The sequence below is a fragment of the Phyllobates terribilis genome, unplaced genomic scaffold, assembly GCF_046119375.1.
Source record: "Phyllobates terribilis strain yellow unplaced genomic scaffold, ASM4611937v1 Scaffold_4__5_contigs__length_816908805, whole genome shotgun sequence".
In the NCBI taxonomy this organism is placed as follows: domain Eukaryota; kingdom Metazoa; phylum Chordata; class Amphibia; order Anura; family Dendrobatidae; genus Phyllobates; species Phyllobates terribilis.
The window spans coordinates 146880070-146952158 of record NW_027362764.1 but is presented as its reverse complement, the minus strand read 5'-3'; positions in this window follow the sequence as shown (position 1 = coordinate 146952158).

The window sequence follows — 72089 nt, the reverse complement described above, 5'->3', positions numbered from 1 at the left end:
TTTTTGTATCGCTTTATTCTGAGCGCTTTAACTTTTTTATTTTTTGGATGATGGAGCTGTGTGGTGGCTTATTTTTTATGGGACAAGATGACGTTTTAAGTGGTAACATTTTTATTTACATTCATCTTTTTGATCGCGTGTTGTTCCATTTTTTGTTTGGCGGTATAAAGCATTGTTTTTTGCTTCGTTTTTTTCTTTTTTTTTTACCGAGTTCACTAAAGGGGTTAACTAGTGGGACAGTTTTACAGGTCAGGTCATTCCGAATGCGGCGATACCAAATATGTGTGCTTTTATAGGTTTATTTATTTATTTTTTCATAATAAATAAATATTATGGGTAGAGATGAGCGTTGTTCTACTCGAACTGTTCGCCAATCTCAAATTTGAGCTGTTTTGGGCGGTGTTCGAGCCGTTCGGCGAACACGAACAATTTGAGAAAAATTCGGCTGTTCGAGGTTATGTTCGATAACTGTTCGTGCACCAAAATCATAATTGGATTTTTTCTCAGTAATGATGAAAATTAATGTTAATATGCAGTTTGAGTGTACAGCGGGGTGGGGGGAGGGGCAGGGGATGGATCTCTGCAGGAACAATGAAGATCTCCATTTTTTTTTCTCTTTCCCGCATTTGCAGTGGGGAGGTGCAATCTGTCAGCCTATCAGCAGCGCACACACGGAGCGAAGTGCTTTTTTTCACACAAGCAAGGGCATGTGTCATTGGCAGTGTATGTCACATGTCCTTGCCCTATAAGACCAAGCCATTTTCCCCGTCGCCACCATTTTCTCACTGCTGCAGCTGCGTGTTAGACGGCACCACTGTTGCTGTGTGCGCTATACCTTGTTAATTTCAAGCCAATTTTCGCACAAATATACAGATAGCTTGGGAGTAGGGAATAGTTGTGATTGCAGTCCTTTTAAGGACTAGGTTACAGCATTTCCTACGACTTTTATCAGGGAGGTCTGTGCTCTTAAATAGATAGGTTGTGGGAGTAAAGACTAATTGTAATTGGAGTCCTTTTCAGGACTAGGTTACATCAGTTCCTATCAGTTTTTGCCAGGCAGGTCTGTGCCAGTGCTGTGCAAGTTTTTTTCACAGCATTTGGCTGAATCTAGCAAAGCTAATCCTTTTTGGCCTATTGCAGAGTGTGTTAGTCAGTGGAGTAGCCTATCTGTGTTACAAGATATACCACCTGTGTATAGAATACCAATTTTTTTACTGCACCTAGTGAAGTAAAATCTTTTGGGCATAGCATCATTCTATTAGTCCATCTATACTGACCTCCATCAGGTTGCAAATTAAAACTAATTTTTATCTGCATCTACAGTACCTCTGAAAAAATATTTGGGCTTCTACCTGTGTGTGGGACTTGTTGTATTAGTCCATCTATACTGACCTCCATCAGGTTGCAAACTGAATATATTTTTTTCCTGCATCTACCTCTGAAAAAATATTGGGCTTCTAGCTGTGTGTGGGTATTGTTCTATTAATCCATCTATACTGACCTCCATCAGGTTGCAAACTGAATATAATTTTTTTCTGCATCTAGCTCTGAAAAAATATTTGGCCTTCTAGTAGTGTGTCGGACTTTCTCTATTAGTCCATCTATACTGACCTCCATCAGGTTGCAAACTGAATATAATTTTTTTCTGCATCTAGCTCTGAAAAAATATTTGGCCTTCTAGTAGTGTGTCGGACTTTCTCTATTAGTCCATCTATACTGACCTCCATCAGGTTGCAAATTAAAACTAATTTTTATCTGCATCTACAGTACCTCTGAAAAAATATTTGGGCTTCTAGCTGTGTGTGGGACTTGTTGTATTAGTCCATCTATACTGACCTCCATCAGGTTGCAAACTGAATATATTTTTTTCTGCATCTACCTCTGAAAAAATATTGGGCTTCTAGCTGTGTGTGGGACTTGTTGTATTAGTCCATCTATACTGACCTCCATCAGGTTGCAAACTGAATATATTTTTTTCTGCATCTACCTCTGAAAAAATATTGGGCTTCTAGCTGTGTGTGGGTCTTGTTCTATTAATCCATCTATACTGACCTCCATCAGGTTGCAAACTGAATATAATTTTTTTCTGCATCTAGCTCTGAAAAAATATTTGTCCTTCTAGTAGTGTGTCGGACTTTCTCTATTAGTCCATCTATACTGACCTCCATCAGGTTGCAAACTGAATATAATTTTTTTCTGCATCTAGCTCTGAAAAAATATTTGGCCTTCTAGTAGTGTGTCGGACTTTCTCTATTAGTCCATCTATACTGACCTCCATCAGGTTGCAAATTAAAACTAATTTTTATCTGCATCTACAGTACCTCTGAAAAAATATTTGGGCTTCTAGCTGTGTGTGGGACTTGTTGTATTTGTCCATCTATACTGACCTCCATCAGGTTGCAAACTGAATATATTTTTTTCTGCATCTACCTCTGAAAAAATATTGGGCTTCTAGCTGTGTGTGGGACTTGTTGTATTAGTCCATCTATACTGACCTCCATCAGGTTGCAAACTGAATATATTTTTTTCTGCATCTACCTCTGAAAAAATATTGGGCTTCTAGCTGTGTGTGGGTCTTGTTCTATTAATCCATCTATACTGACCTCCATCAGGTTGCAAACTGAATATAATTTTTTTCTGCATCTAGCTCTGAAAAAATATTTGGCCTTCTAGTAGTGTGTCGGACTTTCTCTATTAGTCCATCTATACTGACCTCCATCAGGTTGCAAATTAAAACTAATTTTTATCTGCATCTACAGTACCTCTGAAAAAATATTTGGGCTTCTAGCTGTGTGTGGGACTTGTTGTATTAGTCCATCTATACTGACCTCCATCAGGTTGCAAACTGAATATAATTTTTTTCTGCATCTAGCTCTGAAAAAATATTTGGCCTTCTAGTAGTGTGTCGGACTTTCTCTATTAGTCCATCTATACTGACCTCCATCAGGTTGCAAACTGAATATATTTTTTTCTGCACCTACCTCTGAAAAAATATTTGGCCTTCTAGTAGTGTGTCGGACTTTCTCTATTAGTCCATCTATACTGACCTCCATCAGGTTGCAAATTAAAACTAATTTTTATCTGCATCTACAGTACCTCTGAAAAAATATTTGGGCTTCTAGCTGTGTGTGGGACTTGTTGTATTAGTCCATCTATACTGACCTCCATCAGGTTGCAAACTGAATATATTTTTTTCCTGCATCTACCTCTGAAAAAATATTGGGCTTCTAGCTGTGTGTGGGTCTTGTTCTATTAATCCATCTATACTGACCTCCATCAGGTTGCAAATTCAAAATAATTTTTTTCTGCATCTAACCCAGCCAATAGTTTTGGCCTAATACCACAGTTTGGCCACTCAGCTCTGCTCGGTTACCATCCATTATTTTTTTGTGCAAACAACTCCAGAGTTGTGAATTAGTTAACCACCAAAATGAGTGGAAAAAGGCCTGCTGCTGGTGGAAAGGGGAATAGGCGTGTTGGGAAGGGGAAAAAAGGTTGTGTCCGTGGGGTAGGTGTTAAAGCAACAGTAACATCTGCAGAAGAAAGACCATCTTCCAGCCAAACTAAAATGTCTACTTCTTTTAGCGGACAATGTGATAAGATCCCTTTCTTACGGCCACGCCAATCGCTACAAATTCCAGATGAGGCACAAAAACAGCAGGTGCTTCAACGGATATCAAGTGCTCCTTTAAGTGGGCTCTCCTCCACATCAACTTCAACATCACAAATACTCCAGTCCTCAAAGGTGTCACCCAAATCGCACTTGCTTCCTCACAGCTCCCAAATCTCCAGCTGCCCGTCTGAGTATGAGGTAGAACAGATGGTTGAGTCTGCAGAGCTGTTTACTCATACTATAGCCTGGGAATCAGAGGTCGAATCCAGCGCTTCTGTGAATCCAGACGAGGAAATGATCTGCACTGATGCCCAGAATCTTTATGAGTCAGATCCAGGACCAGACGCAGAAGGTTCTGACCATAATGTAGACCCTCATTCCCAAACTGTAACTCCTGTTGGTGGAGACAATGAGGAAGACGATGATAAGACTCAAATACCTGATTGGAGCGACAACTTTAGTTTTTTGTCAGGGCAGGAACAGGTTGGCTCTGAGGACGACGGGTGTGATAACGCACAGGGTGATGATGATGAGGTCGGAGATCCCACTTACTGTCAACCCACAGTCAGCCAAGAGATGAGGTCAGCAGAGGAGGTGGAGGAAGATGCTAGTGACGACGAGGTCAGGTTACGCCTTCCTGGACAGAGACGTAGTACTGGAAGCACGTCAACAACTGCATCCTCAAACACAACTCTGCCTCTCACCACAAGTCGTGGTGGCTCTTCAGGTCGCATGGGTGCTAAGCCTTGCATAGCCTGGGCATTTTTTCAGATCGATAAAGATGACCCAACTCGTGTTATCTGTAACATTTGTCAGCAAAAGCTAAGTAGAGGCCAAAAAATACATAGTTTGAGTACTTCATGCATGAACCGGCACATGGACATGAAGCATAAGTTGCAGTGGGAAGCTCAGTGTGCTACAATGCGGCCTAGCCGGCCGGGCCAACCACCGTCTGCCATATCTTGTGCATCCGCGGCCTCTTCATCCTCTGTGACTGGGGGGACAGCAGTCACACCTGTTTTGGGGCGCAGACCTGCCACCTCTTTACCCGCAACAGCCAGCGTGATTGGCAGGTCATCATTTTCTTTGGAGGTGGTAACACCAGCTGGTGTTGAGCGCTGTCCGACATCGATAGCACCACCTTTGGATCAAGGCAACCTAACATGTCCGCCTGCATCTTCCTCACAGACCGGCAGTTTGCCGGGGACACCCTTATCAACCCCGTCTAAGCACAATAGCCAGCCCTCGGTCCCTCAGATGTGGACAAGTAAAAGACCATTTCCTCCCAGCCATGAGAAAGCTAAGAGGTTGAATTTCACCATCTGCAAGCTCTTGGCTACAGAAATGCTGCCTTTCCGCCTGGTGGACACAGAGGATTTTCGAGACCTTATGTCCGTCGCAGTGCCCCAGTACCAGATGCCCAGTCGGCACTACTTCTCAAAGAAAGGTGTGCCTGCGCTCCACCAGCATGTCGCACATAACATCACCGCTTCTTTGAGAAACTCTGTGTGTGACAGGGTGCATTTCACCACAGACACTTGGACGAGTAGGCATGGACAGGGGCGTTACATGTCGCTGACTGGGTACTGGGTAACTATGGTGACAGCAGGACAAGGGGCTGCTGTCCAAGTCTTGCCGTCCCCACGAGTTGTGCGTCAATCCTCTTTATGTCAAAGTTCCTCCACTGCTTCTGCCTCCTCAACCTCCTCTCGGTCTTCCACCTGCACCCAAAGCCTGTCTGGTCATGCCACAAGCTTTCTAACTGCGCAGAAGGGATCCTGCACACCTCCTTACTATGCTGGCAGTAGGGCTCAACGTCATCAGGCGGTTTTTACATTGAAATGTCTGGGAAATGTGAGTCACACAGCTGAGGAGTTGTGGTCAGCTCTGGAGAACCAATTTCATGAATGGTTGTCTCCACTGGACCTGAAACCAGGGAAGGCCGTGTGCGACAATGCTGCAAACCTGGGTGCGGCCCTTCGCCGGGGCAATGTCACACACGTGCCTTGTATGGCTCACGTGTTGAACCTGGTTGTCCAGCAATTTTTAGCCCACTATCCCAGACTAGATGGCCTTCTGCAGAGGGCACGGTCGCTGTGTGCTCACTTCCGCCGTTCGCATCCCGCAGCTCAGCGACTTACATCTCTACAGAAGTCGTTGGGCCTGCCACTTCACCGGCTAAAATGCGATGTGCCTACCCGGTGGAATTCAACTCTGCACATGTTGCAGCGACTGTGGCAGCACCGACAAGCCCTGGTGCAATACGTTCTGACGTATAGCCTGGGCCAACGAGATTCAGAGGTGGGGCAAATCACGCTGGAGGAGTGGTCTCAGATCAGGGACCTATGCACCCTTCTGCACAGTTTTGAAATGGCGACGAAGAAGTTTAGTGCTGACGATGCCATTATCAGCATGACTATTCCGGTGATTTACATGCTGGAGCACATGTTAAACAGAATTCGGAGTCAGTTGGTGGCACAAGAGGAGGTGGAGGAAGTAGAGGAGGAGGAGTTGTATGCGGAAGGGCTAACATCTGCAAGGTCCAGACGGTCGGCAGCACCAAGGCGGCAGGCATGTGAGGGTGGGGGAGATGGTTTTACCAGGGCGCATGGTAGCAGCCAAACTAGTGAGGAAGGTGCAGGAGCCCAGGAAGAAGTGGAGGACGAACTGATGGAAGACTCATCAGATGAGGGAGACCTTGATCACATTTCTGTTGTGCGAGGTTGGGGGGAGAGGACAGAGGAAGGAAGCATGATTGTTACCTCGCCACCAACACAACAGGGACTTGGTGCTCCTGGATGCGCAACACACATGAGTGCCTTCTTGCTGCACTACCTGCAACATGACCCTTGAATTGTGAGAATTAGAAATAATCCTGACTACTGGGTTGCCACACTGTTAGATCCCCGGTACAAAAGTAAATTTGCAGAAATTATTCCTGCCATAGAAAGGGATGCACGCATGCAGGAGCATCAGCAGAGACTGTTGCAGAATCTTACATGTGCTTTTCCACAAAATACCAGTGGTGCACGTAGTGAATCTCACAGTTCCAACTTGCCAACCGTGGGACCGTCAAGTGTTCAGCACTCAAACCGTAACAGAACCACAGTATCTGCTGGTAACATCAATTTTGCGGAATCATTTCACCACTTTTTTAGCCCATCCTTTGCAAGGCCACAGGAGACAAGAAGTCTGACACATAGTCAACGCCTAGAGACGATGGTACAGGAGTATCTCCAAGTAAACATTGAAGCCACGACTGTGTCACTGGACCCTTGCTCTTTTTGGGCTTCCAATCTGGATAAATGGCCGGAGCTAGCCACTTACGCCTTGGAGATCTTGTCATGCCCCGCAGCCAGCGTTCTGTCTGAACGTGTGTTCAGCGCTGCTGGTGGTGTGCTGACAGATAAGCGCACGCGGCTCTCCACTGATAATGTAGACAGACTCACGTTCATAAAGATGAACAAATCATGGATCCGAAACGACTTTTCTACCCCTGTGTCATCCTGGGGAGAGTAAAAGCTTGATGATTGGTTAAAATCACCCTACCAACCGTTTTAAGCTTTCAAATTACTAATCATGTTTATCTGTATCTTGACTGGAAAATAAATTGGGCTTTGTAGCAGTGTGCAGCACTGATCCTATTAGGCCATTTATACTAAAGCTTCACCAGATTTAAAATTAAAAATAATTTTTAGCTGCATCTAGCCCGGAAAATAATTTTGGGGCTCCGAGATGCGCAAGGCACATAAGTGCCTTCTTGCTGCACTACCTGCAGCATGACCCTCATATTGTCAGAATTCGAAGTAATCATGACTACTGGGTTGCCACACTCTTAGATCCCCCAAACTTTTCGATCAACCTTTTCATTTTAATAAAGACCAAAAAAATGGTCATTTTTGAAATTATAAGCATTAGCAGGTTGTTAGAAACTGAAATCAAACAGTTTTCAACTCAAAACTTTATTCTAGGTGATGTTACATTTTCACATAGGACCCCTTGTTCGAAAGGAGCTTCTGAACTCTCTCGTCCATTGAATTTGTCAGGTTTTGGATGGTTTCTGCTTCAATTGTTTTGCATGAGGACAGAATACCCTCCCAGAGCTGTTGCTTAGATGTGAACTGCCTCCCGCCATTATAGACACTCCTTTTAATGATGCTCCAAAGGTTCTGAATGGGGTAGAGGTCAGGGGAGCATGGGGGTCACACCATAAGTTTGTCCCCTTTTATGCCCATATCAGCCAGAGATGCAGATGTTTTATGTGCAGCATGAGATGGTGCATTATCATGCAGAAAAATGATCTTGCTGTGAAATACACGGTTCTTCTTCTTGAACCATGGCAGGAAGTGCTGTTTGAGAAAATCCACATACATTATGGAGTTCATCTTTAGCGCCTTCAGGGATCCTAAAGGGGCCGACAATCTCTCTCCACATGATTCCAGCCCAAAACATTACTCCACCTCCTCCTTGTTGGCGCTGTAGCCGTGTTTGCGTGGGGTGTCCATCAACCAGCCATCCTCCACTCCATCCATCTGGACCATCGAGCGCTGCACGGCACTCATCCGTGAACAAAACAGTTTTGAAATCAGTCTTCATGTAATGTTTGGCCCACTGGAGCCGTTTCTGCTTGTGTGAAGTGGATAGAGGAGGTCGACAGGATGGCACATGCACAGCTGCAAACCTCTGAAGGACCCTGCATCTTGTTGTTCGGGGGACGTTGGAGGCACAAGCAGCTTCAAAAACTTGTCTGCTGCTATGACAAGGCTTTTTTGCCGCTGCTCTTTCAACCTGACGTAATTGCCTGTAGGAAAGAGTCCTCAATTTGCCCTTATCAGCACGCACATGTGTGTACTGTGAATAAGCTACATACTTCTTGATTGCCAAGACACTTCATCCTGATCATCGCACAATGTTGATTGTAGTCATGCCTTGACCTAAACACTCCACAATTTGTTGCTTCTCAGCTTCCCTTATCACTCCTAAACACTTTTTGCATAATAATTTGGAACGCAGTGTACATGTGCTTTTCCACAAAACACCAGTGGTTCACGTAGTGAATCTTACAGTTCTAACTTGCCAACCGTGGTCTGTATGGAGTTTTTCAATAAAGGGCCCAAAATTAAGATAACATAGATGGGAGAGGTCTCTATGAATAGGAATTCCTAAGTATTTGATACCCTGTGAGGGCCAGGCAAAGGGAAAGTTGGACTGGATGGAATCCTATATGGATTTGGGGAGGGAGACATCGAGGGCCTCAGACTTCGCTGCATTGATTTTAAAATTTTACCATGTAACAAAGTGATCTATTTCAGCCATAACAGCATGGATGGATATATGTGATTGAGTGATATATACTAGGACATCATCAGCAAATAGAGAGCACTTGTACTCGGTGCCTCCCACCTCAATCCACCTAATATTTGGGTTATGGCGAATTGATGAGAGCAGGTGCTCCGTCACTAGGATGTATAAGAGAGGGGACAGAGGACATCACTGCCTTGTCCCATTCGTGATTGTGAAAGGTGATGAAAATGTTCTGACGCACCCCCTGGGCCTTGGGACACCCGGAGCCGGACCCTTTTTGGTGGATGCTGGTGGTTGTAGTCTTCGTGGCGGCGACCCGGTTCCGTGGCTCAGGGCGGTCAAACCAGTGGCGGAACTATTTATGTGGTTTTGATGTTTAAATGTCCGACTACGCCACCCGTGGATTGCGGTCAGAGTGAACCGCCGCTACAGGGCAGACCGCTGAGGCTGGTGTTGTGGGTGCAGCAGAGCGTAGCATAACTCCCCACAGGAGGAGTATAGCCTCAGGGCAGTGTATGCGGAGGATGGGGGTGATGGTGCAGGGCAGCAGCAGTAACGACACGGAGTCAGTGATGCAGTTCAGGGCCTTTACTCACAGTTCTTATTATCCAGACCACGTCTGCAGGTAACGGCTGCCCACGTCGTACTGTGCTCACCAGGTGAGGGGCTCAGACAACTCCCAGATAACTTTGGAGCACTTCACAGGACCCCCTTTGTGTGTCCTTTGTCTGGCCTTTCTTACCAACACTTCTGTCCGGCTGCCTCGGGCCTCCTCTTGGTAAACTTGGCGCCAGTTTCCCTGACCCTATGTGGTGCCTTCCTAGCGGGTGTAGCGAGGGGCTGCGCCACATAAAATGTCAGAGTCTCCGGTTTCTAGCTGAGGGTCGTTTCCTTCCTCCACTAGTTCGGGGACCGGTCTCCCCCTTTGGCCTGACCCCTCCACGCAGGTGGATTCGGGCGTGCGGTGGCGACTCGCCCGTCCGCACCCCTGGGATCCCTTCATTCCTCGTTCCTGGAGCCTTCTCCGCTCCTCTTCCTTCCTTCTCCCTCTTGCAGGCCTGGGCCTCTGTTACTAGGCCCGCCTCCGGAGCAGAGCCCCTGCTCCCTGCCACTTCTGCTCAGACTTCTCTGCACTGAACTAAGATGGTGCCCACCTTTTATACTCCCTTCTCAATGCACCCAGGAACTGCTTCCTCCCTGCTCCTGCACTACAGGGTTCCCCTTCCTCAGTGTTCCCTCCCCCCACTCCAGCCAGGGACAGGGACTGTCGTGCCCTTCTCAGGGGCATATTGGTCGCCCTGCCCCACGGCAATGTGGTGTAATGCATGCAGGTGTCGGGTCCTGATCCACACTCCATCCTTACCTGAGAGTGAGATATCACACCTCTGGGTGAGGTGCAATACGTCTGTAGCAACCGAGCCCTCAGGGTGCTACAGTTCCATTTATCTTCAGCCTAGGTGACGTATTGCGATACAGGGCCGTGATTTTGGCTATAAAAGGGTCCCCTAGACCCCTACCCCAAGCTTTTTAAGAGAATCATATATGGCGTGCCAGGAGACTCTATGGAATGCTTTCTCAGCATCCAACGAGAGTATCTAATTACAAATTTTTAACTGCATCTAGCCCAGGAAATACTTTGTGCCTAGTAGCAGTGTCTGCTAGTCAGCGGATTATCCCGGCTGTTAAGCAAGCTGCACCACCTGTAGTTTAGACACTTAATTTTTTCAAAGGAAATGCTTCGGGACCATGGGATACTTAGTGAAGAGCATCAGGAGGCACCCCAAGGCATAGGGGCTGGGACTGGCAGTAGGATGCCTTGCGGTGGACAGCCGAGCTCGATCCTTATAAAAGCTTTTTAACACAGCAGCTTTAGTGGACGCTACTGGAGCTGGAATTACTGCGGCTGCTGGCATGAGACTTGCCCTCCAATAGATCCTTGTAAATGGATTTAAAGTGTATTCATTCAAATTAGAGAGACAATTTAAATTAAAAAGCTTAGAGCTGCCTCCACCACAGGGGGGCTCGCTCGACCCACCAGCGGACAGGCACCAGTATTGGGAGAGGGGGGCTGGCCGTCAGGGTTCACCGCGGCTCTGGCACAAACCCGGCGACACGGAGGTGGCATGGGCAGGAGCGGACTGGCCGTGTCGGCTTCTCACTTTTTGGATTTTAGAAGGGCATGACATGCCTATATCTGTGTCTCCCCCTCCTTTTACTCCTCCACCTCTTTTATTTTCGCATGACTATATGTACTTGTCACTTTTCCATGTGTTAGTTATGTCTTCTGAGCAGTTTGTCAGCTTTTGGACACCTTTGAAGGTGTTTTCTATGTGTTTCTATGTGTTTTTGTTTGCCCGCCATTGGTTTTAACGGTGTTCGAAGGTGTTCGACGAACAGTTCGACGAACAGTTCGGCGAACACACGGGTGTTCGACGAACCGAACCGAACTCGAACACTACGGGGGTGGCTAAACATGGGTTCAATATATTTTTATTTTTTGGGGATTATTTTTTTCATTTTTTTTTTATATATTTTTACAGTATATTTTTTTATTTTTTCTTCACTTTTCTACTTGTTTTTTTACTCTTACACATTGTCCCACTATGGCTGATTGGCTGCATGGCATAGAGAGCAGCAGCTCCCTATGTCATGCAGCCTGTCAGCGCTGCACACAGGGAGACATTACTTTGGTTATGCGTAGTGCATAACCAAAGTAACGCCCTGCCTCCTGGTGACCCGGATGTTGTCATGACAACATCGGGTCGTCATGGCAACATCCGGAAGCCGCTGTAGACATCGCTAGACGCCCCAGGAGAGGTGAGAATAGCGATCACCTCCCCTTGCCACCGCAATGCTGTAATCGACTTCGATTGCAGCATTGCGGGGATAATGTGCCGGGAGCAGTGTGGGACCTCTCCTTGCATATAGCACCAGTTGTCAGCTGTAACAATCAGCTGACACCCGGTGACGATCGCCCCGCACCGCTTGTGTGCAAGCCCGATCGCGGCGCCCGTAGTAGTACGTAGCTGGTCCATAAGGCCCAGGGCACAGCTACATACTATCACTGACAAGGTCGCAAAGGGGTTAAATTGTTATTGGGGTTTTTCCTAAATTTTGGCAGCCCTTGTACTCAATGCATACCTCTAACATACCTGGTGGCGGGCTTGCATGGTGCACCATCTCTCACTATGCAAGATTGCAAACTTGATCTTCAGTCCAGTCTGCTAACCTAGGAAAAGAAAATCCCGGCACTCACGTGTTGATAATCAGTTGATTTATTCCACAACTCACACAAGACGTTTCAGCCTGTCCAAGGCTATTTTCAATTGTGGTTCAATACATTCAGTCAAGATATTTATAAACAAATCCACGGAAATGACATAATTCTCATTAACATAAAAAAAGAGTAGACCAATAAAAAAATTATATATAACAGAATTTACAACAACATACAAACAATTAAGCAATAATAAACTCAGGTTGCACAATGAAAAAGAACAAGTGAATTCATATATTTAAATAATCCCCGACTACACATAAAATCATATACATCGCAGATTGTAAAATTTATTGCATGCATATACCACATTATATCTTTATTTCTCCATATTCTTTTAGCTAAAAATATGTAACATTTCATAGTTTTTCCAGAAAAAATCCTTAATGTTTTTAAGATTTTTTAATATTTCCCATGGAATCAAATATATCAATGACAAGTAAATTCATATATATAAATAATCTCCAACCAAATATGAGAATATAAATCCTAAAATATGGATTCCATTTCATAAATGTATCAAAAATATTCCCATCTAAATTTCTCAATGTTCTTTTTATTAAACACATTCAACATTATATAATTTTTCTGGAAAAAATTCCTTGATATTTTTAGATTTTTTCAAAAAGATTTTTATTAGAACAATACTGTTTATTACATTTGTATATACAACTGATTCCTCATGAACAGCCTGCAACAAGTGACTAAATCTATCTTTTATTCTCTTGCCCTTTATAATTCTATTAGTAAATACCTTATAAAGAGATCAGTATACTGCCATATTCCCATAGATCCCAATTCACATAGTAGAAAAAATTCATCATATTATTTCTATATCACTTTATATCACATTATAAATTGTAACTACATATAAAGCTACTGCTGAAGGAATAATCACAGACATACGGGAATAGAGAACATCTATGTCCTAAGTGATTCTCACCTCCCCCAGATCGTTGTCTGAGATAAGAGTGACTTTTTAAATTTATCCTTTGTTATCCTCTATTCCCTAAATTAGACCTTATTTATTTCGTTAAAGGTGACAGTATAATTAACTGTCCACCCGTGATTCCTAGAAATACATAGGGAAGCCGTCCAGCTTACATCATGTCTTATCTCCGCATTCAATCTTATTTAACCCGACAAAATGTGGCAAGTATAATATGCATCCCATTTGTTCCTATGCAGATACTTCAGGATTTCATCGCATCTGAGATGTCTAGAAAGAAAAATAGGATGTATATATTACTCATTATCCTAATCACATAATACCACTAACATCATATTCTCGATTCAGGCCATTCGGATATAAAGTTCCCAAAGTATAAATCCAAAAGGCTTCTCTACGTAAAAGGATTTTTTTGATACTGCCTCCTCTTCTAGGTGTATCTATTTGTTCTAACACCTGATATTTCAATTGGGCTATTGAATGTCCTTTTTCCTTAAAATGTAATGGAAGGGAAAGCGAAGTATCTCCACAACTGATAGTGGATTTATGTTTATTAACCCGTGTTCCTACTGACTGCATTGTTTCTCCAATATATGAAAAGCCGCACAGACATTTTATCTGGTAAACCACATTTGTAGATTTACACGTATAGAAGCCCTTAATATTAAATCTTTTACCTGTCCTAGGATGACTAAAATATTCCCCCTTAATTACATTACTACATTGAGCACAATTCAGACAGGGATACGTTCCTTTATTTTTTGTTGAAAGAAAAGTTTGTCTTGGAATTATTGCATCGCTCCCAACATCCGCCCGTATTAGTTTATCCTTCACATTGGGAAATCTCTTGTTACAAATAAGGGGAGGTATATTAAATTCCATCACACTCAGATATGCCTGCCCTAGAATATGCCAATATTTCTTTATAATCTGATCTACTTTTAAATTGACCGGATGATATTCCCTCACAAAGCATATACGTGATTCATCCCTTCTACGTGTTTTTTCATCAGTAACCACCTCTCTTAATGCCCCATCTAGAATACATTGGGGATAGTCTCTCAATCTAAAATTTTCACACATTTCTTCAATTCTTTTTGAACAGATGGAGGGGTTGGTAACAATCCTAGTCACTCGCTGAAACTGTGATTTGGGGATAGCCTTTTTTAACAGAATATGGGTGTGCACTCCTAAAATGTAAGATACTATTCCTGTCCGTATCTTTTTTTATATAAATCTGTCTCAAAGTCCCCTTTCTCATTCCTAATTACCATAGTGTCCAAAAAAGTTATCCTCTCAGTGCTATATGAAATGGTAAATTGTAGTTCACTCCATACACTATTCAAATCATCATAGAATGTCATTAGGGTTTCTTGTGGCCCCTCCCATACGCAAAAAATGTCATCTATGAACCTAAACCAGGCTCTTCCATGTATCTTGAATAGAGGATGTTCATAGACATAATGCTCCTCAAAAAATGACATATATGTATTTGCATATTTTGAAGTATCTGCATAGGAACAAATGGGATGCATATTATACTTGCCACATAATGTTGAATGTGTTTAATAAAAAGAACATTGAGAAATTTAGATGGGAATATTTTTGATACATTTATGAAATGGAATCCATATTTTAGGATTTATATTCTCATATTTGGTTGGAGATTATTTATATATATGAATTTACTTGTCATTGATATATTTGATTCCATGGGAAATATTAAAAAATCTTAAAAACATTAAGGATTTTTTCTGGAAAAACTATGAAATGTTACATATTTTTAGCTAAAAGAATATGGAGAAATAAAGATATAATGTGGTATATGCATGCAATAAATTTTACAATCTGCGATGTATATGGTTTTATGTGTAGTCGGGGATTATTTAAATATATGAATTCACTTGTTCTTTTTCATTGTGCAACCTGAGTTTATTATTGCATAATTTTTTGTATGTTGTTGTAAATTCTGTTATATATAATTTTTTTATTGGTCTACTCTTTTTTTATGTTAATGAGAATTATGTCATTTCCGTGGATTTGTTTATAAATATCTTGACTGAATATATTGAACCACAATTGAAAAAAGCCTTGGACAGGCTGAAACGTCTTGTGTGAGTTGTGGAATAAATCAACTGATTATCAACACGTGAGTGCCGGGATTTTCTTTTCCTACAGACATTGTTTTCCACGTGCACCACTCTAGCTATACGGATTGCCGACTATTCCTTTTTGATACTGATCGTTTGAAGTACGAGCACACGTCTTTCCTGATGGCAGCGGTAAGCAAAACTTTTAATGAAGAGGAGGCTGCAAAGATTATTTCGTTATCCACAATCTCGACAGAATTTCTTAAGATACCTACAAGTGAATTTAAAAGACGAGATCTGGAAAAAGAGATGAAAAGGCTGGTTTCTTATGAACTCCATGCAGCAACATTAACTGAATACTACAAGGAGAAACGAATACCACGAGGGTTGAGAGTGCACCTACGCCCAACTCTTTTCTCAGACGATTTGGCTTTTTGTGACGGATTTGAACAGATTATAAATAAGTGTTCACTGGACTTAATTCTCCTGACAATTGATAGATTACAAAATGCTATTACTGATTTGGGGACTGAAATTAATAATATCGAGACTCAATTGAGTACTTGCTTAAAAGTGGATGAATTGACTGCCCTGAAAGACTCTCTGAATATCTCCATGGATAATTTTCGTAAGGATCTACAGGAAAGAAAACGCCGAAAGTTTGCTAGAGACACAGAGGATTATCTTATGAATAAGGTCTACAAGTGGCGGGACCCGGCTTTTGGTTATGAAAAATACTCCAGAACTTTTTTCCGCAGCAGTCAATATTCTTCGGATTCTGGGAGTGATACTTCAGTATCTTGGAACCCGCAGTGCCCTTTTTTCAGGAGAGGAAGAGGACGACATTTCAGAAGAAATCGAGGAGAGCCGGTCGTCATCACAGGAGGAACTACTCCAGCGATGACAACAAGGTCGCAGGTACTAAGGACATGCTAGTTATTAATATTTCCTCTAAGACTTTACAACCGTCACAAATAGAACTGCTACAGAAAGGTTTATCTTTTGGTGTTATGTCTAAACTTAATGGTTTTCAATTAGATCTGGACTTAAATCGTTTCTTTAGAAATGTAAGGTTAAAAACACATTTCTCCACTATACCACCACCGGCACCAGTTAGATCTGTTGTAGATAAGGAGGAGTGTTTGAAGTTAGCAGATTTAAATTTGAGAATTAAGAGCAGTTTTTCGCCACCTAAGATTTATCACCCGACAGAAACATATATTAGCTTTGTTACAAGAGAAGTTGAATCTTTATTAAATCGGATACAACTAGGAGGTTTTTCTTACAGTAGTAATCTAACCATGAAAGAAAGGGAAGCCCTTAAACTTTTACAGGATGATAAGACGATAGAGATAAAGCCCGCTGACAAAGGGGGATCAATTGTAATAATGGATAGGGAGAGATATATTGGGGAGATAATGAGACAATTATCAGATTCTACAACTTATCAACCATTAAAAGGGAACCCATTGAAAGATATACAAAGGAAAATTGAGATAATGATAGATAGATATAAATTAGGGGGTAATATTGATTCAACGTTGGCAGATTTTTTGATTAAAGATGATCCTATCACCCCAGTATTTTATATATTACCGAAAGTGCATAAAACTTTAATTGATCCTCCAGGCAGACCAATTGTGGCGTCCACAGAGTCAGTATTATCCCCTCTATCTATAACATTGGAACACATTTTGACCCCTCTAGTAAAGAAAAATAAATCTTTTTTATTAGATACAGGAGATTTTTTGGAAAAAAATTAAAACTATTCATAATATATCTGCAGATGCCATCATTACTACAATAGATGTTACAAGTTTATATACATCAATAGAACATGAAAAAGGATTAAACGCAGTGAGGTGGCTTCTTGAGATTAATGAATTTCCAGGGGGTTCAAAGAGATATAGTGATGGAGTTACTAAAGGTGGTTCTGTATGAGAACTATTTTTTATTCCAAGATGTATATTATAAACAGAAGAGGGGATCGGCAATGGGTGCGAATGTGGCCCCCACATACGCAAATACATATATGTCATTTTTTGAGGAGCATTATGTCTATGAATATCCTCTATTCAAGATACATGGAAGAGCCTGGTTTAGGTTCATAGATGACATTTTTTGCGTATGGGAGGGGCCACAAGAAACCCTAATGACATTCTATGATGATTTGAATAGTGTATGGAGTGAACTAAAATTTACCATTTCATATAGCACTGAGAGGATACATTTTTTGGACACTATGGTAATTAGGAATGAGAAATGGGACTTTGAGACAGATTTATATAAAAAAGATACGGACAGGAATAGTATCTTACATTTTAGGAGTGCACACCCATATTCTGTTAAAAAGGCTATCCCCAAATCACAGTTTCAGCGAGTGACTAGGATTGTTACCAACCCCTCCATCTGTTCAAAAAGAATTGAGGAAATGTGTGAAAATTTTAGATTGAGAGACTATCCCCAACGTATTCTAGATGGGGCATTAAGAGAGGTGGTTACTGATGAAAAAACACGTAGAAGGGATGAATCACGTATATGCTTTGTGAGGGAATATCATCCGGTCAATTTAAAAGTAGATCAGATTATAAAGAAATATTGGCATATTCTAGGGCAGGCATATCTGAGTGTGATGGAATTTAATATACCTCCCCTTATTTGTAACAAGAGATTGCCCAATGTGAAGGATAAACTAATACGGGCGGATGTTGGGAGCGATGCAATAATTCCAAGACAAACTTTTCTTTCAACAAAAAATAAAGGAACGTATCCCTGTCTGAATTGTGCTCAATGTAGTAATGTAATTAAGGGGGAATATTTTAGTCATCCTAGGACAGGTAAAAGATTTAATATTAAGGGCTTCTATACGTGTAAATCTACAAATGTGGTTTACCAGATAAAATGTCTGTGCGGCTTTTCATATATTGGAGAAACAATGCAGTCAGTAGGAACACGGGTTAATAAACATAAATCCACTATCAGGTGTGGAGATACTTCGCTTCCCCTTCCATTACATTTTAAGGAAAAAGGACATTCAATAGCCCAATTGAAATATCAGGTGTTAGAACAAATAGATACACCTAGAAGAGGAGGCAGTATCAAAAAAATCCTTTTACGTAGAGAAGCCTTTTGGATTTATACTTTGGGAACTTTATATCCGAATGGCCTGAATCGAGAATATGATATTAGTGGCATTATGTGATTAGGATAATGAGTAATATATACATCCTATTTTTCTTTCTAGACATCTCAGATGCGATGAAATCCTGAAGTATCTGCATAGGAACAAATGGGATGCATATTATACTTGCCACATTTTGTCAGGTTAAATAAGATTGAATGCGGAGATAAGACATGATGTAAGCTGGACGGCTTCCCTATGTATTTCTAGGAATCACGGGTGGACAGTTAATTATACTGTCACCTTTAACGAAATAAATAAGGTCTAATTTAGGGAATAGAGGATAACAAAGGATAAATTTAAAAAGTCACTCTTATCTCAGACAACGATCTGGGGGAGGTGAGAATCACTTAGGACATAGATGTTCTCTATTCCCGTATGTCTGTGATTATTCCTTCAGCAGTAGCTTTATATGTAGTTACAATTTATAATGTGATATAAAGTGATATAGAAATAATATGATGAATTTTTTCTACTATGTGAATTGGGATCTATGGGAATATGGCAGTATACTGATCTCTTTATAAGGTATTTACTAATAGAATTATAAAGGGCAAGAGAATAAAAGATAGATTTAGTCACTTGTTGCAGGCTGTTCATGAGGAATCAGTTGTATATACAAATGTAATAAACAGTATTGTTCTAATAAAAATCTTTTTGAAAAAATCTAAAAATATCAAGGAATTTTTACCAGAAAAATTATATAATGTTGAATGTGTTTAATAAAAAGAACATTGAGAAATTTAGATGGGAATATTTTTGATACATTTATGAAATGGAATCCATATTTTAGGATTTATATTCTCATATTTGGTTGGAGATTATTTATATATATGAATTTACTTGTCATTGATATATTTGATTCCATGGGAAATATTAAAAAATCTTAAAAACATTAAGGATTTTTTCTGGAAAAACTATGAAATGTTACATATTTTTAGCTAAAAGAATATGGAGAAATAAAGATATAATGTGGTATATGCATGCAATAAATTTTACAATCTGCGATGTATATGGTTTTATGTGTAGTCGGGGATTATTTAAATATATGAATTCACTTGTTCTTTTTCATTGTGCAACCTGAGTTTATTATTGCTTAATTTTTTGTATGTTGTTGTAAATTCTGTTATATATAATTTTTTTATTGGTCTACTCTTTTTTTATGTTAATGAGAATTATGTCATTTCCGTGGATTTGTTTATAAATATCTTGACTGAATGTATTGAACCACAATTGAAAAAAGCCTTGGACAGGCTGAAACGTCTTCTGTGAGTTGTGGAATAAATCAACTGATTATCAACACGTGAGTGCCGGGATTTTCTTTTCCTACAGACATTGTTTTCCACGTGCACCACTCTAGCTATACGGAGTGCCGACTATTCCTTTTTGATACAGTCTGCTAACCTGGCTTCTATTCATGCTGTCTGTTTGTCTCTGTTCTGACTGCTTAGGGCGGCGGCCCGGTTACTTCCTGTTTTTTGTAGCTGCTGTGGGCATACCCCTAATGCATCCTCAGCCTATTGCTGTCTGTCATTGGATATTTAAACCAGCTCCACCTTGAAGCTGGTGCCTGAGCAACTCTTATCCTCAGAGGGCTTCTTGCCTCTGATGTGCCAGGTCCTGTTCTGTTTTTCCTGCTTGTCCGCCTTCCTGGAGGCTGTACTCCCAGGCCTGTCTGAACACGCACCTAGCCTGTTCGTCCCGCCTTCTGGGGGCCGCATACCCAGACCTGCTATCTGTGTCTTCTAGCCTGTTTGACCGCCATTATGGGGGCTGCATACCCAGACTCGCTCCTGTATCTCGCTGCAGTGTCAGTTCCTGTCTGAACTCTCAGTTCCTGTCTGAACACTCTCCTAGCCTGTTACCTGTTTTTCTCTATGTCCATACCTTTCCTTTTTCTGCAGAGTCTGAACCTGCACCTAATTCCTACTCGGTGTCGCTGTACTTCCGTTTGTGAGTTTAGAGTTCATTCGCTACTTCATTGCAAGTATCTTGTGTGTATCTGGTTCTGCCTTTCCCTTCCACTCTGTTCCGTGTGAACAGAGCCCTGTCCCCTCTGCTCTGCCTTTGCTCACCGCTCCGGCGGTTTATCTCTGCTCTGCCTTACTCACGGCTCCGGCTATTTCTGCCCGCTCTGCCTTGCTCTCCGCTCCAGCGATTCCTGCCTGCTCTGCCTTGCTCACCGCTCTGGCGGTTCCTTCCTGCTCTGCCTTGCTCACCGCTCCGGCGGCTCCAGCCTGCTCTGCCTTGCTCATCGCTCCGGCGGTTCCTACCTGCTCTGCCTTGCTCACCGCTCTGGCGGTTCCTGTCTGCTCTGCCTTGCTCACCGCTCCGGTGGTTCCTGCCTGCTCTGCCTTGCACACCACTCCGGCGGTTCTTGCCTGTTCTGCCTTGCTCACCGCTCTGGCGGTTCCTGCCTGCTCTGCCTTGCACACCGCTCCGGCGGTTCCTACCTGCTCTGCCTTGCTCACCGCTCCGGCGGTTCCTGCCTGCTCTGCCTTGCTCACCGCTCCGGCGGTTCCTGCCTGCTCTGCCTTGCTCACCGCTCCGGCGGATCCTGCCTGCTCTGCCTTGCTCACCGCTCCGGCAGTTTATCTCTGCTTTGCCTTACTCACCACTCCGGTGGTTTCTGCCCGCTCTGCCTTGTTCACCGCTCCGGCGGTTTCTGCCCGCTCTGCCTTGCTCACCACTCCGGTGGTTTATCTCTGCTCTGCCTTACTCACCGCTCTGGCGGTCCCTGCCTGCTCTGCCTTGCTCACCGCTCCGGCGGTTCCTGCCTGCTCTGCCTTGCTCACTGCTCCGGCGGTTCCTGCCTGCTCTGCCTTTCTCACCGCTCCGGCAGTTCCTGCCTGCTCTGCCTTGCTCACCGCTCCGGCGGTTTCTCCCTGCTCTGCCTTGCTCACCGCTCCGGCGGTACCTCTCTGCTCCGCCTTGCCCACCACTCCGGTGGTTCCTCTCTACTCTGCTTGTCTACCGCATCTGCGGTTCTGTTCCTGAATCCCAGTCTGTACTGGACCCTATCCAGCCTGTGCTCCAACCTGCTAGTACCTCCCCGTCTGCACGCCAGCCGTACTTGTCAGTACCCTCCTGTCTGCATACCAGCCGTGCCTGCCAGTATCCTCCTGTCTGCACTCCAGCCGTGCCTGCCAGTGCCCACCTATCTGCATGCCAGACAAGCCTGCCAATACCCACCTGTCTGTGTGCCAGCTTAACCTGCCTGTTCCTGTATTCCCCGGTGTGGGTCAACAGCCATGTCCGGGGTCTGGCCTGGAGTAGCACCTGGTCCCTCTGCTCGGTTTCTCCCTGGTGCACGTCTTCGTTAGCCATCGTGCGACCTTGGTCGGATCGGGTTGATACTTATTTACGCCCCTCCAGGCACTCTCCGGTTCATGGAACAGTGGAATCACTAAATCACGCACACGCCTGTCAGCCTGTGCGTGTGCATAACAGTTTGCTCAGGCCATGGTTCCCGTTGAGCCCCATGGCCGTTCGCTCTCAGAGACACTTTCTGGCAAAAACGTGCACCAAGAAATTTTTTTTTCGCAAGCTGATGTCCAGGCGATGTACGCACCAGCCCAAAGGGAGCATTCTGCGCCCGTTCCTGCGGATCCACCCCGGTACTATGGGAATCCTAAACAAAGCCGTGCGTTTGTGGAGCAATGCATGCTGCATTTCAAGTTCTACCCTCTCTATTTTCCTACCGATTGGGCTATCGTGCATTTATGATATCCTACCTAGCTGGTGATGCCTTGAAATGGATCACCCCCCTATGGGAAGCATGGGATCCTATCGTCCTTGACCTGCAGGCCTTCCTGGTGGCCTTTCTAATGATCTTCGATGACCCCAATCCTGAAGCCTCTGCTAAAGCTTCCCTTCCCAATATCCCGGAGCAGCCCCGATGGGTAATGTGTGTGGGTAACTCACCAGTTCTCCAGCCTGAAGAGAATGCTGCCCACCCAGAATCCTCACAGGATGACTACGCTCCACAGAATACTTCTCTTCCAAACCTCAAGAGGCAGTCCAGACGTGCTAGGCATAGAGGCAAGCCATCACGCTAGGTTCTGTCCTCCCAAAGACATCCTGTTCCCGCACGGAATCGATGAAAGTTGACCTTGTTCGGCAGGCAAAGCAGAGGCCGGAACTCAGTCACGAAATCAGATTGCAGTACCGCTGCGGTTGTTTGGGACCCCTTGGCGGTCTTTGTCCAGTGAAGGTTGGAGAATCCCAGCACATTAGGCCTGTATGAGAGGCTGCCCTGGGCGTTAGTGTTTCCTCTCCACAGATGACCATGACTGTCTCCGTGGCAAGTAAAAGCCTCGCATTAATCTGAAGTTTCGGGCTTAAAGCCTTGAAGAGTCAGTGTCTGATTCCCGTCCGAAAACTCCAGAAGCTGGTTTGGGCATTGTCAGCAGAAGGACGAGCCCTACTCAGAAACAGTCAAAAGATGTCTGTACAAATTAAACTCCAGATTGGAGCATTACACTTGAAGAAGCTTTCCTTTCAGGTGCTGACTGGTTTACCCACAAGTCGTCCAGAGCCGAGAGATCTAGTGCCCGCTCAGGTCTGGAGACCTTGCATGGTGTATCTTGGGGGACTTTTAAGGTACAAGGGGTGTCCAGTCCCCATATCTTCAGGACAGTCAGCAATGTCTTCTTCTTCTTCACCAGATCTGCTAGTCGCTGACTCGCTGTGCGCTGAAGTCTCGAAAGGAAGAGAAGCGGAGGCAATGTCCCCACACAGTCTTGACAATTGTACCAATGATCTGGCTTCAGGTACCGTCCCGCCTCACAGACATGTCATCTCTGAAACCAGTTTGAGGATGGTCCCAAAGCATGGACCCTCCATCTCTAATAAATCTGGCCTTGTGTCCATCGAGGCGGTGGATACCCCCAAGTCTCTGCACCCCTCTAACCAGGCGGAGGACCTCTAGTTGCCTCCTGAATCCTCTGGGGTGCTACCTGATAACAATTGGAGTGAGACTTTCCTACACCCTGTACCTTATACCTCGCTCACTTCGTCCAGTGAGCTTAACCAAGTGTACCCCGAAGCAGTGGTTACCCCCCAGTCTCTGCACCCCTCCAACTAGGCGGAGAACCTCCAGTTGTCTCCTGAACCCTCCGGGGTGCTACCTGATAACAAATGGACAGAGACTTTCTTACACCCTGTACCTGGTACTTCACACACTTCATCCGTTGCTGAGGATGGCTTGATGTTAGGAAGCATCCTAGTTACCAAGATGATGAGACCAGTTTCGTTTCCTCTAGTGGACAGAAGAGGTAATAATTTTGAAGAGAAGGATTGGCCTCCCAATTCTCTGCGGAACACTCTTGCAGGCTTGAAGAAGAGGGAGCGTAGGGGGGGGTACTGTAACATACCTGGTGGCGGGCTTGCATGGTGCACCATCTCTCACTATGCAAGATCGCAAACTTGATCTTCAGTCCAGTCTGCTAGCCTGGCTTCTATGCATGCTGTCTGTTTGTCTCTGTTCTGACTGCTTAGGGTGGCGGCCCGGTTACATCCTGTTTTTTGTAGTTGCTGTGGGCATACCCCTAATGCATCCTCAGCCTATTGCTGTCTGTCACTGGATATTTAAACCAGCTCCACCTTGAAGCTGGTGCCTGAGCAACTCTTATCCTCAGAGGGCTTCTTGCCTCTGATGTGCCAGGTCCTGTTCTGTTTTTCCTGCCTGTCCGCCTTCCTGGAGGCTGTATTTCCAGGCCTGTCTGAACACGCACCTAGCCTGTTCGTCCCACCTTCTGGGGTCGCATACCCAGACCTGTTATCTGTGTCTTCAAGCCTGTTTGTCTGCCATTCTGGGGGCCGCATACCCAGACTCGCTCCTGTATCTTGCTGCAATGTCAGTTCCTGTCTGAACTCTCAGTTCCTGTCTGAACACTCTCCTAGCCTGTTACCTGTTTTTCTCTATGTCCATACCTTTCCTTTTTCTGCAGAGTCTGAACCTGCACCTAATTCCTACTCGGTGTCGCTGTACTTCCGTTTGTGAGTTTAGAGTTCATTCGATACTTCATTGCAAGTATCTTGTGTGTATCTGGTTCTGCCTTTCCCTTCCACTCTGTTCCGTGTGAACAGAGCCCTGTCCCCTCTGCTCTGCCTTTGCTCACCGCTCCGGCGGATTATCTCTGCTCTGCCTTACTCACCGCTCCGGCGGTTTCTGCCCGCTCTGCCTTGCTCTCCGCTCTGGCGATTTATGCCTGCTCTGCCTTGCTCACCGCTATAGCGGTTACTGCCTGCTCTGCCTTGCTCACCGCTCCGGCGGTTCCATCCTGCTCTGCCTTGCTCACCGCTCCGGCGGCTCCAGCCTGCTCTGCCTTGCTCACCGCTCCGGCGGTTCCTACCTGCTCTGCCTTGATCACCGCTCCGGCGGATCCTGCCTGCTCTACCTTGCTCACCGCTCCGACGGTTCCTGCCTGCTCTGCCTTGCACACCGCTCCGGCGGTTCTTGCCTGTTCTGCCTTGCTCACCGCTCCGGCGGTTCCTGCCTGCTCTGCCTTGCACACCGCTCCGGCGGTTCCTGCCTGCTCAGCCTTGCTTACCGCTCCGGCGATTCCTGCCTGCTCTGTCTTGCTGACCACTCCGGCGGTTCCTGCCTGCACTGCCTTGCTCACCGCTCCGGCGCTTTCTTCCTGCTCTACCTTGCTCACCGCTCCGGCGGTTCCTGCCTGCTGTGCCTTGCTCACCGCTCCGGCGCTTTCTCCCTGCTCTGCCTTGCTCACTGCTCCGGCGGTTCCTGCCTGCTGTGCCTTGCTCACCGCTCCGGCGCTTTCTCCCTGCTCTACCTTGCTCACCGCTCCGGCGGTTCCTGCCTGCTCTGTCTTGCTCAACGCTCGGGCGGTTCCTGCCTGCCCTGGCTTGCTTACCGCTCCGGCGGGTCCTGCCTGCTCTGCCTTGCTCACCGCTCGGGCGGTTCCTGCCTGCTCTGCCTTGCTCACCGCTCCGGCGGTTCCAGCCTGCTCTGCCTTGCTCACCGCTCTGGCGGTTCCTGTCTGCTCTGCCTTGCTCACCGCTCCGGTGGTTCCTGCCTGTTCTGCCTTGCTCACCGCTCCGGCGGTTCCTGTCTGCTCTGCCTTGCTCACCGATCCGGCGGTTCCTGCCTGCTCTGCCTTGCTTACCGCTCCGGCGGTTCCTGCCTGCTCTGTCTTGCTGACCACTCCGGCGGTTCCTGCCTGCTCTGCCTTTCTCACCGCTCCGGCGCTTTCTCCCTGCTCTACCTTGCTCACCGCTCCGGCGGTTCCTGCCTGCTGTGCCTTGCTCACCGCTCCGGCGCTTTCTCCCTGCTCTGCCTTGCTCACTGGTCCAGCGGCACGTCTCTGCTCCGCCTTGCCCACAGCTCCGCATCTGCGGTTCTGTTCCTGAATCCCAGTCTGTACTGGACCCTATCCAGCTTGTGCTCCAACCTGCTAGTACCTCCCCATCTTGTCAGTACCCTCCTGTCTGCATACCAGCCGTGCCTGCCAGTATCCTCCTGTCTGCACTCCAGCCGTGCCTGCCAGTGCCCACCTGTCTGCATGCCAGCCGTGCCTGCCAATACCCACCTGTCTGTGTGCCAGCTTAACCTGCCTGTTCCTGTATTCCCCGGTGTGGGTCAACAGCCATGTCCGGGGTCTGGCATGGAGTAGCACCTGGTCCCTCTGCTCGGTTCCTCCCTGGTGCACGGCGTGGTTAGCCATCATGCGACCTTGATACTTAGTTATGCCCCTCCAGGCACTCTCCGGTTCATGGCACAGTGGAATCACTAAATCACGCGTGTGCATAACAGTACCCTAGAACTGGAAACTGGATAGCAGACCCGCTTCTTTCTAATGGGAGCATGACGTTACTGTTGCCCACCTCTATGTGACTTTAAATTGTTATTGGGGTTTTTCCTATATTTTGGCAGCCCTTGTACTCAGTGAATACCCGATATCTGGATAGCAGTCCCGCTCCTTTCTAATGGGAACATGTCGTTACTGTGGCCCACCTCTATGTGACTTTAAATTGTTTTTGGGGTTTTTCCTAAATTTTGGCAGCCCTTGTAGTCACTTCATATCCTAAAACAGTATAGCGGAGCAACTCCTTTCTAATGGAAACATGTCCTTACTGTGGCCCTGCTCTATGTGTCTTTAAATTGTTAGTGGGGTTTTTCCCAAATTTTGGCAGCCCTTGCAGTCACTGCATGGGCATTACAACTACTCTTTTATAATGAGAATATTTTTTTTACTGAGGCCCTCCTCTATGTCTCTTCAAAGGGGAATTGGGGTGCATCCAAATTTTTGGCAGCCCTTGCAGTCAGTGCATATGCAATAACAGTATAGACCCACTCTTTAATAATGGGAACAACAAAGCATTGCCGGCTGATGGCACTCCAACAATAGTGAGGTCCGACTGCTGGCCCTTTAAAAATAGTAAGGGCCGCCTAATAGCCCTATATAAGTAGTCTGTGACTTTCAGAGTCCCTCGTTCATAAATGAAACAGGATGTGTCTGATGATGTCTCACACACCTCATGGCCAGATAAGCTTGTAAAATGTTAAAATTACATTTACCGCTGAATATATTTTTCACCGTTGAAAGCAATGCAAGAGTGCAAAAACATATCAAAAACGTTACGTCTGAAGATAGCCCAAGCTGTGGAGGAGAATTTTTGTTTTTGTACATTTATTTTACTTTATAAACAAGATATTACCCTGGAAAGGATGTTCCTTTACTTTTTTCCCAGGAAAATTCATTGAGGTTTCGTTTTTGTATGTTTTATTGTGAGCCAGTAAAAGTGGCGTAATACTCAATATTTTTGACAGCAGTGACATGGGAGTCAGAGATGCTTCCAGTGGTCTTCCCCTTGCTGTTCCCATGTCATTTGTGCAGTGTTCCCATCGATTTGGGCAATTTTTATGCCCTCTGCAGACCGCCGGGGGGGGGGGGGTGCCGGAAAAATGCTTGAGTTTCCCATAGACTTACATGGGGCTCGTTGCTCAGGCCGAGCACTTGAGCATTCCAATTTTCTTGACCCGATCAACGAGTACCCGAACATTTTAGTGCTCTCTCATCACTAATCCTCATCCATCCCTTATAGACTATTTGTACGCCCTCACGAGCAAGGTCCTTTCTCCTCTTGTACCAGTCGGTGACTCTCTTTTCACATGTAAATCGAGATGGAATAAATGGCACTATAATAATAAATAATAATTACTACTACTACTTGTCCTCTGGGTCGATTGATGGCACTTTCCTGGTGTCTGCCCCTAAATTGATGTGTTTTTGTGGCTTATGGTCCCGTTTGGAGGTGTTCTGTATGCGTTTGGTAATGTTCGGCCAATATTCGACAAATACAACGGTGAAAATTGCAAAAACGACGATTGGAATCTGAAACGAATATTGAAATATTTGCCCGTCTCTAATTAGAAGCACCATTAAAAAAATTATGTGGGTATGGCATGATGATCACCCTGGTGATATGGTGGTGGAGGATGAGGAGAAGGAGGAGGGCGACCTAAAATAGAAGAATTCCTGAAGCGTATACCTATGTGTGTGTGTGTGAAGGGTTGCATAGGAATAGATCCCTCCCCTCAAAAAATTACTGGATTTGAGTTTAAGTTCCCCTTCTATCATCCAGTGGTGTTGAGAAGTCTGGCCCAATCCACCTCTTGTTTATTTTGATAAGAGTCAGCCTGTCATCATTGTCAGTTGACAGGCGGATGCGCCTATCAGTTACATTAGTTATAATGCCCCCGGTGGCACTAAAATAAGGCTCTGATTAAATGCTAGTGGCAGGGCAGGCCAGGACCTCCAAGGCGTAGAGAGCCAGTTCATGCCACGTGTCCAGCTTGGATACACAATAGTTGTAAGGCACAGAGAGGAATCAGGGAGGATGCTGGTAAGGTCGCCGAGGTAGTCCTTCATCATCTTTCAAAACTTTTCCCTCCTTGTCAGAGTACCCCATGTATCAGGGCCTGGGCACTGGGAGGGTCTGAGAAAACTGTCCCAGACCTTTGACAGCGTTCCCCTGCCTCTGCGGAATCTGGTTTATGTCTCCCTCACCTGTACTCCTTGGTTGTTTCATGATCTGTTTGTGACCTCTGCGGGGAATTTTTTTTAAATGATTCTAAATTTAAATATCTCCAAAAATAACTCTTTCTGTTTCATCCCTTTACTAACCTACTTATAATTGACTTCTACTTTACTATCCTACCTATATCTGACTTTTACTAACTTACCTATACCTGACTTTGCAATTTCCTTTAAGTGCTGCCACAACTCACACTCAGCTTGCCTGCTGTCTTGGATTCATATTTGACACACAACTTTCATTTATTCCCCATTGAAAATCACTCACTCGCTCATTTCACCTGCACCTTAAAACATCTCCAAAATCCAACCTTTTTCTCACCTTTGATACTGCAAAAACTCTTACTGCCACTCTTATTCACTGCTGCAACTCTCTTCTCCGTCTAAACAAACTGTCTCCTCTCCAATCCTTCTGAATTCAGCAGCCAGGGTGGTATTTCTATCAAGTCGCTTCACCGGCGCCTCGACCCTGTGCCAGTCATTGCTCTGGTTAGGTTGCCCATTCACTAGAGAATACAATACAAACTCATCTCTCTCACCCACCAAGCTGTCCACAGTTCTGCACTGCTCTATATCTCATCCCTCATTTCTGAGTATCACCTCTTCCGTGCCCTCAATTCTGCAACTGATGTAAGACTAACTTCCTCCTTAATCAGAACTCACACCTCCTTCTCCAAGACTTCTCTCGTACCGTGCCAGTTTTCTGTAATGCCCAAAATGCGTAGAACTTGAGGGTCACATTAAAAGCAGCGGAACATAAAGTTGGCCATGTGTGCCAGACTGACAACAGCCAATTCTTTCCTGTCCTAACCAAGAGGACAACTATCTATGTTCTCTTCCTCCTCCTCCTCATTATCACCCAAATCCACGTTGAGATGAGATGAGGCTGGGGTGAGTAGCATCATCCTATATAGTTTCTTGCTCCATCTGCAATGCCTCATCTTTAATTCTGAGCAGCGAGCGTTAAAGTAGACAGAGAAATGGGATGGTGATGCTAATTATGGCGTCATCGCTGCTCACCATCTTGGTGGAGTGCTCAAATTTTGGAGGACAGCAAAAATGTCAGACATCCATGCTCACTCATCAGCTCTTACGTGCGGAGGCTGACCTGAATGCCAACGGGCATGTTGAAACTGGTATTCAACAACTGCCCTCTGCTGATCAAAATCATTCCAAACATCTACAATGTTGATATCCAACATGTGGTAACATCACACACCAGTTGGTGAGCTGGAAGCTGAAAACGCTGCTGAAGCCCTGTGCGAGCGGCGGAACCATAGCTGACTTTCTGAAATGGGCACACACGTGGTGTACTTTCACGAGCCTCTCTTGCAGATCCGGGTAGATTTTGAGAAACTGCTGAACCACAAAATTCAGCACATGGGACAGGCTTGGTATGTGTGCGAGCTTGCCTAGCTTCAGAGCTGCCATGAGATCTGGCCATGGTCACACACAACCATGCCTGGCTACTAGTGTTGAGCGATACCTTCCGATATCGGGAAATATCGGATCGGATTGGATCGGACCGATACCGAAAAAGTATCGGATATCGCCGATTCCGATACCGGAAACCAATGCAAGTCAATGGGACATAAATATCGGAATTAAAATAAACCCTTTCTTTCCTTGTAGGTTATTTCTACATGAAGGAAAACAACTAAGAATAATGTAGAATGTATTGGGGGAGGTGGGGGAGACAATAAAGGCATAGAGGTTTAGCCCAGTCAAATGGAATAGCAGGAATTAATATTTTTTTATTATGTTCTGAGTTACGGAAATATTAACTATGTTAAGTATTTTTATATTTTGTCAGATATTTATGTTTCACTACTTCCATGCTCTTCACCTTCTTTTTTACTTCTCCCACACTTTCTCCTTCATCATCCTCAGCATCTTTTTCATCCACTTCTTCTTCACCTTCTTCTTCTTCACCTTCTTCGTATTATTCTTTTTTTTACATTCTTCATATTCTACTTCTTCATCTTCTTCATATTCTTCTTCTTCATCATATTCTTATTTGTGACAGGCATTCCTGTAGTTGTTATCTATAAAAGGTTGGACATTACACCTTTCGTTCTGCCCGTCACAAAAGATTTACAACAGGATTTGTCCGCGTTCAGTTTGGCCTGCAGCAGCAGGTCTTTTCCAGGGGCACCACGAGGAGGAACGGACTCACCCCCATACACTGCTTAGTCATCTTCTGCTTATAATTTAGATATTATCTTTTGCTCTGATTTTTAGTCTTATGCTTAATGTTCTTCCGCTTTTTGTTCTGCAGCTTCTTGTATTTCTGCTTCTTGGTTTTCTGTCTCTTGTTTTTCTGTATCTTGGTGCTTGTCTTCTCTTCTTTGTCTTCTTGGTCAACTTCTTCAGGGTCATCTTCTTGGTCTTCTTCGGGGTGGTCTTCAGGGTCGTCGTCTTCGGGGGTCCTCGTCTTCGGGGTCCTCGTCTTCTTCGGGTTGGTCTTCTGGGTCCTCGTCTTCGGGGTCCTCGTCTTCTTCGGGGTGGTCTTCAGGGTCCTCGTCTTCTTCGGGGTGGTCTTCAGGGTCCTCGTCTTCTTCGGGGTGGTCTTCAGGGTCCTCGTCTTCAGGGTCATTGTCTTCGGGGTCCTCGTCTTCTTAGGGTTGGTCTTCAGGGTCCTCGTCTTCAGGGTCCTCGTCAGGGAGATCCAGAGTGATTACCAAGAACCATTTCAAAAAGCTTGAACTTGGAAATGTAGCAGAAGGTACAAGAAAGCTGAGGAACTACCGAGGACCAGCTGACGGTACTGGAACCCGGATGGATAGCAGAAGGTACAAGAGCCAATGGAACTACCGAGGACCAGCTGATGTTACTGGAACTCGGTTACTAAGCAGGAGGTACCTGTGCCAGAAAGCACTACCAAGGACCAGCAGACGTTGGTGGAACTTGGATACCGAGAAGGAGGCACCTAATCCAAAGGCACTGCCGAGAACCAGCTGACGGTACTGGAACCCGGATGGGTAGCAGAAGGTACCCATGTAAAAAAAAAGTTCAAGGCCGCGAACCGGCCGCAGTTACCAAAACCCACAGTCCTACAGAGGGTGCTTGTCCTATTGGCACTATGGAACCAGCCTTCATTGCCAGATCCCGCAGCCCACATAGTAGTCACCTAAACTGCAGGCACCATAGAGTCGGCTAACCCGACCGCAACACGACAGGACAACGCATTGGAGGCAAAGTGACGTTGACACTACCCGGAAACAGCTGGCGTGCTGGAACCAGGCTGGGCAGGAGGGAGTACCCGTGCCAAAGACACTGCCGAGAACCAGCTGACGGTACTGGAACCCGGATGGGTAGCAGAAGATACAAGAGCAAATGGAACTACCGAGGACCAGCTGACGGTACTGGAACCCGGATGGGTAGCAGAAGGTACAAGAGCCAATGGAACTACCGAGGACCAGCTGATGTTACTGGAACTCGGTTACTAAGCAGGAGGTACCTGTGCCAGAAAGCACTACCAAGGACCAGCAGACGTTGGTGGAACTTGGATACCGAGAAGGAGGCACCTAATCCAAAGGCACTGCCGAGAACCAGCTGACGGTACTGGAACCCGGATGGGTAGCAGAAGATACAAGAGCAAATGGAACTACCGAGGACCAGCTGACGGTACTGGAACCCGGATGGGTAGCAGAAGGTACAAGAGCCAATGGAACTACCGAGGACCAGCTGATGTTACTGGAACTCGGTTACTAAGCAGGAGGTACCTGTGCCAGAAAGCACTACCAAGGACCAGCAGACGTTGGTGGAACTTGGATACCGAGAAGGAGGCACCTAATCCAAAGGCACTGCCGAGAACCAGCTGACGGTACTGGAACCCGGATGGGTAGCAGAAGATACAAGAGCAAATGGAACTACCGAGGACCAGCTGACGGTACTGGAACCCGGATGGGTAGCAGAAGATACAAGAGCAAATGGAACTACCGAGGACCAGCTGACGGTACTGGAACCCGGATGGGTAGCAGAAGGTACAAGAGCCAATGGAACTACCGAGGACCAGCTGATGTTACTGGAACTCGGTTACTAAGCAGGAGGTACCTGTGCCAAAAAGCACTACCAAGGACCAGCAGACGTTGGTGGAACTTGGATACCGAGAAGGAGGCACCTAATCCAAAGGCACTGCCGAGAACCAGCTGACGGTACTGGAACCCGGATGGGTAGCAGAAGGTACCCATGTAAAAAAAAAGTTCAAGGCCGCGAGCCGGCCGCAGTTACCAAAACCCACAGTCCTACAGAGGGTGCTTGTCCTATTGGCACTATGGAACCAGCCTTCATTGCCAGATCCCGCAGCCCACATAGGAGTCACCTAAACTGCAGGCACCATAGAGTCGGCTAACCCGACCGCAACACGACAGGACAACGCATTGGAGGCAAAGTGACGTTGACACTACCCGGAAACAGCTGGCGTGCTGGAACCAGGCTGGGCAGGAGGGAGTACCCGTGCCAAAGACACTGCCGAGAACCAGCTGACAGTACTGGAACCCGGATGGGTAGCAGAAGGTACAAGAGCCAATGGAACTGCCGAGAACCAGCTGGCGGTGCTGGAGCCCAGGGTAAATACTAAAAACAGAAGAGCCAGAGGTGTATTTGGAGGAGGTTTTAAATCCGTACTACAGTGGATGTGGACAAAGCAGGAGAATTTGCCGGACACACAGCTGGGGATCAGCTGACGTTACTGAATCCCAATAACACTGGAGCAAGCGTTGACTGTGCAGACGGCACTTCTGAGCAGCAACTAGCGGTATTGGAGCCCAGGGTAAATACTAAAAACGGAGGAGCCAGAGGTGTAATTGGAGCAAGTTTTAAATAAGTAGCACAGTGAATATGGACAGAGCAGGAGAAATTGCCGTGAACACAGCAGGGGAACAGCTGACGTTACCGAACCCCAATAACACCGCAGCAAGTGTTGACTGTGCAGACGGCACTTCCGAGCGCCAACTGGCGGTGCTGGAGCCCAGGGATAAGAATGAAAACAGAGGAGCCAGAGGTGTAATTCGAGCAACTTTAAAATGTGTAGTACAGTGGATGTGGACAAAGCAGGAGAAATTGCCGTCCGCACAGCAGGAGAACAGCTGACGTTACTGAACCCCAATAACACGGCAGCAAGTGTTGACTGTGCAGACAGCACTTCCGAGCGCCAACTGGCGGTGTTGGAGCCCAGGGTAAATACTAAAAACGGAGGAGCCAGAGGTGTAATTGGAGCAAGTTTTAAATAAGTAGCACAGTGAATATGGACAGAGCAGGAGAAATTGCCGTGAACACAGCAGGGGAACAGCTGACGTTACCGAACCCCAATAACACCGTAGCAAGTGTTGACTGTGCAGACGGCACTTCCGAGCGCCAACTGGCGGTGCTGGAGCCCAGGGATAAGAATGAAAACAGAGGAGCCAGAGGTGTAATTGGAGCAACTTTAAAATCTGTAGTAGTGAGAATGTGGACAGAGCAGGAGAAATTGCCGTCCGCACAGCAGGGGAACAGCTGACGTTACTGAACCCCAATAACATGGTAGCAAGTGTTGACTGTGCAGACAGCACTTCCGAGCGCCAACTGGCGGTGCTGGAGCCCAGGGATAAGAATGAAAACAGAGGAGCCAGAGGTGTAATTCGAGCAACTTTAAAATCTGTAGTAGTGAGAATGTGGACAGAGCAGGAGAAATTGCCGTCCGCACAGCAGGGGAACAGCTGACGTTACTGAACCCCAATAACACGGCAGCAAGTGTTGACTGTGCAGACAGCACTTCCGAGCGCCAACTGGCGGTGTTGGAGCCCAGGGTAAATACTAAAAACGGAGGAGCCAGAGGTGTAATTGGAGCAAGTTTTAAATAAGTAGCACAGTGAATATGGACAGAGCAGGAGAAATTGCCGTGAACACAGCAGGGGAACAGCTGACGTTACTGAACCCCAATAACATGGTAGCAAGTGTTGACTGTGCAGACGGCACTTCCGAGCGCCAACTGGCGGTGCTGGAGCCCAGGGATAAGAATGAAAACAGAGGAGCCAGAGGTGTAATTCGAGCAACTTTAAAATGTGTAGTACAGTGGATGTGGACAAAGCAGGAGAAATTGCCGTCCGCACAGCAGGAGAACAGCTGACGTTACTGAACCCCAATAACACGGCAGCAAGTGTTGACTGTGCAGACGGCACTTCCGAGCGCCAACTGGCGGTGCTGGAGCCCAGGGATAAGAATGAAAACAGAGGAGCCAGAGGTGTAATTGGAGCAACTTTAAAATCTGTAGTAGTGAGAATGTGGACAGAGCAGGAGAAATTGCCGTCCGCACAGCAGGGGAACAGCTGACGTTACTGAACCCCAATAACATGGTAGCAAGTGTTGACTGTGCAGACAGCACTTCCGAGCGCCAACTGGCGGTGCTGGAGCCCAGGGATAAGAATGAAAACAGAGGAGCCAGAGGTGTAATTGGAGCAACTTTAAAATCTGTAGTAGTGAGAATGTGGACAGAGCAGGAGAAATTGCCGTCCGCACAGCAGGGGAACAGCTGACGTTACTGAACCCCAATAACACGGCAGCAAGTGTTGACTGTGCAGACGGCACTTCCGAGCGCCAACTGGCGGTGCTGGAGCCCAGGGATAAGAATGAAAACAGAGGAGCCAGAGGTGTAATTCGAGCAACTTTAAAATGTGTAGTACAGTGGATGTGGACAAAGCAGGAGAAATTGCCGTCCGCACAGCAGGAGAACAGCTGACGTTACTGAACCCCAATAACACGGCAGCAAGTGTTGACTGTGCAGACGGCACTTCCGTGCGCCAACTGGCGGTGTTGGAGCTCAGGGATAATACTGAAAACAGAGGAGCCAGAGGTGTAATTGGAGCAACTTTAAAATCTGTAGTAGTGAGAATGTGGACAGAGCAGGAGAAATTGCCGTCCGCACAGCAGGGGAACAGCTGACGTTACTGAACCCCAATAACATGGTAGCAAGTGTTGACTGTGCAGACAGCACTTCCGAGCGCCAACTGGCGGTGCTGGAGCCCAGGGATAAGAATGAAAACAGAGGAGCCAGAGGAGTAATTGGAGCAACTTTAAAATGTGTAGTACAGTGGATGTGGACAAATCAGGAGAAATTGCCGTCCGCACAGCAGGAGAACAGCTGACGTTACTGAACCCCAATAACACGGCAGCAAGTGTTGACTGTGCAGACGGCACTTCCGAGCGCCAACTGGCGGTGTTGGAGCTCAGGGATTACAGTTCAGGTGGTAGAAACATGAACAGAACAGGAGACCTGGATACTGTTGCCAACCAATTATTTATTCTGGAAGAGGACTGGCAAATTCATGAGAGATCCAGGCCTTGTTCATTTTGAGAAAAGTAAGCCGGTCAACGTTATCGGAGGATAGTCGCATGCGACGGTCTGTTAGTACACCACCTGCGGCACTAAAGACGCGTTCCGATAATACACCAGCAGCAGGGCAAGCTAGCACCTCCAGTGCATACTGACTAAGCTCTGGCCATGTATCCAGCTTACAGACCCAAAACTTGAAGGGAGAAGAGCCGTCTGGGAGTACACTAAGAGGGCAAGACATGTAGTCTGTCACCATCTGACGGAAACGTTGCCTCCTGCTGACTGGAGCTGTCTGTGATGGTGTAGACATTTGTGGCGGCGGGGACACAAAACTTTGCCACATTTCGGCCATACTGGTCTTGCCTTGTGCTGAGGCGCTGCTTCTGCTCCCTCTTTGTGCAGAGCTTCCTCCACTGCCTCGACGCACTGAGCTGCTTTGTAAAGCACTAGCAGCACTGCTCTCGGTTGGAATGGAGAACATGATGGAATGCACCAGTGCGTCTTGGTACTCCCGCATTTTACGCTCCCGGTTCAATGGTGTTATGAGGCTTTGTAAGTTGTCCCGGTAGCGAGGATCTAGGAGGGTGGACACCCAATAATCAGCCGTGTTGAGAATGTGGGCGATGCGGCGGTCGTTTCTGAGGCACTGCAGCATGAAATCAACCATGTGCTGCAGACTGCCAACTGGCCAAGAAACGCTGTCCCCTGCTTGAGGCGTGATCTCTGCCTGCTCTGCATCACCCCACCCTCGCTCTAGATACTGACTACTAGAGCATTGTGTACCTCCCTCCTCTGGACAGATGTCTTCCTCATCCATTGACTCCTCCTCATCCTCCTCACAAAGTGTCCCCTGCCTAGGCCTTTGTGAGGAACCACGTTGCGCAGACTGTAGAGAAGCAGATGGCATTTGTGACTCCTCATCCTCCACCTCTTCCAAAACCTCGTCCCTTAGTGCTTGCAGTGTTTTTTCAAGCAGGCAGATAAGGGGGATAGTCATGCTGACTAGTGCATCATCTGCACTCGCCATCCGCGTGGAATAATCGAAGGCACGCAAAACGTGGCAAATGTCCTTCATAGAGGCCCACTCAGTGGTGGTGAAGTGTGAACGGCGCGCACTGCGACTTGTTTGCGCCTGCTGCAGCTGGTACTCCATTACTGCTGCCTGCTGCTCACACAACCTCTCCAACATATGTAACGTTGAATTCCACCTGGTGGGTAGGTCACATATGATGCGATGTTCCGGAAGACATAATCGGCGCTGCAGAGCTGCAATGCGTGATCTTGCATTGCTGGAACGCCGCAAGTGAGCGCACTCTATGCGGACCTTGTGAAGCAGTGCATCAAGATCCGGATAGTCCCTCAAAAAACTCTGCACGACCAAGTTGAGCACATGTGCCAGACATGGGATGTGAGTGAGGTTGCCTAGGCCCAGAGCTGCCACCAGATTTCGGCCATTGTCACACACTACCATGCCTGGCTGGAGATTCGCTGGCACAAACCACACGTCACTCTGCTGCTTGATGGCATTCCAGAGCTCCTGCGCTGTGTGGCTTCGATTCCCCAAAGAAATTAATTTTAATACGGCCTGTTGACGTTTGGCCACGGCTGTGCTCATATCGGTCATCATAACAGGTAACCGTTCACGGGTCGATGTGGAGGTAGACCGTGACGGCTCCTGCAGCGCTGATTCAGAGGAACTGGAGTATGAGGAGGAGTCAATGTGTACAGACTGGATTCCTGCAATCCTTGGAGTTGGCAGAACACGTACAGCGCCACTCTCAAGATCTGTACCCGGCTCCACAACATTTACCCAATGGGCAGTGAGGGAAAGGTATCGTCCCTGTCCATGCTTACTGGTCCACGCATCAGTGGTCAGGTGGACCTTGCTACTGACGGCGTTTTGTAGCGCATGTTTAATTTTTCCCTCCACATGATGTTGCAGGGCAGGGACGGCTTGCCTGCTGAAATAAAAGCGGCTGGGCACGTTGTATTGTGGGACTGCCAATGCCATAAAGTTACGGAATGTGTCAGTCTCCACCAGCCTGAATGATAGCATTTCAAGGGCCAGTAGTTTAGCAATGCCAGCATTCAGAGCCTGTGCTCGGGGGTGGTTTGCCGAGTATGGGCGCCTTTTCTCCCATGCCTGTGCTAACGATGGCTGTAGACTGGCCTGGGAGTGTGAGGATGACTGGGAAAGTGGTGCTGTGGGTGGAATTACACTGTGTCTCTGTACAACAGTGCCAGAGATTCTTCCATGGCGATCCTGTGAGGAAGCCGAACCAGCTGTGTGTGAGCTGGAGGAAGAGGCTACAACACGAGCTGAAGAGGTGGTAGGTGGCGCTGTAGGTTGGCCTAGGTCTTCAGTGTGTTTGTGTAACTCCACCACGTGCTTGGTCCGCACATGTTTCCACATATTTGTGGTATTGAGGTTGCTGACACTTTTCCCTCTTTTCACCTTCTGATTACACAGCTTGCATTTGACAAAGCAAATGTCATCTGCAACTGTGTCAAAAAAGGACCAGGCACTGCAAGTCTTGGGAGCGCCCGCTTTGGATTTTGGAAGAGCCATGCTCCTAATGGGTGCCGAAGTGGAGGCTACAGGCAACCAAGTCTGCCCCCTCCCTCTCCCTCCTTTTTGGGCCGTTCGGGGAATCTCTTCCTCAGAGCTGCTCCCACCACCTTCCTGTCCCTCACGCCATGATGGGTCAAGGACCTCATCATCTACACCACCCTCTTCAAACAACTGCTTCTCCTGGGTAGTCTCGACAGCACAGTACGCACCAGAAAGTGGCACCTGAGTCTCATCATCAGATGCGTACTGAGGTGTGCTGCTGACCATAGGCACTGGCCCACCCGCCTCTTCAGATTCAGAGAGACAAAACGGTTGCGCATCACTGCATACTACCTCTTCTTCAAATTCTCGAATTCTGCTTGGCTGGCCCCCTCTTTCCAAGCCAAGAGATTCAGAGAACAGAAGTAGAGATGGCTCCTGTCCAGGGCTCTCTGACTGCCTGGGCAATTTGGCAGGTGGTGAAGAGACAGATGGGTGCTCTTCAGTGCTCAGGACCTGAGAGGATCTGGAACTAATTGAAGTCGATGCGTTAGCTGCCATCCATCCGACAACGGCTTCAATTTGGTCCTCGCGCAGCAGTGGGGTACGGCTAGCTCCTACAAAGCTGCGCATAAAGGACTGTTCCCTGGTAAAACTGGGGGATGCTGAGTCACTGGTGCCCGCAGCAGGCACAGAATCCCCACGTCCTCTCCCTGCAGGCACAGAATCCTCACGTCCTCTCCCTGCAGAAACTCCACGCCCACGCCCACGACCACGACCACATGCCTTACTCCCTGCCTTCTTCATCTTGGTAGACTGATAAAGATAGGCAGAAAAGTACTAAGGGCTTAGTGTGCTTATTCCTGAACAGCTGCTAACAGGTATAAGAAACACTAATTTTATAAAGTGTGGACTAGACTTTAATATGAGCTAATGTGGCCTACACAACTGTAAAGTGGAGTGTTTGGTGAACTTTATTTAGGTTTTTTTTGTCACAAAAAGACACTGGATGTGCCTAAAGATGTAATAACGATAGTATCAGAAACTTTTTGTAGCTATTACAATGTAGGAAGGTAACCTACAATGCAATAGATGAGGCTGCAAAAAATAGGCTAATACTAATCTGGCTGGGGCTGCAGGGCCCAATGCTGCAGAAAGGCTCCTCTATCTACTCCTATATAGTGTGTTTGGAATCAATTTAGCTGAATATGGATGGAACCACCACACTAATAGGAGATATCAGGAAAAATTATGAATTGGCAATAAAGGACAATGTATGAGGCAGTGACACACACTGAGTGCACTACAACCAGACGGGGTTGAAGCACACACTACAGGGTGAGCTGCACTCACACACCAGACCTTGCAGACAGCGGTGAACAGTACAGATGCAGAGCACTGTGCACTAGTGCTGCAAGACGGAAAAAAAATTCTCTATCTACTCCTATATAGTGTGTTTGGAACCAATTTAGCTGAATACAGATGGAACCACCACACTAATAGGAGATATCAGGAAAAATTATGAATTGGCAATAAAGGACAATGTATGAGGCAGTGACACACACTGAGTGCACTACAACCAGACGGGGTTGAAGCACACACTACAGGGTGAGCTGCACTCACACACCAGACCTTGCAGACAGCGGTGAACAGTACAGATGCAGAGCACTGTGCACTAGTGCTGCAAGACGGAAAAAAATTTCTCTATCTACTCCTATATAGTGTGTTTGGAACCAATTTAGCTGAATACAGATGGAACCACCACACAAATAGGAGATATCAGGAAAAATTATGAATTGGCAATAAAGGACAATGTATGAGGCAGTGACACACACTGAGTGCACTACAACCAGACGGGGTTGAAGCACACACTACAGGGTGAGCTGCACTCACACACCAGACCTTGCAGACAGCGGTGAACAGTACAGATGCAGAGCACTGTGCACTAGTGCTGCAAGACGGAAAAAAATTTCTCTATCTACTCCTATATAGTGTGTTTGGAACCAATTTAGCTGAATACAGATGGAACCACCACACTAATAGGAGATATCAGGAAAAATTATGAATTGGCAAAAAAGGACAATGTATGAGGCAGTGACACACACTGAGTGCACTACAACCAGACTTGGCTGAAGCACACACTACAGGGTGAGCTGCACTCACACACACAGACCTTGCAGATAGCGGTGAACAGCACAGGGAACTGTGCACTAGCACTGCAAGGCACAGTGATTTAGAAAGTAGCTTGGGTAAAGCAGTATAGAGCAAATAGGTAGCTAAAACTGTCCCTCAGAACAACAGCGTCCTATCCCTAACTGAATTCACAGCAGAGTGAGCTCAAAATGGCGGCGGTGGCTTTTATAGTGCATCATGACATCATTTCAGCAGCCAATCACAGCCATGCCATTAGTTAAGATGCCTACATGCCTAACAGGATGTGCCCACACTTCTTAGGATCCTCATTGGCTGAATAAAATGAAAATGTCTCATTGCATTATGGGAACTTCCGATTCCGGTATACGATATTGCAATAGTATCGGAATTAAGTATCGGAATTCCGATACCGCGAATATCGGCCGATACCCGATATTTCAGTATCGGAATGCTCAACACTACTGGCTACATGTTCAGAGGTGAGAGCCACAGATCTGCCTTCTGTGTTACAGCTTTCAACAACTTTGCAAAGGTGTGCGGTTTGTCACCTAAGCATACAGTACTGCTTATTGTTATTGTCACCCATGAAGTTTAATTACATAATCTGGAATATCTCCTGAAAAAAAATAATCAAGTGATGGAGATGGAGGCTGAAGAGGAGGAGGAGGTGCAGGAGTTGTAGAATGTGGGGGAAACCCTGATTCACCCAGGACCCGCAATCCACTGCATCAGGAGGACGTGTTCTGTCCCAGGGTCTGACTGGGTCCCGGCTTCCACAATATTAACCCATTCCAGCTGAAGTCAATGTCACCTGCAATAAAGGTAAAATAATAAAGCAACCTCATCCTCACCTGTCTGACGCTGTCCAAATATCGAGGGTCCTATGATGATCCCATGAACAGAACGGGCACATTGTAAAATGTGACCGCTCTGTTCATTTGCTGGCAATACACTGACACTCAATGTATTGACGGCAAATGAGGTCAGCGCATGCGCGGTGAGTATTTTCCCACTCTTGCGTCAATGAGTTGAACTCAGTTCAACTCATTGACGTCAGCGCAAGCATGGGAAAATATTCAAAAATGTCACAATTATTACTGCAGTAATGTGAGACTAGGTCTGATGGCCACGGTTTTAAGAAGTGGCCATATAGATGTGGTATTGGTCAGCGAACAAGTGTTAATAGGCAAAACACAGCTGGCTGACTTTAAATGGAGGGTAATATTTGGCACACTCCAAAAAATGTTTGTATTATTTCCGCAGTAATATAGGATCATGTCTGATGATGGAAAAGTTTCTCTGACTCCACAATACACCAATGCGAATAAAAAAAAAATATATAGCTGTATTCTGCTAACGAACAAATGGAGCAGTAAAATTGTGCACTGCATTGCTTTTTAAGCAAATAATCAGGATTAGGGTATGTGCCCACGATCCAGAAATGAAGCAGAAAATTTCTGCAGCGTTTCTGCATGGTCTTGGCAGTCAAAAACGCTTGCGGATTTTACATGCGTTTTTGCAGCGTTTTTACATGCGGATTTGACTTGCGTTTTTCAAGTGCATTGGAACTTCAAATCCGCATGCAGAAACGTGCAAATAATGGACATGCTGCGGATATTTCCGCAAAGGTAAACAGCTGTAGAAAATTCCACAGCATGGGCACAGAACATTCAGATTTTCATTGGGGATCATGGGGCACGGATTACCAAGTGTTTTGCAAGCATTTATGCTGCGGAAGATCCGCATAAAAAATGCTTGAAAAACGCATAGTGGGCACACAGCCTTAAGAGCAAACAAAAAATTGCCCTGATATGTACTTTCATGGATATCTGCAACAGAACGTGCAATGGACTCTATTCTGCTGTATACAGTGTCCACAAACCCTGCTTGCCTAACTCCTGCTATCACCGGTAATATATGCAGCTGGATTAGTCCTCCGCAGCACCTCTCCCTACTCTGCCTGTCTGAAGGGTAGACTGTGATGAGCATAGGGTTACCAGGTCTTATATAGACCTGATGACGCTATGTGGCCAACCAATCACTGTAATGCCACAACCAACATGGCTATGGTATTACAGTGAGTGGAAGGCAATACCTGCATGTTAATTGTCTGTCTAAAGAGCGCCAAACATGTAAGGCGGGGACCCAAGTTCCCGCCCGAGCATCCCAGAAATACTCGCCGAACATCTCGAGCAGTGAGATGCTCGGGCGAGTACTAAGCAGTGGCGAGCATGCTCGATCATCACTATTTATTATTATATACAAGCAAATTTGTGAACAAGGATTTGGTAATATTTCATGTTGCTGAACAGTGAGCCCCCAGGATCAATGTCACTGCTGGGCCCTGGAACACTTTATATACTTTTTACTGCTCTGTATTACTGATGGGCGAGCACTAAAATGCTCGGGTACTCGTTCGAGTCGAGTAAATTGGAATGTTCGAGCGCTCGGACGAGTAAGTCTATGGGAAACTAAAGCAATTTTCCGGTGGACTCCCTGGAGGTCTTCAGTAGTGTTGAGCCACCCCCGTAGTGTTCAAGTTCGGTTCGGTTCGTCGGACACCTGTATGTTCGCCGAACTGTTCGTCGAACTGTTCGTCGAACACCTTCGAACAACGTTAAAACCAATGGCAGGCAAACAATAACACATAGAAACACATAGAAACACCTCCAAAGGTGTCCAAAACCTGACAAACTGCTCAGAAGACACAACTAACACATGGAAAAGTGACAAGTACATATAGTCATGCGAAAAGAAAAGAGGTAGAGGAGTAAAAGGAGAGGGAGACACAGATATAGGCATGTCATGCCCTTCTAAAACCAAAAAAGTGCGAAGCCGACATGGCCAATCCGTTCCTGCCCATGCGACCTCCGTGTCCCTGGGTTTGTGCCAGAGCCGCGGTGGACCATGATGGCCAGACCTCGTTTCCCAATACTGGTGCCTGTCCGCTCGTGGGTCCAGCGAGCCCCCCTGCGGTGGAGGCAGGTCTAATCTTTTTAATTTAAATTGTCTCTCTAATTTGAATGATTACACTTTAAATCCTTTTACAAGGATCTATTGGAGGGCAAGTCTCATGCCAGCAGCCGTGTAATTCCAGCTCCAGTAGCGTCCACTAAAGCTGCTGCAGTTAAAAAGCTTTTATAAGGATCGAGCTTGGCGGTCCACTGCAAGGCATCCTACCGCCAGTCCCAGCCTCTGTGCCTTGGAGTGCCCCCCCGATGCTCTTCCCTGAGTGTCCCGGGGGCCCAAACCATTTCCTTTAAAAAAATTAAGTGTCCAAACTACAGGTGGTGTAGCTTGCTTAACAGCTGGGATAATCCACTGACTAGCAGACACTGTGTAATGCACATGCCCGGACTGATTGGCGTGTGCGTATTTAGTGGTTTCACTGTGCCATGAACCGGAGAGTGCATGGAGGGGCGTAACTAAGTATCTGCTCGATCCGACCAAGGTCGCACGACGGCATACGATGCCAGTGCACCAGGGAGAAACCGAGCAGAGGGACCAGGGTCTACTCCAGGTCAGACTCCGGACACGGCTGTTGACCCACACCGGGAATACAGGAACAGGCAGGCTAGATCACAGGCTGGGTAGGGTCCTGTACAGACTGGGAGACGAGTTCAGAGCCGCAGATGCGGTAATCAAACAGAGTAAAGCGAAACCGCAGGTGCGGTAGACAAGGCAGAGCAGAGCGAAACCGCAGACGCGGTAGACAGGGCTGAGCAGAGCGAAACCGCAGACGCGGTGGACAAAGCTGAGCAGAGCGAAACCGCAGACGCTGTAGACAAGACTGAGCAGAGCGAAACTGCAGACGTGGTAGACAAGGCTGAGCAGAGCGAAACCGCAGATGCGGTGGACAGGGCTGAGCAGTGCGAAACCGCAGACACGGTGGACAAGGCTGAGCAGAGCGAAACCGCAGATGCTGTGGACAAGGCTGAGCAGAGCAAAACTGCAGACGTGGTGGACAAGGCTGAGCAGAGCAAAACCGCAGACGCGGGAGACAAGGCTGAGCAGAGCAAAACCGCAGACGCGGTGGACAAGGCTGAGCAAAGCAAAACTGCAGACGCAGTGGACAAGGCTGAGCAAAGCAAAACCGCAGACGTGGTGGACAAGGCTGAGCAGAGCAAAACCGCAGACGCGGGAGACATGGCTGAGCAGAGCAAAACCGCAGACGCGGTGGACAAGGCTAAGCAAAGCAAAACCGCAGACGCTGTGGACAGGGCTGAGCAAATCGAAACTGCAGATGCGGTGAACAAGGCTGAGCAGAGCAAAACCGCAGACGCAGTGGACAAGGCTTAGCAGAGTGAAACCGCAGATGTGGTGGACAAGGCTGAGCAGAGCCAAACCGCAGACGCGGTGGACAAGGCAGAGCAGAGCCAAGCCGCAGACTCGGTGGACAAGGCTGAGCAGAGCAAAACCGCACATGCGATGGACAAGGCTGAGCAGAGCGAAACCGCAGACGCGGTGGACAAGGCTGAGCAGAGCAAAACTGCAGAAGCGGTGGACAGGGCTGAGCAGAGCGAAACCACAGACGCGGTGGACAAGGCTGAGCAGAGCAAAACCACAGACGCGGGAGACAAGGCTGAGCAGAGCGAAACCGCAGATGCGGTGGACAGGGCTGAGCAGAGCGAAACCGCAGACGCGGTGGACAAGGCTGAGCAGAGCGAAACAGCAGACACGGTGGACAGGGCTGAGCAGAGCGAAACCGCAGACGCGATGGACAAGGCTGAGCAGAGCAAAACCGCAGACGCGGTGGACAGGGCTGAGATAAATCGCCGAAGGGGTAAACAAAGACAAAGCAAAGGGAATAGGGCTCTGTTCACACGGAACAGAAAGAAAGGCAGAACCAGATACACACTAGATACTTGCAAAGAAGTAGCGAGAGGACTCCAACTCACAAACGGAATTACAGCGACAATGAGAAGGAGAAAACCAGGGGAGGAGTCCTGAGGAGATAATTTGCATATTCCCACTGCATTTTGGGGTAAGTGAAGAGTCTCCGTGAGCTCAAAGAACACTGGATTTTGGCTGTTGGAGCTGAAAAGAGGACATCGGTAAACCAGGGGAGGAGTCCTGAGGAGATAATTTGCATATTCCCACTGCATTTTGGGGTAAGTGAAGAGTCTCCGCGAGCTCAAAGAACACTGGATTTTGGCTGTTGGAGCTGAAAAGAGGACATCGGTAAACCAGGGGAGGAGTCCTGAGGAGATAATTTGCATATTCCCACTGCATTTTGGGGTAAGTGAAGAGTCTCCGCGAGCTCAAAGAACACTGGATTTTGAAGCTTTTTTTTTAAGCTTTTTTCACTGTTTTCAGAACATTAACAATAAGAACATGGAAGAGTCCAGGAGCCATTTGGTGAGCTGCATATCCTGCTACATGTTCACAGACTTGCCAGTGGAAAAGCCAGACTTCACATGCCAGAAATGCAAGCTTGTGTACCTGTTGGAGGAAAAGTTGCGAAATCTAGAAGAGAGGTTAACTACCTTGAAAATCATTAAGGAAGGTGAAGAGTTCTTAGACAGAGCAGAATTATCTCTTCATGATTCAGAAAGAGAAGAAATTCGAACTGCACCTGACGAAACAGAGGAATGGAAGCATGTGACCCACAGAAGCAGGAGGATCGAGAGGCAGTCAGCACCCATACTGCTCAGGAACCAGTACCAGGCTCTCACACAGGAGAACCATGAAGAAATACAGCAAGATAAGACTTTGCCAGCAATGAATAACCTTGTAAGCCCTCAGAATCCTCCTGGATGGAGAAAGAAGAATGTTGTGAAGAAAAAACGGAGAGTGGTGGTCATGGGGGATTCCCTGTTAAGAGGAACAGAGGCCGCTATCTGCAGACCAGACATAACCTCAAGAGAAATGTGCTGTCTTCCAGGAGCAAAAATTAAAGATGTGTCTGACAGGATATCAAGACTCTTCAGACCTACAGATCACTACCCATTCCTGCTAATACACGTGGGGACAAATGACACCGCAAGAAAGGACCTGGAAACCATCTGCAGTGACTTTGAAGACTTAGGCAAGAAAGTGAAAGAATTGGGAGCGCAGGTGGTCTTCTCATCCATCCTCCCAGTGGATGGCCATGGAACAATGAGGTGGAATAAGATTCTACAGGTGAACAACTGGCTACGTCGATGGTGCCGTCAACAAGGATTTGGATTTCTGGATCACGGAATGAATTACCTATACGATGGACTACTTGCTAGAGATGGGGTGCACCTTACGAAGACTGGAAAACATGTATTTGGAAGTCGCCTTGCTACACTCATCAGAAGAGCTTTAAACTAGAACAATGTGGGAAGGGAAGCAAAAGGCCAGAAAAAGCCATACAGCTGACAAATACTATTGAGATCTCTGCTACTGGAAGTGGAAAAGAAGAACAAAGACAAAAAAATCTAAATAATAAAAATATGGGAGGAAGAGAAACCAATCACAAACTAAAATGTTTTTATACAAATGCACAAAGCATGGGCAACAAACAAGGAGAATTGGAACTACTAATGCAGGAAAAGGAATATGATGTCATTGGAATCACTGAAACTTGGTGGGACGATACACATGATTGGAATAAAAGGCTAAAAGGATACAACTTATTTGCAAGAAACAGACTTGATAAACGAGGAGGAGGTGTTGCATTGTATGTTAGAAAAGCGTATATCTGCACAGAGATTGAAGCTTCAGAGACTGGGAGTTCTGTGGAAACTGTTTGGGTAAGAATACAAGGAGAGAACAACGGAAAGGACACCATTGTAGGCATTTACTACAGGCCACCTGGGCAAGCTGAAGATATGGATGAACTCTTTATGTATCAAATGACCAAGTTCTCCAAAAAATATGACGTAGTGGTCATGGGAGATTTCAACTATCCAGACATTTGTTGGGAATCTCTCTCAAGTAAAACTAACAGGTCAAGCAAATTCTTATCCTCTCTTGCTGACAACTTTATCTTCCAAAAGGTAGGGGAGAAAACAAGGGGATCTGCTACTTTGGATCTAATTCTTATAAACAGGGAGGAAATGGTTGAGGAGGTAAAGGTGGCTGGGACCCTAGGAGGCAGCGATCATGCTATTATAGAATTTTGGATAACTAGAGGAGGAAGACATGTGAAGACTCAAACTTCAAGGTTAGATTTTAGAAAGGCAGATTTTAAGAGACTCAGAAAGAGAATAGGAGGGATCCAATGGCTGGATGTCCTTAAGGACAAAAATGTCCAGGAAGGATGGGAAATTTTTAAAAATGAGATTCTCAAAGCACAATCGTTAACAATCCCGAAAAGTAGGAAGAATGGGAAGCATTTAAGTAAACCAGGATGGATGAACACAGAACTTAAACACATGCTAAAAAGAAAGAAAGAAATGTTTATTAAATGGAAAGAGGGAGGCATATCTAAAGAAGATTATAATGCAGTCTGCAGATCCTGTAGGGCACGTATCAGGTTAGCTAAAGCTGACAATGAATTAAGGCTTGCAAGAGATGTCAAAAGCAATAAAAAAGGATTTTGGGGGTATGTCAAAAGTAAAAGAAAAGTCAAAGATGCTATAGGATTTTTACAGGATGAAAATGGAGAAATGGTAAGAGAGGATGTTGAGAAGGCCGAACTTTTTAATTCCTATTTTGCATCTGTTTTCTCTCAGAAAGAAAATGTAACATCAACTGATCTTCACTGTCCTTTTAAAGGAATAGAGGAATCCAAGTTATCAGTAAACAGAAAGATTGTGAGGGAATATTTAGCTAACATAAATGAGTTCAAGTCTCCAGGTCCAGATGAATTACACCCCAGAGTACTGAAGGAGATTGTAGAAGAAATTTTAGAACCACTCTCCATAATCTTTGAAAATTCTTGGAGAACAGGAGAAGTCCCAGAAGACTGGAGAAGAGCAAATGTTGTTCCTATCTTCAAAAAGGGGAAGAAGGTGGACCCAGGGAACTATAGGCCGGTGAGTCTGACTTCTATACCAGGAAAGATCTTTGAACAAATTATTAAACAACATGTATGTAAGTACATGGATAAGAATGAAGTGATTAACCAGAGTCAGCATGGGTTTGTAACTAACAAGTCATGTCAGACTAACTTAATTTCCTTCTATGACAGAATCACTGACTGGGTGGATCAGGGAAATGCTGTAGATATAGTATATCTTGACTTCAGCAAAGCATTTGACAAAGTATCTCACATCATCCTTATTGAAAAAATGACCAAGTATGCAATGGACCAGGCAACTGTTAGGTGGATTCATAACTGGCTTAGTGATCGGACTCAAAGGGTGGTTGTAAATGGCTTCACATCCAGCTGGATGAATGTCTCAAGTGGGGTACCACAGGGCTCCGTCCTGGGACCTGTATTGTTCAACATCTTTATCAATGATTTAGATGAAGGAATTGAGGGTAAACTGATTAAATTTGCTGATGACACAAAGCTAGGAGGGATAGCTAATACTAGAGAAGAGAGAGAGAGGGTTCAAAAAGACCTAAATAAACTGGAGCAGTGGGCAGCAACCAACAGAATGGTTTTTAACAGGGAAAAATGCAAAGTACTACATCTGGGCAATAAAAATGAAAAAAGCATATACAGAATGGGAGGAATAGAGCTAAGCAACAGTACATGTGAAAAAGACTTAGGTATACTAATAGATCATAGACTGAACATGAGTCAACAGTGTGATGCAGCAGCAAAAAAGGCAAATACAATTCTGGGATGTATTAACAGAAGCATACAGTCTAGATCACGTGAAGTCATTATCGGTCTTTACTCCTCTTTGGTCAGACCTCATCTGGAATACTGTGTACAGTTTTGGGCACCACATTTTAAAAAAGACATAGAAAAAGTGGAGCAAGTTCAGAGAAGAGCGACCAGAATGGTGACTGGTCTGCAAACCATGTCCTATGAGGAACGGTTGCAGGATTTGGGAATGTTTAGCTTGCAAAAAAGAAGACTGAGAGGAGACTTAATAGCTGTCTACAAATATGTCAAGGGCTGTCACATTGTAGAAGGATCATCTTTATTCTCATTTGCACAAGGAAAGACTAGATGTTATGTTCTGCTACCAGAGCTAAGGAAAGAGAGGAGATCTGTCCCTACGATAGAACTCAGCTGAATCCCTACGATGTAACAGGGAACCTGATCCTGCGATCAGACCTGCTAAAGTCCTAAGCTAGTCTGTACGAAGACCTATAGATGTGGGGGAGGAATCCCTACAAGTACTAAGGACTGGGAGGAATATGGGACACCTGCTAACAGAAATAGTAGCAGACAGACGAACAAACAAAATATAAAGAACATAGAGGTCAGTAAACCAAGCAAACTAACAGAGCAAGACACAGAGCACAGGCTAGCTAGAAAGTAGATATACAATGAAGTCCAGCAAAGCCAGAAGGGCGGAGCAGGATTAAATAGGCCAACAAGGTCATGTGACCAGCAAAGGAAAAAACCTAAGAGCAAGGTTCTAACAGTACCCCCCCTTCTAAGAGGATCCTCCGGATCCCCTAGGACCAGGCTTATCAGGAAATCTCCTGTGAAACGCTCTGATAAGTCTGGACGCGGAAACATCATCTGACCTCACCCAAGAGTTATCCTCGGGTCCGAAACCTTTCCAGGCCACAAGATACTGCAAACTACCTCTATACCGTCTAGAGTCAAGGATGCGAGAAATTTCATATTCCCCGTCCTCCACCACCGGAGGAACAGAGGCAGAGGCGTCACCATCCGACACAACAGCTTTTTTTAACAGAGAGACATGAAAGACCGGATTAATTCTCCAGGAGGTAGGAACCTCCAACCTAACAGCAGATTGGTTGACAACCTGAAGCACCTTAAAGGGCCCTACAAACTTGGGACCCAATTTCTTAGAAGGAATCCTCAACCGCAGATTCCTAGAGGACAACCAAACCATGTCACCAACAGCGAACAAAACCTCCTGTCGTTTCCTATCAAAGTAGTCTTTAGATTTTCTGTTGGCCTCCTGAAGATTACCACGCACATCCGTCCAAACTCTTTCCAAATCACCGGAAAAATTCTCCTCCTCAGGCACGGCAGATCCCAACTTGGAGAACGACCCAAACGACGGATGTCTCCCAGAACAACAAAAAAAAGGCAAACAACCAGCAGAAGAAGATGTATGATTGTTCAGAGCAAATTCGGCAAGTGGCAGAAACTCAGACCACCCCTCTTGATTGTCTGCCACAAAACAACGCAAGAACTGCTCAACATCCTGGTTTTTCCTTTCTGTCTGGCCATTAGATTCAGGATGATATCCGGACGAAAACGACAAATGAATTCCCAACCTGTCACAAAAGGCACGCCAAAAACGAGCCACGAACTGAGGACCCCTATCAGAAACAATGTCAGTAGGAACGCCATGAAGTCTGACAATTTCCTTGACAAAGGCCTTAGCGAGAGTTTTAGCGCAGGGCAGTTTGATGAAGGGAACCAAGTGACACATCTTACTAAAATGGTCCACGACCACCCAGATGACAGTAAAACCCTCAGAGGGGGGAAGGTCAGTTATAAAGTCCATAGCCAAATGTGTCCAAGGAGCACTGGGGACCTCCAAAGGACAAAGCAACCCCGCAGCAGGAGTATGTGAGGACTTAGATCTAGCACATACAGTACATTGGCGTACCCACTTAATGACTTCCTTCTGCCATCCAGGCCACCAAAAACTGCGACCCACCAGTCTCTTGGTCTCAGAGATTCCGGGATGACCTGCCAACCGAGATTCGTGACACTCAACAAACAAATCTCTCCTAAAGGTCCCAGGCACAAACAACCTCCCATGAGGAGTGTTAGATGGGGCATTCTCCTGAGCTTTAAGAATCTCATCTTCCAAAACGGAGTCTAAAGCAGCTATCACAACACCTTCTTGTAAAATGTTTTCCTCTTTCTCAGCACCGACTATGGGAGAAAAACTGCGAGACAAGGCATCCGCCTTAACATTCTTAGTACCAGGGATGTAAGTAACGGAGAAATTAAACCGCGAGAAAAACAGTGCCCACCTAGCCTGACGGGCATTCAGGCGCTTGGCAGCGTCAAGATATATCAGATTTTTATGATCCGTAAGAACCTGAACGGGAAATTCCGCACCTTCCAAGAAGTGGCGCCAGTGTTCAAATGCGAGTTTAATAGCCAATAATTCCCGATTACCAATATCGTAATTCAATTCAGTCTCCGAAAATTTTTTTGAAAAAAAGGCACAGGGATGTAATCCATCCCCGTTATCCTGAGACAATACTGCGCCAACCCCCACAGAGGAAGCATCAACCTCAACCAAAAACGGCCTAGTAACATCAGGCTGCATAAGGATGGGAGCAGAGGTGAACCTCTCCTTGAGATACACAAAAGCTTCAATGGCCTCAGAAGACCACTGAACCGCATCAGCACCTTTCCTGGTGAGATCAGTCAGAGGTTTGACAATACTAGAAAAATTTTTTATGAATTTTCTATAGTAATTGGCGAAACCCAAAAACCTCTGTATCGATTTCAAACCAATAGGCCTAGGCCATTCCTGCACAGCCTGAACCTTAACCGGATCCATCTCAAAACCTTTGCTGGAGATAATGTAGCCCAAAAAACTAATTCTCTGTACAGCGAACTCACATTTCTCCAGCTTAGCAAAAAGCGAATTGTCCATTAATAACTGTAATACCTCACGCACGCTCCGCCAATGAGACTCCAGATCTGGCGAATAAATCAAAATGTCATCCAAATACACAACCACATTTTTACCGATCAAAGGTCTAAGGATGTCATTAATCAGATTCTGAAAAAATGCAGGAGCATTAGTAAGACCAAAAGGCATAACCAGATTCTCAAAATGACCCACAGGAGTGTTAAAAGCAGTCTTCCATTCATCACCCTCCTTCATGCGCAACAGATTGTATGCCCCCTTAAGGTCAATTTTAGAGAACCACTTGGCCCCCAATAACTGGTTAAACAGATCAGGAATCAATGGCAGTGGGTAAGGATTGCGTACCGTAATTTTGTTAATCTCACGAAAATCCAGACAAGGACGTAAACCGCCGTCCTTTTTTTTTACAAAAAAAAATCCAACCGCCACAGGAGACTTAGAGGGCCTAATGTGACCGGCGGCCAAACTTGTCTGTATGTATTCCTCCAAAGCCTTCCTCTCAGGAATAGTAAGGTTAAATAAACGACTTTTAGGAAGAGTCGCTCCAGGGACAAATTCAATAGAACAATCATAGTCTCTATGGGGAGGCAAAACCTGCGATTCCTTCTCAGAAAAAACTCTCCAAAAATCCTGAATAGGAACAGGCAATTCTCCCCTATCCAAAGCTGCAATACGCCCGTTACAACACTTGTCATAACATTTATGGCTCCAGGATTTAATTTCACTGGTAGACCAATCCAGTACAGGATTGTGACATTTTAACCAGGGCAATCCCAATATTACTGGAGAAGGCAAGTTATTCAACACTACCAAATCCAATTTCTCATGGTGAACACCATTAATAGTGAGAGGAAATTCACAGACCTTGAGAGTAATATTCTTCAAAGGGGAGCCATCCACAGAAACCACAGCAATGGGGGATGATAAAGGTTCAGGTTTTAAATTGAGTTTTTCCACGAATCCCCCATCAATTACATTCAGTGTAGACCCGCAATCAACAAACACCCGAAATTCCATTAATTTTTCCTGAGCAATCGTGGAAGCAGCTAAAAATACACCCTTGGAATTTAAACAGGCAATACGGGCATGACTGACCATTTTTTTTTCTTTCTTCATACGAAGCTCACAGCCTTTAATCAAATGACCAGATTTTCCGCAATAGAAACACAAGCCTTTCGAAAAACGACGGTCTTTTTCTTGAGAGCGAGGTGCCACCGATCCAATCTCCATCGGTTCACCACTGTTAGTACACACATTATCATAACCAGAAACTGACATAGCAGAGGATTTGCTCTCATTAACCCTAGCACGCAGTCTTCTATCCACCCGTATAGCTAATTGCATAGCCTGTTGCAAATCCTCAGGTGTAGGATAAGCAATTAGCAGGTCTTTAACCCTTTCACTGAGCCCAGCAAGAAATAGACTTTTCAGAGCAGAATCGTTCCACCCTGTTTGAGTGGACCAACGACGAAAATGTGTACAATATTTTTCGACATTACCTGATCCTTGTTTTAAACGTCTCAACTCAGTCTCAGCTGATGCGACACGGTCAGGATCATCATATAATAGTCCTAAAGCAGAAAAAAAACTATCCACTGATCTGAAGCATGTATCACTAGGTTGCAAAGAAAAGGCCCACTCCTGAGGCTCTTTGCGCAAAAGTGACATTATGAACCCTACGCGCTGGGATTCATCCCCAGAGGACTTGGGTCTCAAACGAAAATACAATAAGCAAGCATTTTTAAATGAAAAAAAATTCTCGATGTTCACCAAAAAATAAATCCGGCAAACATACCTTAGGCTCCAAGAAATGTGCTCCAGAACAGTTACTCACGTGCTGACGGAGCTCGGCCACTTCCAGAGAGAGTCCCTGCAGGCGATGAGCCAAATCCTGAACCGACACCATGATGGAACAGAAAAATCTTTCCTTAGAGAATTTGCTGGCTGGACTTACTGTTATGTTCTGCTACCAGAGCTAAGGAAAGAGAGGAGATCTGTCCCTACGATAGAACTCAGCTGAATCCCTACGATGTAACAGGGAACCTGATCCTGCGATCAGACCTGCTAAAGTCCTAAGCTAGTCTGTACGAAGACCTATAGATGTGGGGGAGGAATCCCTACAAGTACTAAGGACTGGGAGGAATATGGGACACCTCCTAACAGAAATAGTAGCAGACAGACGAACAAACAAAATATAAAGAACATAGAGGTCAGTAAACCAAGCAAACTAACAGAGCAAGACACAGAGCACAGGCTAGCTAGAAAGTAGATATACAATGAAGTCCAGCAAAGCCAGAAGGGCGGAGCAGGATTAAATAGGCCAACAAGGTCATGTGACCAGCAAAGGAAAAAACCTAAGAGCAAGGTTCTAACACTAGAAGCAATGGGATGAAACTAAATGGGAGGAGACACAGATTAGATATTAGAAAAAACTTTTTGACAGTTAGGGTGATTAATGAGTGGAACAGGCTGCCACGAGAGGTGGTGAGTTCCCCTTCAATGGACGTCTTCAAACAGAGGCTGGACAGACATCTGTCTGAGATGATCTAGTGAATCCTGCTTTGAGCAGGGGGTTGGACCAGATGACCCAGGAGGTCCCTTCCAACTCTACCATTCTATGATTCTATGATTCTATGAGATAGGTGCAGGTTCATACAAAGCAGGAAAAGGGAAGGGACGGACATAGAGACGAAACAGGTAAAAGGTAAGGAGACAGTTCAGACAGGAACTGCAACAAAATACAGGAACGAGCCAAGGCAAAGCCAAGTGCTGGTTTAGACAAAGCAGGAGAAAGGGAATGTATGGACATAGAAAGAAACAGGAAGCAGGTTAGGAGACAGTTCAGACAGGAACTGTACTGCAACAAATACAGGAGCGAGTTTGGGTATGCGGCCCCCAGAGGGCAAGACGAACAGGCTAAGAGCGTGTTCAGACTGGTCTGGAAATACAGCCTCCAGGAAGGTGGACAGACAACAGGCTAGAGTGCACAGACAGGACACAGTTCAGACACGGGAACTGATACTGATAGGCAGGAAACATAGACAGGACCTGGCATGTCAGCGACCAGAAGCCAACTGACAGAACAAGATGCTCAGGCAAGGATTCCAAGGAGGAGCTGGGTTAAATACCAGGTGACAGACAGCAATAGGCTGAGGACGCATCAGGGGAGTGTCAGCAGCAGCTACAAGAAACAGGAAGTTCAGCGGGCGTCGCCCTAAGCAGCAAGAGCAAAGCAAAGCAGACAACATGGAAAGAAGCCAGAGTGGCAGTCTGGACTGGAGATCAAGTGCGTGCTCTTGCACAGTGGGAGATGGACCACTATGCAAGGACGCCGCCAGATATGTTACAGTACCCCACCCCCCTTACGCCCCCTCTTCTTCAGGCCTGCCAGAATCTTTCGCAGGGAATTTGAGGGCCAATCCTTCTCCTCAAGGAGATTACTTCTACTGTCCACAGGAAGAAACAAAACTGGTCTCATCTGGGTAGCTAGGATGCTACCTCCTATCCAGCCATCCTCAGCACCAGACGAAACGGGTGGAGTACCAGGAACAGCACACAAGGAAGTCTCTCTCCACCTATTATCAGGTAGCACCCCAGAGGGTTCAGGAGACAACTGGAAGTCCTCCGCCGGGTTGGAGGGGTGCAGAGACTCGGAGGTAACCTCTGCTTCGGGGTACATCTTGTCAAGCTCACAGGATGAAATGGGCGAGGCATCAGGTACAAGGTGTAGAAAAGTCACTGTCCCTTTGTTATCTGGTGGTACCCCGGAGGATTCAGAAAACAACTGGAGGTCCTCCGCCGGGTCAGAGGAATGCAGAGACTCAGGGATAACCTCTGCTTCGGAGTACACAAGGTCGAACTCACTGGACGAAGCATCAGGTACAGAGTATAGGAAAGTCTCTGTCCATTCGCTACCAGGTAGCACCCCGAAGGGTTCAGGAGACAACTGGAGGTCCTCCGCCTGGTCGGAGGGGTGTAGAGACTCGGGGGTAACCTCTGCTTCGGAGTACACTAGGTTGGACTCACTGGATGAAGCGGGCGAGGTATCATGTGCAGAGTATAGGAATGTCTCTGTCCATTCGCTACCAGGTAGCACCCCGAAGGGTTCAGGAGACAACTGGAGGTCCTCCGCCTGGTCAGAGGGGTGTCGAGACTCGGTGATAACCTCTGCTTTGGAGTACACTAGGTCGGACTCACTGGACGAAGCGGGTGAGGTATCAGGTACCGGGTGTAGGGAAGTCTCTCTCCATTTGTCATCAAGTGGTATCCCGGAGGATTCAGGAGGCAACAGGGGGTCCTCCGCCAGGTTGTAGAGGTGCACGGACTCGGAGGTAATCACTGCTTCGGAGTACCCTTGGACAGGCTCACCGGTTAAAGTGGGTGAAGTATCAGATACCGGGTGCAGGAAGTCCTCCTGTGTGGATTCTAGGTGGACAGCAGTCTCTTCGGGCAGGAGAACTGGTGCGCTACCCACGCACATTACCCGTCGGGGCTGCTCCGGGATACTGGGAAGTGAAGCTTCAGCAGGGACTTCAAGGTTGGGGTCAGGAGGTCTTTGGGAGGACAGACCCTGGCGTGACGGTTTGCCTCTACGCCTAGCACGTCTGGACTGCCTCTTGAGGTTGGGAGAAGTATTCCGGAGAGCGTAGTCATACTGTGTGGATTCTGGGTGGGCAGTATTCTCATCGGGTAGGAGGACTAGTGTGCTACCCACACACATTACCCATCGGGACAGCTCCGGGATATTGGGAAGTGAAGCTTCAGCAGGAGCCTCTGGGTTAGGGTCATCGAAGACCATTAGAAAGGCCACCAGGAAGGCCATTATGTCCAGGACGATAGGATCCTGTGCATCCCATAGGGGGGTGATCCACTTGAAGGCATCACCCGCTAGGTAAGACATCATGAATCCCACCTTAACCGATCGGTGGGAAAACAAAGAGGGTAGAACTTGAAGTGTAGCATGCATCGCTCCACAGATGCACGATTCAGTCTTGGATCCCCATAGTACCGTGGCGGATCCGTAGGAATGAGTGCAGAAAGCTCCATCTGGACGGGTGCGTAATTCGCCTGGAACTCAGTTTGTAGCAAAAAAATAAATAAATAAATACATTTCTTCTAGATGCACGTATTCACTGAAAAAGGTCTCAGAGGGCGAAGGCCGTTGGGCTCAACGGGAACCATGGCCTGAGCATGCTCTAATGCACAAGCCCGGACTGACTGGCGTGTGCGTGTTTAGTGGTTCCACTGTGCCATGAACCGGAGAGTGCCTGGAGGGGCGTAACTAAGTATCTGCTCGATCCGAAAAAGGTCGCTCAACGGCATACGATGCCAGTGCACCAGGGAGGAACCAAGCAGAGGGACCAGGGTCTACTCCAGGTCAGACTCCGGACACGGCTGTTGACCCACACCGGGAATACAGGAACAGGCAGGCTAGAGCGCAGGCTGGGTAAGGTCCAGTACAGACTGGGAGACGAGTTCAGAGCCGCAGATGCGGTAATCAAACAGAGTAAAGCGGAACCACAGGTGCGGTAGACAAGGCTGAGCAGAGTGAAACAGCAGACGCGGTAGACAGGGCTGAGCAGAGCGAAACCGCAGACGCGGTGGACAAAGCTGAGCAGAGCAAAACCGCAGATGCGGTGGACAAGGCTGAGCAAAGCAAAACCACAGACGCGGTGGACAAGGCTGAGCAGAGCAAAACCGCAGACGCGGGAGACAAGGCTGAGCAGAGCAAAACCGCAGATGCGGTGGACAAGGCTGAGCAAAGCGAAACCGCAGACGCGGTGGACAGAGCTGAGCAAAGCGAAACCACAGACGCGGTGGACAAGGCTGAGCAGAGCAAAACCGCAGACGCGGTGGACAGGGCTGAGCAGAGCAAAACCACAGACGCGGTGGACAAGGCTGAGCAAAGCGAAACCACAGACGCGGTGGACAAGGCTGAGCAGAGCAAAACCGCAGACGCGGTGGACAGGGCTGAGCAGAGCAAAACCACAGACGCGGTGGACAAGGCTGAGCAGAGCGAAACCGCAGACGCGGTGGACAGGGCTGAGCAGAGCGAAACCGCAGATGCGGTGGACAGGGCTGAGCAGAGTGAAACCGCAGACGCGGTGGACAGGGCTGAGCAGAGCGAAACCGCAGACGCGGTGGACAAGGCTGAGCAGATCGAAATCGCAGACGCGGTGGACAGGTCTGAGATAAATCGCCGAAGGGGTAAACAAAGACAAAGCAAAGGGGATAGGTCTCTGTTCACACGGAACAGAAAGAAAGGCAGAACCAGATACACACTAGATACTTGCAAAGAAGTAGCGAGAGGACTCCAACTCACAAACGGAAGTACAGCGACAACGAGAAGGAGTTAGGTGCAGGTTTAGCCAACGCAGGAAAAGGGAAGGGTTGGACATAGAGACGAAACAGGTAAAAGGTAAGGAGACAGTTCAGACAGGAACTGCAACAAAATACAGGAACGAGCCAAGGCAAAGCCAAGTGCTGGTTTAGACAAAGCAGGAGAAAGGGAAGGTACGGACATAGAAAGAAACAGGAAGCAGGTTAGGAGACAGTTCAGACAGGAACTGTACTGCAACAAATACACTAGCGAGTCTGGTTATGCGGCACCCAGAGGGCAAGACGAACAGGCTAAGAGCGTGTTCAGACTGGTCTGGAAATACAGCCTCCAGGAAGGTGGACAGACAACAGGCTAGAGTGCACAGACAGGACACAGTTCAGACACGGGAACTGATACCAATAGGCAGGAAACATAGACAGGACCTGGCATGTCAGCGACCAGAAGCCAACTGACAGAACAAGATGCTCAGGCAAGGATTCCAAGGAGGAGCTGAGTTAAATAAAAGGTGACAGACAGCAATAGGCTGAGGACGCATCAGGGGAGTGTCAGCAGAAGCTACAAGAAACAGGAAGTTCAGCGGGCATCGCCCTAAGCAGCAAGAGCAAAGCAAAGCAGACAACATGGAAAGAAGCCAGAGTGGCAGTCTGGACTGGAGATCAAGTGCGTGCTCTTGCACAGTGGGAGATGGACCACTATGCAAGGATGCCACCAGGTATGTTACACACTGCTACTAGGCACAAAGTATTTCCTGGGCTAGATGCAGTTAAAAATTTGTAATTAGATACTCTCGTTGGATGCTGAGAAAGCATTCCATAGAGTCTCCTGGCACGCCATATATTATTCTCTTAAAAAGCTTGGGGTAGGAGTCTAGGGGACTCTTTTATAGCTAAAATCACAGCCCTGTATCGCAATACGTCACCAAGGGTGAAGATAAATGGAACATTTTCATCACCTTTCATAATCACCAATGAGACAAGGCAGGGATGTCCACCGTCCCCTCTCTTATACATCCTAGTGATGGAGCACCTGCTCTCATCAATTTGCCATAACCCCAATATTAGGTGGATTGAGGTGGGAGGCACCGAGTACAAGTGCTCTGCATTTGCTGATGATGTCCTAGTATATATCACTCAATCACATATATCGATCCCTGCTGTTATGGCTGAAATAGATCACTTTGTTACATGGTCAAATTTTAAAATCAATGCAGCGAAGTCTGAGGCCCTCGATGTCTCCCTCCCCAATTCCATACAGGATTCCATCCAGTCCAACTTTCCCTTTGCCTGGCCCTCACAGGGTATCAAATACTGAGGAATTCGCATTCATAGAGACCTCTCCCGTCTATGTTATCTTAATTTTGGGCCCTTTATTGAAAAACTCCATACAGATCACGGTTGGCAAGTTAGAACTGTAACATTCACTACGTGAACCACCGGTGTTTTGTGGAAAAGCACATGTACACTGTGTTCCAAATTATTATGCAAAAAGTGTTTAGGAGTGATAAGGTAAGAATTTTTTTGTTTGTCAGTTAAACTCATTGATGGTGATGTGTGTCAGGGCTCTTTATATCACTGTAAGCAATTGCACACACCTGTGCTAATTAGTTTGGCAGGTGTGTCTAATGAAAGGCATGACTACTTAAGAAGGCTGTCCCACATTATTAAGCAGCCTACATTTTCTGCCAAAATGGGAAAGAAAAAGGATGTGTCGGCTGCTGAGAAGCAACAAATTGTGGAGTGTTTAGGTCAAGGCATGACTAAAATCAACATTGCCAAGACACTTCATCCTGATCATCGCGCAATCAAGAAGTATGTAGCTGATTCACAGTACATACGTGTGCGTGCTGATAAGGGAAAATTGAGGACTCTTTCCTACAGGCAATTACGTCAGGTTAAAAGAGCAGCGGCAAAAAAGCCTTGTCATAGCAGCAGACAAGTTTTTGAAGCTGCTGGTGCCTCCAACGTCCCCCGATCAACAAGATGCAGAGTCCTTCAGAGGTTTGCAGCTGTGCGTAAGCCATCCTGTCGACCTCCTCTATCCACTGTACACAAGCAGAAACGGCTCCAGTGGGCCAAACAACACATGAAGACTGACTTCAACACTGTTTTGTTCACCGATGAGTGCCGTGCAACGCTCGATGGTCCAGATGGATGGAGTGGAGGATGGCTGGTTGATGGACACCCCATGCAAACACGGCTACAGTGCCAACAAGGAGGATGTGGAGTAATGTTTTGGGCTGGAATCATGGGGAGAGAGATTGTCGGCCCCTTTAGGATCCCTGAAGGGGTAAAGATGAACTCCATTATGTATGTGGAGATTCTCAAACAGCACTTCCTGCCATGGTTCAAGAAGAAGAACCGTGTATTCCGCAGCAAGATTATTTTCATGCATGATAATGCACCTTCTCATGCTGCACATAACACATCTGCATCTCTGGCTGATATGGGCAAAAAAGGGGACAAACTTATGGTGTGACCCCCATGCTCCCCTGACCTCAACCCCATTGAGAACCTCTGGAGCATCATCAAATGGAGTGTCTATGATGGCGGGAGGCAGTTCACAGCTAAGCAATTGCTCTGGGAGGGTATTCTGTCATCATGCAAAACAATTGAAGCAGAAACCATCCAAAACCTGACAAATTCAATGGACGAGAGAGTTCAGAAGCTCCTTTCGAACAAGGGGTCCTATGTGCAAATGTAACATCACCTAGAATAAAGTTTTGAGTTGAAAACCGTTTGATTTCAGTTTCTAATAACCTGCTAATCCTTATAATTTCAAAAATGACCATTTTTTTGTTCTTTATTAAAATGAAAAGGTTGGTCAAAGAGTGTGGGGGATCTAAGAGTGTGGCAACCCAGTAGTCAGGATTATTTCGAATTCTGACAATCTGAGGGTCATGTTGCAGGTAGTGCAGCAAGAAGGCACTCATGTGTCTTGCGCATCTATGAGCCCCAAAATTATTTTACGGGCTAGATGCAGCAAAAAAATATTATTAATTTGAAAGCTGGTGGAGCTTAGTATAGATGGCCTAATAGAATCAGTACTGCAAACTGCTACAAGGCCCAAATTATTTTCCTGCCAAGATACAGATAAACATGATTAGTCATTTTAAATCTGGTGGAGTTTAGTATAGATGGCCTAATAGAATCAGTACTGCACACAGCTACAATGCCCAAATTATTTTCCAGCCAAGATACAGATAAACATGATTAGTAATTTTCAATCTGGTGGAGTTTAGTATAGATGGCCTAATAGAATCAGTACTGCACACTGCTACAAGGCCCAAATTATTTTCCAGCCAAGATACAGATAAACATGATTAGTAATTTGAAAGCTTAAAACGGTTGGTTAGGTAACAAATCATCAAGCTTTTACTCTCCCCAGGATGACACAGGGGTAGAAAAGTCGTTTCGGATCCATGATTTGTTCATCTTTATGAACGCGAGTCTGTCTACATTATCAGGGAGAGCCGCGTGCGCTTATCTGTCAGCACACTACCAGCAGTGCTGAACACACGTTCAGACAGAACGCTGGCTGCGGGGCATGACAAGATCTTCAAGGCGTAAGTGGCGAGCTCCGGCCATTTATCCTGATTGGAAACCCAAAAAGAGCAAGGGTCCAGTGACACAGTCATGGCTTCAATGTTTACTTGGAGGTACTCCTGTACCATCGTCTCCAGGCGTTGACTATGTGTCAGACTTCTTGTCTCCTGTGGCATTGCAAAGGATGGGCTAAAAAAAGTGGTGAAATGATTCCGCAAAAATGATGTTACCAGCAGATACTGTGTTTCTGTTACGCTTTGAGTGCTGAACAATTGACAGTCCCACGGTTGGCAAGTTGGAACTGTGAGATTCACTACGTGCACCACTAGTGTTTTGTGGAAAAGCACATGTAAGATTCTGCAACAGTCCCTGCTGATACTCCTGCATGCGTGCATCTCTTTCTATGGCAGGAATAATTTCTGTAAATTTACTTTTGAACCGGGGATCTAACAGTGTGGCAACCCAGTAGTCAGGATTATTTCTAATTCTGACAATTCTAGGGTCATGTAGCAGGTAGTGCAGCAAGAAGGCACTCATGTGTCTTGCGCATCCAGGAGCACCAAGTACCTGTTGTGTTGGTGGCAAGGTAACAATCATGCTTCCTTGCTCTGCCCTCTCCCTCCAACCTCGCACAACAGAAATGTGATCAAGGTCTCCCTCATCTGATGAGTCTTCCATCAGTTTGTCCTCCACTTCTTCCTAGGCTCCTGCACCTTCCTCACTATTTTGGCTGCTACCATGCACCCTGGTAAAACCATCTCTCCCACCCTCACATGCCTGTCGCCTTGGTGCTGCCGACCGTCTGGACCTTGGAGATGTTAGCCCTTTCGCATACAACTCCTCCTCCTCTACTTCCTCCACCTCCTCTTGTGCCACCACCTGACTCCGAATTCTGTTTAACATGTGCTCCAGCATGTAAATCACCGGAATAGTCATGCCGATAATGGCATCGTCAGCACTAAACATCTTTCGTCGCCATTTCAAAACTGTGCAGAAGGGTGCATAGGTCTCTGATCTGAGACCACTCCTCCAGCGTGATTTGCCCCACCTCTGGATCTCGCTGGCCCACGCTATACGTCAGCACGTATTGCACCAGGGCTTGTCGGTGCTTCCACAGTCGCTGCAACATGTGCAGAGTTGAATTCCACCAGGTAGGCACATCGCATTTTAGCCGGTGAAGTGGCAGGCCCAACGACTTCTGTAGAGATGTAAGTCGCTGAGCTGCGGGATGCGAACGGCGGAAGTGAGCACACAGCGACCGTGCCCTCTGCAGAAGGCCATCTAGTCCGGGATAGTTGGCTAAAAATTGCTGGATTACCAGGTTCAACACGTGAGCCATACAAGTCACATGTGTGACATTGCCCCGGCGAAGGGCCGCACCCAGGTTTCCAGCATTGTCGCACACGGCCTTCCCTGGTTTCAGGTCCAGTGGAGACAAAAATTCATGAAACTGGTTCTCCAGAGCTGACCACAACTCCTCAGCTGTGTGACTCACATTTCCCAGACATTTCAAAGTAAAAACTGCCTGATGACGTTGAGCCCTGCTGCCAGCATAGTAAGGAGGTGTGCAGGATCCCTTCTGCGCAGTTAGAAAGCTTGTGGCATGACCAGACAGGCTTTGGCAGCAGGTGGAGGACCGAGAGGAGGTTGAGGAGGCAGAAGCAGTGGAGGAACTTCGAGATAAAGAGGATTGACGCACAACTCGTGGGGACGGCAAGACTTGGACAGCAGCCCCTTGTCCTGCTGTCACCATAGTTACCCAGTGCCCAGTCAGCGACATGTAACGCCCCTGTCCATGCCAACTTGTCCAAGTGTCTGTGGTGAAATGCACCCTGTCACACACAGAGTTTCTCAAAGAAGCGGTGATGTTGTGTGCGACATGCTGGTGGAGCGCAGGCACACCTTTCTTTTAGAAGTAGTGCCGACTGGGCATCTGGTACTGGGGCACTGCGACGGACATAAGGTCTCGAAAATCCTCTGTGTACACCAGACGGAAAGGCAGCATTTCTGTCGCCAAGAGCTTGTAGATGGTGAAATTCAACCTCTTAGCTTTCTCATGGCTAGGAGGAAATGGTCTTTTACTTGTCCACATCTGAGGGACCGAGGGCTGGCTGTTGTGCTTAGACGGAGTAGAGAAGGGTGTCCCCGGCAAACTGCTTTTCTGTGAGGAAGATGCAGGCGGACATGTTAGGTTGCCTTGATCCAAAGATGGTGCTATCGATGTCGGACAGTGCTGAACACCAGCTGGTGTTTCCACCTCCAAAGAAAATGATGACCTGCCATTCACGCTGGCTGTTACGGGTAAAGAGGTGGCTGGTCTGCGTCCCAAAACAGGTGTGACTGCTGTCCCCCTAGTCACAGAGGATGAAGAGGCCGCGGATGCACAAGACGTGGCAGAGGGTGGTTGGCCCGGCTGGCTAGGCCGCATTGTAGCACAGGGAGCTTCCCACTGCAACTTATGCTTTATATCCATGTGCCGGTTCATGCATGAAGTACTCAAACTATGTATTTTTTGGCCTCTACTTAGCTTTTGCTGACAAATGGTACAGATAACACGAGTTGGGTCATCTTTATCGATCTGAAAAAATGCCCAGGCTATGCAAGGCTTAGCACCCATGCGACCTAAAGAGCCACCACGACATGTGGTCAGAGGCAGAGTTGTGTTTGAGGATGAAGTTGTTGACCTGCTTCCAGTACTACGTCTCTGTCCAGGAAGGCGCAACCTGACCTTGTCGTCACTAGCATCATCCTCCACCTCCTCTGCTGACCTCATCGACTGGCTGACTGTGGGTTGACAGTAAGTGGGATCTCCAACCTCATCATCATCACCCTGTGTGTTATCACACCCGTCGTCCTCAGAGCCAACCTCTTCCTGCCCTAACAAAAAACTAAAGTTGTCGCTCCAATCAGGTATTCGAGTCTCATCATCGTCTTCCTCATTGTCTCCACCAACAGGAGTTACAGTTTGGGAACTTGGGTCGATATTATGGTCAGAACTATCTGCGTCTGGTCCTGGATCCGACTCATAAAGATTCTGGGCATCAGTGCAGATCATTTCCTCGTCTGGATTCACAGAAGCTCTTGAGCCGACCTCTGATTCCCAGGCTATAGTATGAGTAAACAGCTCTGCAGACTCAACCATCTGTTCTACCGCATACTCAGATGGGCAGCTGGAGACTTGGGAGCTGTGAGGAAGCAAGTGCGATTGGGGTGACATCTCTGAGGACTGGAGTATTTGTGATGTTGAAGTTGAGGTGGAGGAGAGACCATTTAAAGGAGCACTTGATATCCGTTGAAGCACCTGCTGTTTTTGTGCCTCATCTGGAATTGGTAGCAATTGGTGTGGCCGTAAGAAAGGGATCTTATCACATTGTCCGCTAAAAGAAGTAGACATCTTAGTTTGGCTGGAAGATGGCCTTTCTTCTGCAGATGTTACTGTTGCTTTAACACCTACCCCACGGACACAACCTTTTTTTCCCTTCCCAACAAGCCTATTCCCCTTTCCACCAGCAGCAGGCCTTTTTCCACTCATTTTGATGGTTAACTAATTCACAACTCTGAAGTTGTTTGCACAAAAAACAATGGCTGGGAACCGAGCAGAGCTGGGTGGCCAAACTGTGGTATTAGCCCAAAAGTATTGGCTGGGTTAGATGCAGATAAAAATTATTTTGAATTTGCAACCTGGTGGAGGTTAGTATAGATGGACTAATAGAATAAGTCCCACACACTGCTACAAGCCGAAATATTTTTTTCAGAGATAGATGCAGAAAAAAATTATATTGAATTTGCAACCTGGTGGAGGTTAGAATAGATGGACGAATAGAACAAGTCCCACACACTGCTACAAGCCGAAATATTTTATCAGAGCTAGGTGCAGAAAAAAATTATATTGAATTTGCAACCTGGTGGAGGTTAGTATAGATGGACAAATAGAACAAGTCCCACACACTGCTACAAGCAGAAGCCGAAATATTTTTTCAGAGCTAGATGCAGTTAAAAATTATATTGAATTTGCAACCTGGTGGAGGTTAATATAGATGGACTAATAGAACAAGTCCAACACACTGCTATAAGCCGAAATATTTTTTCAGAGCTAGATGCAGAAAAAAATTATATTGAATTTGCAACCTGGTGGAGGTTAGTATAGATGGACTAATAGAACAAGTCCCACACACTGCTACAAGCCGAAATATTTTTTCAGAGCTAGATGCAGAAAAAAAATATATTGAATTTGCAACCTGGTGGAGGTTAGTATAGAAGGACTAATAGAACAAGTCCCACACACTGCTACCAGCCGAAGTCAAAATATTTTTTCAGAGCTAGATGCAGATAAAAATTATATTGAATTTGCAAACTGGTAGAGGTTAGTATAGATGGACTAATAGAACAAGTCACACACACTGCTACAAGCCAAAATATTTTTTCAGAGCTAGATGCAGAAAAAAATTATGTTGAATTTGCAACCTGGTGGAGGTTAGTATAGATGGACTAATAGAACAAGTCCCACACACTGCTACAAGCTGATATATTTTTTCAGAGCTAGATGCAGAAAAAAATTATATTGAATTTGCAATCTGGTGGAGTTTAGTATAGATGGACTTGTTGAACAAGTCCCACACACTGCTACAAGCCGAAAAAAAATTTCAGAGCTAGATGCAGAAAAAAATTATATTGAATTTGCAACCTGGTGGAGGTTAGTATAGATGGACGAATAGAACAAGTCCCACACACTGCTACAAGCCAAAATATTTTTTCAGAGCTAGATGCAGAAAAAAATTATATTGAATTTGCAACCTGGTGGAGGTTAGTATAGATGGACTAATAGAACAAGTCCCACACACTGCTACAAGCCGAAGCCAAAATATTTTTTCAGAGCTAGATGCAGATAAAACTTATATTGAATTTGCCACCTGGTGGAGGTTAATATAGATGGACTAATAGAACAAGTCCCACACACTGCTACAAGCCGAAATATTTTTTCAGAGCAAGATGCAAAAAAAAAATTATATTGAATTTTCAACCTGGTGGAGGTTAGTATAGATGGACTAATAGAACAAGTCCCACACACTGCTACAAGCCGAAAAATTTTTTCAGAGCTAGATGCAGAAAAAAATTATATTGAATTTGCAACCTGGTGGAGGTTAGTATAGATGGACTAATAGAACAAGTCCCACACACTGTTACAAGCCGAAATATTTTTTCAGAGCTAGATGCAGAAAAAAATTATATTGAATTTGCAACCTGGTGGAGTTTAGTATAGATGGACTAATAGAACAAGTCCCACACACTGCTACAAGCCAAAATATTTTTTTCAGAGTTAGATGCAGAAAAAAATTATATTGAATTTGCAACCTGGTGGAGGTTAGTATAGATGGACTAATAGAACAAGTTCCACACACTGCTACAAGCCGAAATATTTTTTCAGAGCTAGATGCAGAAAAAAATTATATTGAATTTGCAACCTGGTGGAGGTTAGTATAGAAGGACTAATAGAACAAGTCCCACAAACTGCTACCAGCCGAAGCCAAAATATTTTTTCAGAGCTAGATGCAGATAAAAATTATATTGAATTTGCAAACTGGTAGAGGTTAGTATATATCGACTAATAGAACAAGTCACACACACTGCTACAAGCCAAAATATTTTTTCAGAGCTAGATGCAGAAAAAAATTATGTTGAATTTGCAACCTGGTGGAGGTTAGTATAGATGGAGTAATAGAACAAGTCCCACACACTGCTACAAGCTGATATATTTTTTCAGAGCTAGATGCAGAAAAAAATTATATTGAATTTGCAAGCTGGTGGAGTTTAGTATAGATGGACTTGTTGAACAAGTCCCACACACTGCTACAAGCCGAAAAAAAATTTCAGAGCTAGATGCAGAAAAAAATTATATTGAATTTGCAACCTGGTGGAGGTTATATAGATGGACGAATAGAACAAGTCCCACACACTGCTACAAGCCAAAATATTTTTTCAGAGCTAGATGCAGAAAAAAATTATATTGAATTTGCAACCTGGTGGAGGTTAGTATAGATGGACTAATAGAACAAGTCCCACACACTGCTACAAGCCGAAGCCAAAATATTTTTTCAGAGCTAGATGCAGATAAAACTTATATTGAATTTGCCACCTGGTGGAGGTTAATATAGATGGACTAATAGAACAAGTCCCACACACTGCTACAAGCCGAAATATTTTTTCAGAGCAAGATGCAAAAAAAAAATTATATTGAATTTTCAACCTGGTGGAGGTTAGTATATATGGACTAATAGAACAAGTCCCACACACTGCTACAAGCCGAAATATTTTTTCAGAGCTAGATGCAGAAAAAAATTATATTGAATTTTCAACCTGGTGGAGTTTAGTATAGATGGACTAATAGAACAAGTCCCACACACTGCTACAAGCCAAAATATTTTTTTCAGAGCTAGATGCAGAAAAAAATTATATTGAATTTGCAACCTGGTGGAGGTTAGTATAGATGGACTAATAGAACAAGTCCCACACACTGCTACAAGCCTAAATATTTTTTCATAGCTAGATGCAGAAAAAATTATATTGAATTTGCAACCTGGTGGAGGTTAGTATAGATAGACTAATAGAACAAGTCCCACACACTGCTACAAGCCGAAATATTTTTTCAGAGCTAGATGCAGATAAAAATTATTTTGAATTTGCAACCTGGTGGAGATGGACTAATAGATGGTATAGATGGACTAATAGAATGATGCTATGCCCAAAAGGTTTTACTTCACTAGGTGCAGTAAAAAAATTGGTATTCTATACACAGGTGGTGTAGCTTGCAACACAGATAGGCTACTCCACTGACTAACACACACTGCAAGAGGCCAAAAAGGATTTGCTTTGATAAATTTTGCCAAATGCTGTGAAAAAAACTTGCACAGCACTAAAACAGACCTGCCTGGCAAAAAGTGATAGGAACTGATGTAACCTAGCCCTCAAAAGGACTGCAATTATAATTAGTCTTTACTTCCAACCTATCTATTTAAGAGCACAGACCTGCCTGATAAAAGTGATAGGAACTGATGTAACCTAGCCTGAAAAGGACTGCAATTACAATTAGTCTTTACTCCCAACCTATCTATTTAAGAGCACAGACCTGCCTGATAAAAGTCGAAGGAAATGATGTAACCTAGTCCTTAAAAGGACTGCAATCACAACTATTCCCTACTCCCAAGCTATCTGTAGATTTGTGCGAAAATTGGCTTGAAATTAACAAAGTATAGCGCACACAGCAAGAGCGGTGCCGTCTAACACGCAGCTGCAGCAGTGAGAAAATGGTGGCGACGGGGAAAATGGCTGGGTTTTATAGGGCAAGGACATGTGACATACACTGCCAATGACACATGCCCTTGCTTGTGTGAAAAAAAGCAGTTCGCTCCGTGTGTGCGCTGCTGATAGGCTGACAGATTACACCTCCCCACTGTAAATGCGGGAAAGAGAAAAAAAAATGGAGATCTGCATTATTTATGCAGAGATCCATCCCCTGCCCCTCCCCCTGTCCCGCTGTACACTCAAACTGCGCATTAACATTAATTTTCAGCATTACTGAGAAAAAATGCAGTTATGATTTTGGTGCACGAACAGTTATCGAACATAATCTCGAACAGCCGAATTTATTTCAAATTGTTCGTGTTCGCCGAACGGCTCGAACACCGCCCAAAACAGCTCGAATTTGAGATTGGCGAACAGTTCGAGTCGAACACCGCTCATCTCTAGTCTTCAGAGGGCCCAAAAATTGCCCAAATCGATGGGAACAGTGCTCAAATGACATGGGAACAGCATGGTGAAGAGCATCTCTGACTCCCAGGTCACTTCTGTCAACAATGTTGTCAGAGTATTACGCCACTTTTACGGACTCACAAAAAATCATACAAAAACGAAACCAAAAGAGATTTTCCTGGGAAAATGTTAAGGAACATCCTTTCTAGGGTATTGACTTGTATATAAGGCAAAATAAATAACCAAAAACAAAAATGCTTCTCCACACATAGCATTTTTGCACTTTTGCATTGCTTTCAACGGTGATAAATTCATTCACCGGTAAATGTAATTTTAATATTTTAGTACCTTATCTGGCCATTTGGTATGTGAGACATGATAAGACACATCCTGTTTCATTTATGAAGGAGGGACTCTGAAAGTTACAAAGCCTGTTTTTATAGGGCTATCAGGCGGCCCTTACTATTCTTAAAGGGCCAGCGGTCAGCCCGCGCTATTGTTAGATAGCCATCAGCCGGCTATGCTTTTTTGTTCTCATTATTAACAAGTGGGTCTCCTATACTGTTATTGCATATGCAGTGACTGCAAGGGCTGCCAAAATTTGGTAAAAAGCCCAATACCAATTTAAAGACACATAGAATTGGGCCTCAGTAACGACATGTTCCCATTAGAAAGGAGCGGTTCTGCTATACAGTTATAGGGTATGCCCTCACTATTGTTAGATAGCCATCAGCCAGCTATGCTTTTTTGTTCTCATTATTAACAAGTGGGTCTCCTATACTGTTATTGCGTATGTAATGACTGCAAGGGCTGACAAAATTTAGGAAAAACCCCAATACCAATTTAAAGACACAGAGGTGGGCCTCATTAACGACATGTTCCCATTAGAAAGGAGAGGGTCAACTATCCAGTTATAGGGTATGCAGTGAGTCCAACGGCTGACCAAATTTAGGAAAAACCCCACTAAGAATTTAAAGACACATAGAGCAGGACCACAGTAACAAGGTACGACATGTTCCCATTAGAAAGGAGTGGTTCTGCTATACAGTTATAGGGTATGCAGTGAGCACAACGGTTGACAAAATTTAGGAAAAACCCCAATAAAAATTTAAAGACACGTAGAGGTGGGCTTTAGTAATGACACGTTCCCATTTGAAAGGAGCTGTTCTGTAATACTGTTATAGTGTATGCAACGGCTGCCAAAAATTTGAACGCACTCCAACGCCCCTTGGAAGTGACGTAGAGGAGGGCCTCATGAAAAAAATGTTCCCATCATTAGGAAGTGGGTCTCCCATACTGTTTGCCTATGCAGTGACTACAATGGCAAACAAAATTTTGGAGCCACTCCAATGGCCCTTGCAAGTGACATAGAGGTCAGAGGGCCTCCTGAAAACAATGTTCCCATTATTAGGAAGTGGGTCTCCCTTAATGTTTGCCTATGCAGTGAATGCAACGGCTGCCAAAAATTTGGAAGCACTCATTGCTCCTTGCAAAAGACGTAGATATGGTGATATGGTAGATATGATGATGATATTGTAGTGGAGAATGAGGATGAAGGGAAGGAGGAGGACAAGAGCAAATAGACAAAATCAGGAAGCGTATACCCATGTCTGGTTGTGAAGACAGAGGTGCATGGGAATAGTGTTAGACCTCCTCAAAAAAAAGACACTGTATTTGAGTTGCTATCATTCAGTGGTATTGAGAAGTCTGGCCCAATCCAGCCCTTGTTCATTTTTATAAGAATCAGCCTGTGAGCATTTTCAGTTGACAGGCGGATGCGCCTATAAGTTATAATTCCACCGGCGGCACTAAAAACCCGCTCTGACAAAACACTAGCGGCAGGGCTGGCCGGGCCTCCAAGGCGTAGAGAGCCAGTTCACGCCACGTGTTGAGTAGAGATGAGCAGTGTTCGACTAGAACTGTTCGCCAATCTCAAATTCGAGCTGTTTTGGGCGGTGTTCGAGTTGTTCGACGAACCCGAACGATTTGCAAAAAATTCGGCTGTTCGAGGTTATGTTCGATAACTGTTCGTGCACCAAAAGCGTGTCCTGCATGTCTGGCGCTAATTAGAGCACCAATCATGCAGGGATTGTCTGCCACTCACTGTAATGCCACAGCCATGGTGGTTGTGGCATTACAGTGATTGCCCAAATCGATGGGAACAGTGCCAACAGTGAAACATGAAAAGCCGGCAATTCAGCAGCGGCATACACCTGTACCCGACAATTTAGAACCGAAAGAATAGAGCTTCACACATAGATTAGATAGATATAAACATGTCAGCCACATATATGCGAAGTACAGTGAAAGTGCTGCTTACTGTACTTGTCATTTAG